Genomic DNA, 72,089 nt, shown 5'->3' on the forward strand with positions numbered 1-72,089 from the left:
ATGTGAGGGAAGCAGTTGCAAGTCTGGAGACAGTTGAAGGCGGCATACACGAGGCACTAAAAACACTACAGAAGAGGTACGGCGGTACATGTGTGATAGTGAGTTCAATAGTAGATGGCCCGGTAAAGGGTCCTGCTATTTAAAATGGTGACAAAGTTGAGCTTTGAGGAACAAATAATCCCTATTATTGGACGCTCTGGAAATTACGTTGGGCAAACCTGTCTCTAAATTGGATGTGTGGGTTGCTCATATTCAAGAGGAGTGTATCCTCAGTGCAGACTTTTTGAAGGTTGACTTTTTGAGGGTTGTATCATTGATTATCCAAGACAAACACTTGGGTGGAATAGAAATTCTGCTGCAAATGGGTGGAGTTGTGTTGAATTGTTTAAGAGTAGTCTTAGATAAAGATGTCAAAGTGCCACCATTTACCAAAATGGTCATTCTCGCTAAACTTAAAAATGACTGAGGTGGCGTTCGATGGGCTACAACTGGTCTACAAAATTTAGGATAAAGGAACATTGTTGTTGGGAGAACCGTTGTCAACCTGGACAAGTATTACATGCCTGTAAGGATTGAAAACCTGTCATTTGGTCTGAAAAAACTAAAGAAAAGAACTGAAGTAGCTGTTTGTGAAGCTGCCACAAGTATAATGCCCACGGACATGGCTAACAAAGAAAAGCAGTTTCCCTAAACCTTGAATAAAAAACCTGTTCCTTACTATCTACAGTCTTTGTATGAAAATAGCACAGAAAATCTTTGCGATCGTGAGAAAGAAAAAGTGGTGGAGCTGCTATTATGTTTTCAAGATGAGTTCTCCAAGGAACCAAAGAATCTTGGATGTGTGGAAGTTTCCCCTTCTGTTATCCTCTCAGCTAAAGTGCGCACAGCTGGGACTTCACGGCGACAAAGTATTGACTTTGGTAGTGTTGCTGCCAGAAAATCTCCAAATGTAAGTCTTCATGATATTTTAAAGCTTCTAAAATTTTTAGTTATTCTTATCTCTATATATTTTTAAAGACAATTTATGTTTAAACATGGTTCTCGTCCGTATTATTGTTAAATATTTTGCAGCATATTTAATATATAGAAGACCTTTCATCACTTCTAAAATTTCAAAATGTGGTATATATGTTTTATTATGAAATATATATTGGTATATATAGATGACTGTGTGACAATATGTTAAGATCGATGCCTGAGAAGTACTTATTGAAGCAAACATGTAACTGATTGAAGTGGCAAGGATGAATCTGTCCTCAGGCAATGAAATTATGATGGCTTATCTAGTGAGGATTGGATGTCTGATGTTGTAAAGGAGATAGCCACCAGCTGTCCAACAGTGCATAAATTCCTATGTGGTCTGTTGGAGAGCAGCATCTATCCAGCAAAGAAGAACCCTGCAATTTGCTTCATATATGGCATTTGAATTAATAACGGTTTTTTTAAACATTTGACTATAAAGTTCTGCAATAAAATATATTTGCTTATATACATGTTTAAAAAGTTAAGAGACAACATTTCAACGTTTACTGAACGTCATTATCTAGTCAATGAAGATTAAAAATATTTTTATGAATTTAAATACTAAGTTACGACAATAGAATAATTAATACGAATAAAATGACAACAGTCCTATACAAAGAGTTTTGCACGGATGGAGTCACTTTGAATATTTAAAGTAGGATGACATTCTTTAATATAAAGCATTTCATATATAAGACAATCAAATTTGTTCTGGCATTTTCTTAAAACTTCAAAATGGCTTGCATTAAGCAAGTCCTTACTCCCATGAGCCTCGTAAAAGTGTTTGCCAATGGTTGATGATTTATGCTCAGCGATGCGTTGGTGGAGATGTTGCGCTGTATAGTCGATATAATCTACATCACACAGATCACATTGAAATTTATACACAACGCATTGCTGATTTACGATTGGCGCTTTCACTTCCCTCGGTTTTAATTGCTGTTCCAATTTTCTGCTCGTAAACACTGGTTGTATACGAACACCAACTTTTCGACTCAGATCAACCATTTGCTTTCTAACTGCATTAGCTGCGGTTTGATCGTTGAAGCGCAGACTAATTCTTACAATGCTGATTTCGTCAGGAGTATCTCCACTTCGACTCTCATTATTCAAGATGTTGTTGACAACCTTCTGGATTGTAATTGACAACCTTCTAGACTAATGGGATAGTGAGGCGGTTAAAAATAGAGCGCAGACGAGAACACTCTTGACCAAAGGCTTCTCTTGTAGGGAAAGAGCATATCGGCGATGTACCATGGTTTTAAGAAGGCCTTCTTTGTAACGTTTGTCTCAATGACTATTAAAATGTAGAAGAAAGCCGGTGTTTGTTGCTTTTCGATACACTTGAGTTTCGATTTTCGATCCATCTCTTCTTATTTCCATGCCAACAAACAATATTTTGTTGTCGACAGGCAACTCCATAGTAAAACTAAGATTGGGATGCAGATCATTCAGCTTTATCAGAAAATTTGTTGCGGCAACTGTGTTTGGCATTTTAGACAGAGTATCATCAACAAATCTTTTGTAAAACTCTGGATCATACCGTCATGTTTTAACTTCTCTTCTAGGTGGGACAGGGACACGTTTGCCATTAGAGGGCCTAGGGGGGATCCCATAGCAACACTGTGCACTTGCATATACAACTGATTGTTGAATTGAAACAATTGATTTGTAGTGGCAATTTCAAGTAATTCGGCTAGTTGATGTCGCTGCAATTTCATAGCGTATGTCATGTTGAACCAATCATCAGTGAAGGCTTTGTCCACTAAAATTTGGATAGTCTCTTTTAATGGTACATTTGTAAACAGAGATACCACATCACAGAGAACGAATTTCTTTACAAACACTTTTACGAGGCTCATGGGAGTAAGGACTTGCTTAATGCAAACCATTTTGAAGTCTTAAGAAAATGCCAGAACAAATTCGATTGTCTTATATATGAAATGCTTTATATTAAAGAATGTCATCCTACCTTAAATATTCAAAGTGACTGCATCTGTGCAAAACTCTTTGTATAGGACTGTTGTCATTTTATTCGTATTCATTATTCTATTGTCTTAACTTAGTATTTAAATTCATAAAAATATTTTTAATCTTCACTGACTTGATAATGATGTTCAGCCAACATCGAAACGTTGTCTCTTAACTTTTTTAACATGTATATAAGCAAATATATTTTATCGCAGAACTTTATAGTCAAATATATGGCATTGTGATGTTTTTACGATGCCATGAATTAAGCAGAATTCAAAGGATCAATTCTGTGTTATCAATCCAAGGTCAAGCATCTGTAAATGTAAGTTACTCCAAATAGTCCTTAATAATGACAACCTTGTACCCAGGGTCTTTACTGGGTACAAGGTTGAATTAATCATAACAATAAATTGACTTGTTTGCCAATATCAGTATCCTTGTATCCAGTATAAAATTACTAAGAGTTTTAATACTTACCTTACTATCCGGATTACTTATCGTCATAACCTTATAAATTCTTACTGGTTATAATAGAGCAATAGGCTATAGTAATGAAACCTAATTGAATTTGTTTAAATAATGGCAAGCAGATGTGTAACTAGAGCACTAATTGGGGAGGTGAATATTCATATATTAACCCCCAAATGTATGCATATACCGTAAATGATCGATTAAGCGCCGCTACTCAAATAAGCACCACTGTTGAATAAGCGCCGCTGCACCTATTTAGGAAGATATAAATAAACGATTTTTTATTTAAATGCATTAATCCTAACATTTAAACTTTTGAGAACGACGGCCAGTATTGAAACTTCAAAGTTTTATTGTCAAATATCTCCTAACACCAAGCTCATATGACAGTTCTGATAGTTTAAATTTTCCCTTCTTCCTAAATAACTCTGTGTCTAATACTTGGGCATATCATCGATTTGCCGTATATGTTGTAAACTTAGTGAAAATCACCAGCCCAGCTTTGCGCTTTCTTTTTCCTGTAACCTCTAACAAAAGTTTGATGGATTCTATTTGCTCACTTTGAAATAAGCTCCGCTGTCGAATAAGCACCACATCTTTAAATCAATATTTTCAATAAGCGCTGCAGCGCTTAATTGATCATTTACGGTACATGTGTTTAAAAAAACACCAGGCAGAACAGAACATATGAATGAATATTCACCCCACCAATTACCACTCCAGTTATGCCCCTAGTGTCAAGCAATACATTACCAGCATGAAGCATAGCATGATTCTTTTAAAGTTATTGACATCATTAAGCATAACTTATTAGTACAAAATAGGTTATGTTTGAACCTAGACTGGGATTACTACCTATATCTTATCTATTTTTGAAAAGCAGTATGGGGGAGCACAATATATTTTCCTGAACTCAATCCTTTTACTTTTTAACTATGGTCTGTGCCTTGAGCCTATGAAGAAATACCCAATTATAAAAAACATTGGAAAGAGTTTCATAGATCATGCGGCAGAGTTGGTGTAGTCTGGACATAAATTTGTGTATGTGTTAGACAACATTGATTGGGAGGAGAAGGCCCAAGACATGAGGCAAAATTTGCAAAACAGGAGTGTTTATGCTGTAGCAACCAGTATGTGTTTAATAGAGTTTCTGATGAAGGGTTGCCCGATTCTGGTTCAAAGCAAAGTCTTAAAGATTTGCAATGTCCACCAGCTGGTGAATATCAATCGACTGGAATCTGAGGCAATCAGAAGCAGATATAGAATACTTATTGCCAGGTTTTTGTTTGAACATTTTCCTGTTTTAGCAATATTCAAGCCATATATACCTGGAGCCACTGATTGCCAACAAAGCAAGAATATGTCAGACAAGTCAGAAGTTGTGACAATGCCTATCCTAATAAAAGATGCAGAATGTGTGGATGTATTGGATCAGCTTGAGAAGTGGATGGAAGAAATACATGCAGCTGCTGGGCTATGTTCCCTCTCAGAACCTGATGATGCTGCACCAAGCATTAGGACCACATTCAGACCTGATCAATCAGCCTTGCATGTATAACTGATGATGATTCTTTACATGGTGTAAAAATACCTTGCTTTGGTGATCAACTTACTCGAGTCAGATTTGTTGGGGCAAAGGATCTCAGAGCTATGCCATTCAGCTAACCAGAGACTGGATCATCTATATCAGTTTTGTATTGTTGACTGGCACACCAAAAGAAGTTTTTTGAAGGTATGATTGACTTTGTGCCACTTTGCCCTAAAAATTTCTTAGCATTTGATTTCTTTAGTAATTTTATAACATTGGAAAGCTTGATATACTATAACATAATTAAAGCGCATATGACATTATTACCATTTTTTCACCAAAAATTTGCAAACATCAGGTGACTCGAATGATATGTATCATTCCCAGGTCGGATAAATACTTCTAAAGATATTTTGGAACAAACATGCTAAAATATAGTTTTTTTCAATAGTTGGGAGAAAAGAGTCTGAGAGTCTAATTAGGGTTTTGACGTCATATAGGGCACATAAGAATATTGACTAGTGTCACATTATGGTAAATATATGCATCAAAATTTGTATACATTGCGTTGGAAAATGCCGGCTAGATGTGTTGTATATGTTTGTTCCAAACACACCAGATGCTTAAAATTAAATAGCCCTACATCCAATACCATGTGTAATGGAGATTTGTGCCCAGAAGCAGTAAGGAAAAGAAAGAAATGGATAGACTTCGTTAAGTGCTGGGAGCCATCACAGCAAAGCCATATTTGCTCCAAACGTTTTAAGTTTGATGACTTTTTGGGAATTTGCCTGGTTTAGAACAAAGCACATTCCCTCGACTGACGAGAGGCGTAATTAGGGTTACGCCATACCCAAAGATACAAATTGCAGTTGAAAAACAGATGCAACAATACAAATTGCGGTGGAAACACAGATGGACTTATCTGAGAGATCTGCAAGGGAGATTCTATGCAAGATGAGATGTTAGAATCAGTGGACGGTTCCAGCAATTCTAAAACTGGAAAAATTCCGAATCTGGAAAGCAAAATTTAGAGAAAATCTATCTTTCGACTTATGTACTTCTCATCGACTGCAATAAATACCATACCCTTTTTGATGGCATAAAGTATTTCTGAAATACGTACAATACTCCCACCTTTTTCCGAAAAAAAAGGCGATGTTTATCGCTCAAATGCATCGTTTGCGAATATGATGAAAAAGGGTACCCTTTTTCGTCGATCTTGTTGTTAAGAAGTAAGACGATAAAAGGTACCCTTTTCGGTCTAATACGTCATTACATCGTTCGATGATAAAGGGTATCCTTTATGATGAACTTATGACCTTTATGATAAGACGAAAAAGGGTACCCTTTTTTCTTTGTTCTGCAGATATCAAGTGGGACGAAAAATGGTATGAAATTTTTTTAACTGTCGTGCCGCGCTTACGCGTAAGAAAGCACATCATTTGACTCGGCGTGTGCTTTCAAAGCCGAAGAGTATAATTTATTTTCTCGTTTAAATTAATTTTAAAGTAAAAAATGGCGGAGTACTTATAGCAGAATATCGAATATTTTTAAAGAATGCCTTCAAAAGAATCACACTTATCGGCAGATTAACACCAATTTCAAGCGGGAGTTTTCAGAGGTTAATCGTGGTTTTTTGGAAAGAAACATTCGTTTGTTCTGTCCGAAGAATGGCATAAAGAAATTGGACAATTTTCAAGTCGACAACATTGTCCAACAGTCTATCAGTGAGGTATGGTATAGTATGAAAGATTATCCACACTGAACCATTTGAATATAACACACGTGTGCATATTGTTGAACAGGTAGGAGCGTCCTATGGTTGGAAAATGATGGCTGGCTATATTAACAGGAAAGGACATTGTCTCAGTTGTCATCAGGTTCGTGCGTCACTGCAACGTGTCAACCCAGTTGACCACAACAGAAGGAGAGATGATATTGTTTGAAGGCAAAATCCTGTGCCATATAATGCTCCTTACTACGGAAACAAGTTACATTGCGATCAAAATGAAAAGTTGGCCATGTATGGTTGCACGCTTTACATGTTCAGTGATGGCTGCAGCTCAAAAATAATAAAGATGTGTTGCATGCCTAGAAAAAACACTACTGTTATATACTCACAGTTCAGGTCAGTAATTCAATAAAATATCGCACTCGTATCACAAAAATATTTTCAGTATTCAATTTTGGAGCTCAATGTATAGAATAGATTTTTCTCATTATGCCGAGCAAAACGGCCTATGAAGCAAATTTTTTGTGTATACATGCCTGTGTAATTTTTTGACAGGGAGATTTTGGTCATCGAAGGTAATGGGACATGGTGCAAGTCGATCATGGGACAGAAGCGTGCCTTATGTTGTTCATTCAAGATTATTTGAAGAATCATAGAGGGAATGTCACTTCTCCACCCTATGTCCAGACGCGGTCTAGAGAGGTACACATTATAATGGCGAATTCTTATTATAAATATGAGAGCCCAACATATAACATTTAAGAAAGCCATCAAAACAATTTAAAGTTTAAAAGTAAATATATTTGTAATGTTTCGTCTTTAACCTAAGACATCTTCAGACAAGTGATATAAAATTACATGAGATTTGAGTATATATAACCTATTTACATATGTAAATTAATGACGGATAGGAAGGTATAAGATAGTACATGACAAAACCGCACAGACAAAGGGACATAAACACAATACAAAAACTATGAAAACACATTACAGAAGATTAAGTGGGATTGAACTGCCCTGGATGTTAAGTGAGGGTTTGAGTTTGGAGATGAGGAGGCTTTCATGAATCATGAGTTCATGTTTGTCAGAACATGAAGAAAGAATTTTAAAATCATCAAAGTCGGCACAGTGCCCTGCAGTGGTTATGTGGGAGAAGATGCTGGACAAAACTGGACTAGATGACGGTTTTCCAGTTATAGGGGAAATTCCCAAGTTTTCCGATACTCTGGTGTGTAGATGGCGTGTGGTTTGACCCACGTACGATGCGGAACAGCATCGACACTTGAAAAGGTATACAACAATCCTTGGACCATGTTCCTACTTTTCTTAATTACCTAAACTGCCAGCACCCTAATATCTCCTTTACATCTGAATTGGAAAGAGACCGAAAGCTGCCTTTCCTAGGTATTGAAATAACTCGCTCAAGAGGTAAATTCTCCACCTCTGTTTATCGTAAACCCACTTTTACCGGTCTTTTTACCAACTTCCACAGTTTCATTCCTGTTGAATATAAACGCTCTTTAATCTCCTGTTTACTTCACTGAATCTTCAACCTCTGTTCTAGTTATGAAAATTTTCATATCCAACTTGAGGTTGTTAGGAATTTGTTCAACTTAAATAGTTATCCCGCTCTTATATTTGACAAATTAGTTCGTCGCTTCCTTAACAACACCTTTGAACCAAAACCACTTATTCACACAGTTTCAAAGAAAATGGTTTATTTTAAGTATTTTTGCCTTCCCTTCACTGGTTCCCACTCACTTCAGATTCGCAATCAAATGACTTGACTTTGTAATGCTGCTTATCCGCATCTTAATATTTGCTTTGTTTTTCGTTCCACCACACGTATTTCTTCCTTTTTTCCATTTAAGGATAAAGTTCCCAAGTTTCTGAGATCTGGTGTTTTATACCTTTTCAAGTGTCGATGCTGTTCCGCATCGTACGTGGGTCAAACCACACGCCATCTACACACCAGAGTATTGGAAAACTTGGGAATTTCCCCTATAACTGGAAAACTATCATCTAGTCCAGTTTTGTCCAACATCTTCTCTCACATAACCACTGCAGGGCACTGTGCCGACTTTGATGATTTTAAAATTCTTTCTTCATGTTCTGACAAACATGAACTCATGATTCATGAAAGCCTCCTCATCTCCAAACTCAAACCCTCACTTAACATCCAGGGCAGTTCAATCCCACTTAATCTTCTGTAATGTGTTTTCATAGTTTTTGTATTGTGTTTATGTCCCTTCGTCTGTGCGGTTTTCTCATGTACTATCTTATACCTTCCAATCTGTCATTAATTTACATATGTAAATAGATTATATATACTCAAATCTCATGTAATTTTATATCACTTGTCTGAAGATGTCTTAGGTTAAAGACGAAATGTTACAAATATATTTACTTTTAAACTTTAAATTGTTTTGATGGCTTTCTTAAATGTTATATGTTGGGCTCTCATATTTATAATAAGAATTCGCCATTATAATGTGTACCTCTCTAGACTGCGTCTGGACATAGGGTGGAGAAGTGACATTCCCTCTATGATTCTTCAAATAATCTTGAATGAACAACATAAGGCACGCTTCTGTCCCATGATCGACTCGCACCATGTCCCAAATGCCTTCGATGACCAAAATCTCCCTGTCAAAAAATTACACAGGCATGTATACACAAAAAATTTGCTTCATAGGCCGTTTTGCTTGGCATAATGAGAAAAATCTATTCTATACATTGAGCTCCAAAATTGAATACTGAAAATATTTTTGTGATACGAGTGCGATATTTTATTGAATTACTGACCTGAAATGTGAGTATATAACAGTAGTGTTTTTCCTAGGCATGCAACACATCTTTATTATTTTTGAGCTGCAGCCATCACTGAACATGTAAAGCGTGCAACCATACATGGCCAACTTTTCATTTTGATCGCAATGTAACTTGTTTCCGTAGTAAGGAGCATTATATAGCACAGGATTTTGCCTTCGAACAATATCATCTCTCCTTCTGTTGTGGTCAACTGGGTTGACACGTTGCAGTGACGCACAAACCTGATGACGACTGAGACAATGTCCTTTACTGTTAATATAGCCAGCCGTCATTTTCCGACCATAGGACGCTCCTACCTGTTCAACAATATGCACACATGTGTTATATTCAAATGGTTCAGTGTGGATAATCTTTCATACTATACCATACCTCACTGATAGACTGTTGGACAATGTTGTCGACTTGAAAATTGTCCAATTTCTTTATGCCATTCTTCGGACAGAACAAACGAATGTTTCTTTCCAAAAAACCACGATTAACCTCTGAAAACTCCCGCTTGAAATTGGCGTTAATCTGCCGATAAGTGTGATTCTTTTGAAGGCATTCTTTAAAAATATTCGATATTCTGCTATAAGTACTCCGCCATTTTTTACTTTAAAATTAATTTAAACGAGAAAATAAATTATACTCTTCCGCTTTAAAAGCGCACGCCGAGTCAAATAATGTGCTTTCTTACGCGTAAGCGCGGCACGATACCATTTTTCGTCCCACTTGATATCTGCAGAACAAAGAAAAAAGGGTACCCTTTTTCGTCTTATCATAAAGGTCATAAGTTCATCATAAAGGATACCCTTTATCATCGAACGATGTAATGACGTATAAGACCGAAAAGGGTACCTTTTATCGTCTTACTTCTTAACAACAAGATCGACGAAAAATTTTTTTCATCATATTCGCAAACGATGCATTTGAGCGATAAACATGGCCTTTTTTTTCGCCATCGAAAAACTTTATGCCATCGATACTTTATGCCATCGAAAAGGGTATGGTATTTATTGCAGTCGATGAGAAGTACATAAGTCGAAAGATAGATTTTCTCTAAATTTTGCTTTCCAGATTCGGAATTTTTCCAGTTTTAGAATTGCCGGAACCGTCCACTGATTAGTTACGCATGTTTTAGATTTATTTATCAAGAAATTATGTTGGTAATTCATTCGAGTTGAACATTCTAAATGCGTTTTTAATTTATGAGACAAAGTGCATGCCATAGTGAGGAATTGGAACCATCTGTTACAACAGATTAAGACACTGGCACAAAGAGCAAACATTGCAAGAAATCTCATAAGGGCATAAGTTTGTTGCAAATTGCCCACAGAACAAAAGAACTGAGAAAATTTATTGGTTAATCTTTCTTATTTCAATTTGAGATTTAAAAGCACCCAAATTTAAACCAATATATCTTACTGCTGATCCTTGTTTGAGCAAGTCAACTCATACATCAAGTAAATAATTGTTTATAAGACATAGTTTACATACCACTTATTAACCGAATTTGAGGTCCGCACTAGAAAAATATCAGACTGAGGTCTTGACAGTGCGGACAGAGCGATAGCAAAGTCCGTACATAAAAGACCGAGGTCTGATATTTTTCCAGTACGGATCGAACGTATTCGGTTAATAAGGGATTTATTATATGTCATACAGTATTTAGTTTATTTATTTATACAATGCGCTGCAGCATTCTTGCCGGCCAGTCGCCAAGCAAGCACTGAAGTGTCTTCCAAAACTTTTGTTTTCTACTTGTTAAATAAGAATGATACAGTAATATGAACAAAAATCAAAGATGAATAAATATAATATTCACATGTACCAAATAGTGCTCTTCTTCGTCCATTCTCCGTCGATATTTTTCGTGTCAAAAATAAAAGTGTAAGCTTGTTTTTGTTCAAAAATATAAGAGTAGGACCGTTACTACGGCAACGGTCTAATACAGGGGGATTCCAGACTGGCAAAGAACCAATCAGCGCACGCCATTTTAGTCACGAGACCGTGTGCGATATAATAAATTGCTATATTGCCTTGGGGTTGTTTCCATAACACTGGTTCTCATATGAATACATAGAAGTTGTCCAAAAATTAGGCCACTAGGACAAAAAGTGTTAAAGCAGTAAGCTCTGTTACTCATTGTTGAAAAATAGATATATTAAATATATATAAAGAACGAATATGTAACATTATAGCATTATATATTATATATCAATAAACATGTAACATAAATAAATATTAATAAAACACCAACATGTAACATTTATTTATGTAAGACATAACTATGGACGCATGGTGGTAATGGTATTCTTAATTTGCCCAATTTGCCCTACACAAGTTTGGTAACACTTTGTCTTAGTGGCCTCATTTTTTTAAACTTCTATGTATTCCTCTCATATGAGAACCAGTGCTCATGGAAACAACCCCAAGCCTATATAACAATGTAAACAATGTCACTATGTCTTATAAAACTAGAGATCTAAGGATAGTGCAAAGTTTTCATGCCCTGTAATATGTAAGCAACCAGACATTTGTCCCAACATAAACATTTTGACTTATGCCAGTAAAAACATAATGAACTAGGTTAAGCATTAATCAAAAAGAAATTACTTAAAGTACTCAAGTTACGTTAGCTGCGGATACTGATACTGTCTATTAAATTATAATTGTAGTTGCGATTATAATTGTAAATGAGCATGCTTTAGATTGGCTCAAGTTTTAAAGCAGTCACATAACATTTGATTTACAGGTGATTTTTTTTATCCTGAACTGAAGGTATTTTGTGTTTGGGCTCCAAATTTGCCTTTGAAGAGTTCATTATGTTTAGAAATAAAATGTGCAATGTTAATATTTTACCATGTAATATTCTACAGACAATGTTCAAGAGACATTACAAGAACTCTGGAAGGGAGAAAGAAATGCTGCAATTTTTTAGAGAAAGCTGAACCGAAGAAATGTCACTGTCGAGGTAAAGCACTACGAGGATTGTGAGCAGCTATTTTACATTGTTGGTAAGTGTTTTGTGATTGAGGCCCTTTGGAATTTTTCTAAATGGATGACAAAAAACACAAGTCAGCAGCAAACAGTTTTTATAGCAGTATGCAAGAAGAATACAGAAAGAGCTAAATTGTCCAGGTGGCTTGACAAATTTTTGTGATGAGTTTCTTTTCATTGATGATGAGGATGTGTATGATGAAGATAGAAACAGCATTGAAAATGATGGTGTTTGGAGCTATGAAATCAACATCGTAAAGTGTTTTATGTTTCTTGATGATTTCAAGGATGCTATCTCCTCAGGCAATGGTGAACACCTCCTAATCCTGCAAAAACAACTGAGTTTGCTATTGAAATGCTCATCAATATCCTACAGTCCAAAGTGTTGCCCTCAACCATCAAAGCTCAATAGCTCATCTCTGTAAATGGGCTGCTATGGTGAACTGGAAAGGTGGTACTGGCAAAAATATTGAAGTTGATCTTTTCCAAGGAAACAGGAACTGCAAGATGAAGAAGTTGATTCGTGCAATGGGTGCCAACAAGCCTGAAAAAGCAATAAGTAGAGCAAGTAAAGCATCAATAGTAGTGACAAAATAGTGGAGCCATTTGAACATAAAGTTAACATTCATCCAAAGTCAACCACACACTCACACAAATCCGCAACTGATGATGAAAAAATTATAAGCAGAGACATAAGAATCTTGAGGCCTTTCAAGAAGAATGGAAGATCATTTGAGTCTTTTTGAAATCCACCCAATCATTATTACATAAGGATAAGTTTACAACATGGATTGATAGGCACAAGAAACATATTTAAATGCACTATTCTTCAGAAGATGCCGAACTGTCACATGAGTGATTATTGCCTGTGCCACAAAACTGTGAGTGATCTATCTCAAACAAGTATTTGATAGTTTTGTTAAGCGAACTGCAAAAAATTGAATCAATCCACAATTTGATCCGTAAATTACAAATGCAAAATTTCTTTCATCTTAACCCATTGTTTAAAAAAATGATAATTTTTTAGGCACACAAAATTGTGTTCTGCTACTGATTTTAAAGTCATGACAATAATTATCAATAATTTTAGAATCTCAGGGGCATGCAATTATGTATGTTCAATAAATAGTTGTTTTGGAAAATGTTCAATTTGTCCTTTACTATATATAGTAGTATTTGAGGCTCATGAATTGAAAAGATGAGAAACTTGTATATATGATATGATTTGTTGATTTCAGCTGTATCCATTTTGATTGTATCATAGGCGGCCCAAAATTAGCGGCCGAAAAATTTTTCGGCAATTTGTCAATGTAATGTATAATATATAATTATATATTATGTATATATGTAATTATATATTATACATTACATTACATTTCATGAAATGTATCACACATTTCATGAAACAAAAAAATTGTTTTCAATGGTTGTAATTGTAAAGAAATCTAATACTTACAGAAACTTTAGCATAGAATGGCTTATTAGCCTATAGAAAAATTTTATATCAGTTTTATATAAATGTATTGTAAATAACACACATTTGCACTTGCACTGGTCATATGAACACAAATCTTAGGAATTTGTACATTGTAAATTTTAAGATTTTTTAGAGAATATATATATTTAATATTGGCAAATTATTTACACTAATTCTATTTTTCCTTCCTGTCAGTCATTCAAAATTACAATAGAGGAATGGTGATCGACATTGACAATACATTGTCTGAAACCTAAACAGTCCCATGTTCCATTATAACAATAATTACCAATCCTCTACCGCAAATTTGTTTGGTTGTCCATATGTTCAAGCATAAGGAACAAACACACTGCTTCTCACAATCTGCACTCCTAATCTGCTACATAATCCTTTCTGAAATCACTTCCCCTGTAATGAAATTGAATGTAACTTAAGCTTCACATTGAGCACATTATATTGACATAAGGTTTGATTTCTAAAAACTACTTAGAGCATTTAAAAGTTGATCAGCCTGGATTCTATAGTGTGATCCTAGGAGGAAAAACACTTTTAGAAACGTAACTTCATAGTTGATACTAACCAGTCTAATAATTTACAGTGAGCTCCCTCTATAACAATTTCAAGGGCAATTTCTTGGTATATTTCAATCAACAATAATTTGCATCCATATTTGCTTCAAATAAGTGTTTCTGGAAGTTCAAAGACAATGTTGTATTGACCTATTGATAGTCAAAATGCATTTTGGTGAGGTCTAGCTTAGGCAATCTAGAACCAAAAGAAGGGACAATCCAGATTTCAAGGTTTAGGACAGGCTGAAACGTGCTTTCATTACAAAACACTTGTCCAAAGTTACACCAAGGCACAGAGAAAGAATATGTACAGGGCGACCACTCTTTTGATTTCACTGTCCCCCTGCTTAAGTGACTCCATACAGTCCACGAAAGTCCCACACATTGCTCCAGCAAGTGTTTTCTTGTCGAATAGTATAGAAAAATGCTGTTTGAAAGGTGAAAAATTATTTTTTTTTAAAAATGGAAGGTGATTTTGTGGTGTTGAACCTTAAATTTTAAAACTTAATGGTATGGGGCCGCTGTAATTGGTGAAAACTGTAGCGTGCACCCTGCCAATTTTCCATATTATATATTGTTGTAAATATACTGGTAAATGTTGCATCATACTTGGCAAAGTTAATAAATAAATAAATAAGTAAGCGTAATGGTAAACGTAATGGACATATGTGTTTTCTGCCTTATCATTAAAATAGTTTGCTTTGTCCCTCCATTACATCTAAATAATTTTATTTTGTTTGCAACAAGGTTTTCACCTTGGTTTATGTATGGTAACTGTAAAAGGTAGGATCATTTATGTCTATAAATGATAATATAGGGTCTATGAATTATATATTATATCGAAACAACATGTAGGCAGCGCAAAAGCTGGGTGAATTGCTGGGTGAAGCTGCCTCCATTTTGAAATTGTTGACAACCTCGAGTCGTGTGTGAGGCATCCACGCGTGGTACACGCAAACTTGAATACGCTTCAGTGGGGTATTCGACTTTTATAGCATAATGTGAAAATTTTGATGGAACTCCATGATTAATTTACTGATCACGTGGTACAAATCGAGCTTTCTGATTGGATGATTTACAGTTGAGTTATTATATTGAAAAAAGTTTTATATTATTAAATATGCCACCTGGTATACAGATAAACAGACATAAATAAAGATATACTGTTAGTTAACACATGTTCGTAAATCCTTGCGAATGTTGAAGAACTAGAATAGAGTACTTTATGTTGCACTACTGAAGTGTCTCTTAATAAGCTATTCTCTAGTATAAGTAAGATGCATTTTATAGTGTTACATAAAGTATGCATTTTATAGTGTTACATGTCACAAGTCCTACATAAATACATTTATAAATACATTTAGTACTACCCACATCAGTACATTTATAAATACATTTAGTATTACATCAGACCTCTCAACTCACACGATTTTGTTGTGTGACACACAATTTTAGGCCTTATCTCATGACAAGGCCTAGTTTTCACACAAGCATGAGTTAGATGATTGTATTTTTAAGTTAGAAGACCATTGGTTTATAATTGTTATATGTAATATAGTTATATACAGTAGCTATGCCGCTCGGACAGACTTCTATTAACTTCTAAGATATTTATTCATTTCTGCAGAGAAGCCAATTGCATAATAAGCGTCTATGGTTCAAATGCGTATTACTATAATTGTGTTCCTTTTGGAAATCTGGATTTTTAGGATCCTGATTTTTTAGATTTGTATAACAAATGAAACGCGATATTAGATTAATCGATTTTGATTGATGGAATTTATGTAAAGTATCGCAGGCCCTTCCTTTTTCTAAATGTGAATGTGAATGTTTTGACTCAGAATTCACAGCTAGTACAAATGAAAAAATGTTGCCAATAGTTTTGACGTTTATTCCAAATACAGAAAGACAACCTGCAGTCAGAATCCATGAGTATGCAGAGTGCATTGTGCCTAGTTACTCCGATGGTTCATTTCGTTTGCATTTTCGTCTCTCACGCAGCAGTGCAGAAATTTTGGTAGGACTTTTAGTTGATTGTCCGGAAGTTCCAAGTCAGCACTTGAGAGGGGGACCTCCAGTGACAGTTGAAAAACAACTACTTATAACACTTTGGTTTTTGGGCAATCCAGAAACAATATGATCAGTATCTGACCAATTTAACGTCACCAAGTCTAGTGTATTTAGAATTGTTAGAAGTATTTGTCATGCTATTGTGAATAAATTGGTTACTTAATTCATTTGCTGGCCAAGCGGGGACCGTGTGAAAATGGTAATGGAGAAATTTCAGAGCCAGAAAGGTCTTCCACATTGCATTGGTGTGGTTGATGGAACACATATACCAATCAAGGCTCCTTATGACAATCCAGAGCAGTATGTAAACACAAAGAAATTTCACTCTCTACAGCTTCAACGAGTGTGTGATCCAGATCGATTTTTCACTGATGTTTACTGTGCTTATCCTGGATCTGTACACGATGCTCACGTCCTTCGAAATTCTCCACTGTACCAAGATGCAGAACAATCAGAATCGGAAATGTTTCCGGGAAGTTCTTATATCATTGGGGATGCAGCTTATCCTCTAAAAACCTGGCTCATTACTGGTTTCAAGAATGATGGTAAACTTACCAGAGAGCAACGAGAGTTCAACTACCATCTAAGGTCCACGCACATGAAAATTGAACATACATTTGGTCTACTCAAAGGGTGATTCAGGAAATTAAAAGTAGTCATGGATATTGGCAAAGCTCAAGATATTCCTCTTCTTGTGACTGCTGCTTGTGTTTTAAATAATTTATGTTTACTCAATGAAGATGACATTGAAATGTTTTTGGAATTGGATATTGATCAAGAAGTTAACAACTTTCAAAACATTTTTGCTGAACAAGAAGATGCTAAAAAAAAGAGAGCTGAAATCATGCAACTTGTTTGACTTTGACAGCTGAATCTTACAGCTAAAAATTATGTCACATGTACAAATCCATTATGTAACTATTATCAACTGTTATTTTTTTTCAGAAAGATCTCTTTCATACAGATTAAGTAGGTGATCAAAACGCTCCATGTTTTCTTTGTGCATTTCCTCCATTTTTTGCATGCTTTTCTCATTTTCTTTCCCTAATTCTTCTTGGATGTTGACTAAACTCTCAGTAACACTAAATCTTCTTTTTGTTGCCTTTCCCTTCTTCTGTACTTCATCTTTTTTGACCATGTGGTCATTGTCTGGACTGTGAGGATCTTCTCCTGTTTCTTTGTTATCAACATCTTCCTTATTAACAACTTTATACTCCTTTCTATTAGAGCATTCTGCCACTGGCTCAACTGATGGATTACTTGCAAATATTTCATTTACACGTTTTGAAACTATTACCACTCTTGTTGTTGTGATCAACCGTCTTAACATGTGTCTGTTTTAGGTTTTTGAATTTAACCTGACATTTGTCACTGGAATAAGGATAACTATGCTAATTAATTTCTTTAGAGATTTCCTTCCAAATGGATTTTTTCTTCCATTTTGGATCTTGAAATTGTTCTTCATGGGCTTTGTAAAGTAATATTAACTTCAAAACTTCAGGTTTGGTCCACTTCTGAATCTGGTTCTCTGAGGACTTACCATATATTTCTGCTGTGCTAGTAGCTTTTGTTGCATCTTAGTTGTTTTTTGTTGCTGTTTCCCCTTTCTTTCCAGCCATAGTTGCAACCTCGTGTGCTCCAAGTGAGTGTAACATATTTAGATCAATAGTATCAAAGTTGTTTTCTACAAATGAAAACAATGATAGGAATACCTTTCAAAACCACAAAAAATATTCAGAACCACCCAAAAACAACTACATGTAGTAAGTAGTAACAGTGAAAATACAATATTTTTTTACAAAGCAGGACATTAAATTACTTGAATATTTTATAAGATGTTTAGAACATCATAGCAAAAAAATTACTTGAGTAATCTGTTTCACAGCTGAATTAACAAAATCTTTTGTTGGTTGTATAAAATGAACATGCCCCACTGCCTAAATTGTGAAATCCAGAACTATGTGACTGAAAGGGGCACACAGCATTCAGGGTTTTCACATAATTTTTCAGATGTAGTTCCCACTTCCAAGTACATTGGCTCTTCTAAAACGTTTAAAAATGTAAAAAAAATTAAAAATAAGTGTTTGTTTTTATTTATCATAACTTTGAAAAAGGCAAAACTAAGTTGATTTTATAATTATTTGTTTGATATTATAAAAACGTACCTTCAATTTGTTTTGCCTCCATTTCGTGCCCTTTTCAACTCTTTGCCTGTGTGGTAACAGTCTTCCCGCGAGGTACAATGCCGAGAAGCAAGCGAATCGATCAGAAAAGCTCCAAAGTTGCAAAAGGAACAGAAAATCAGAGGAAAATCGAGATCTGGCTTATGATTGAATCCATGAAATCCACGTCTGACTGCAGATTGTTTGGATTCGAATCAAATTCAGGATTTTCAAAAATGGAACACTTAACCTTTAATGTGATTTCAGAAATGTTTTCAGGCTTGAACAAAAGGAAGGCGACTTATGAGTCTGGGAACTAAAAACTTTAAATCTCAAGTTCAAAATGGCGCCTGATGCATATTTTAATAAATTTAGTTGACAAAATTAATATAGATGAAATAAACACATTTTCAGACCCCAGAATCTGAGTCTGCCACTGCTTCTAGTGAAAGAACAGATATTTCTTCATCTTCTCCCAGACAGAAAAAAGCAGGAAAGTTATCTAGTGCAGCCACTTACAAAACCAAATTCAATGCAAACTGGAAGAAAGACCATCCATTATTACCTCTGTTCAAGGTGATCTGTACAGGTAATGGTAAACTAATTATATCAATTAGAAATACCAGAATGAGAATGACAAAATTACATTTTATTTAACCATAGGTCTCGTTGTAACATATGTGATAAAAAAGTGAAATGTGACCACATGGGGAAACAGGATATTGTTAAGCACTGCAACACGAAAAATCATTCAGATTTGGCCAAAGCACTTAGAGATCTGAAGAATGGGAAAGGACTGAAGCAGAACTTCAGATGGCTGTTTTGACTGCTAGCTCTAATGTACCATTGGCATTTCATGATAAATTGTCTCCAACCATAAGAAGAATATTTCCAGATTCAAAGATTGCATCTTCAACACCATTCTGCCTCTACAAAACCCACCTGTAAGCTCTATGAAGCAGTTGCATCAATGTTGATACAGGACCTACTGCAAAGCATAAAGCTCCATGCTTTTTCTCTTGTAGTGGATGGCTCAAATGATAAAGGCTTAGAAAAAATCAACCCTTTAACAGTCCGAATTTTTTTATGTAAATGACAGTAGAATTGTTAATCAATTCTTAGATATGTATGTGCACATCAAGTTCTTCTACTGCTGAAGGCATTTTTACTGAAATGAATGAAAAACTGACAAAGCTCTTTGACTGTGCACAGCCATGGGACTTGTGTACTTCAGCTGGTGTTGATAATACATCAGTGAATATTGGCATTCGGAATTCATTGAAGACCAGAGTCCTTCAATTTGCAATCCTTCAATTTATTTTAATGGTTGTCCATGCCATATCATCCATAATTCAGCCAAAAAAGCAGCAGAATCATTTGGAATGTTGGCAGCAGCAGCTGAATGTTGTAAATTTGATATTGATGAGCTCACCATTGACCTGTTTTACTGGTTTGATAAGTCAACTAAGCGAAAGAACGGACTTTGGGATTACTGCAAATTCTGTGATCTTGAGTAAAGAGCAGTAGTGGAACATGTTTTAACACAATGGCGGAGTCTACAGCTTGCTGTGCAGAGAAGCCTGAAACAATTTCCTGGCTTGACCTCCTATTTTAAGTCAGAGAATGAGCAACAAGCCAGATTTAAAAGGCTTCAGAAGGCCTTAAAGACCTGATGACTTAAGTGCATCTGTTGTTCTTCCAGTCTGTTATGCCAAGTTTTACCCACTGCAACCGGTTCTTACAACGAGAAGAACCCTTGATCCATGTCTTACAGCCACAGTTGGTAAGAATGCTAAGAAACATCCTTGCCAAATTTGAGATACTGTCGGTTTTAGAGAATATCTCAGAGAGCAGGTACATTAAAATCTATAGATTTCAAGAATGATAAGAATCACATCACCAATAACTGCTTATCAGTTAGATTCTTGACAAAGCAAACTATTGACAAGCTATTAAGAGAAGGTGATGTCACCAGTATGCTAAATTTTTCATGGCAGCAAAGCCTTTTTGATTCAAGCTTCAGAGTACTTGCTGAAGTGGTGCCCTTTGAAAGATGAGCTGTTGATGCATGCCACCTGTCATGATTATTCATGACTGTATAAATTAGAGATAGACTTTAGTATAAAAGAGCTTGTAAATAAACTTAAATCAGTTAGAGTATAATAAAATCATAACGTTGTGTCAGGATGAACAAATTTCGCCCACCCGAACCAATATCCTTTGAAGGCAATATAGCAGAGCAATGTGATCGATGGAAGCAACAGGTTGAATTATATATCACTGCTACAGGACCTGACGAGAAGGCTGACAACATCAAAACTTCAATATTTTTAACGTGCATCGGGAAGCAAGTGATTGAAATCTATAACACATTTACGTTCGTAAATGACAGTGATAAAATGAAGTTAAAGCCAGTCATGGAGAAGTTTGAGGCATACTGCAAGCCACAAAAGTACATTACACTTATACACCATCATTTTTTTACATATCGACAAAGGGAAATCAAACCTGCGACATTTGGTTTGTTAGTCCAATGCTCTTCCAACAGAGCTTACAAGGTCAAGACGGTTCAAGTAGTTGACATTTCGAGACTCAGTCTAGTCCCTTCCATATCTGTGCATCTTAAATTGATAGTGATGATGCAAAGACTCAGGTGTATATATCAAATGTTTATATGTGATGTCACTACTCTGAGTCACCAACTAGGCAAGTTGAAAAATTAGCTTGACCACGGTGGGAATTAAACCTGCCACCTTTGGTTTGCTAGCCGAATGCTCTTCTAAATGAGCTTCCAGGATCAAGATGGTTTGAGTAGTTAATATTTTGGAACTCAGGCTAGTCCTTTCCATAACTGTGCATCTTAAATTGGTAATGATGATGCAAAGACTCAGGTGTATATATCAAATGTGTATGTGATGTTGATACTCTGAGTACTCTTAGTCACAATCAGGCAAGCTGAAAAATTACCTTGACCACCATGGAAATTGAACCTGCAACATTTGGTTTGCTAGTCCAATGCTATGGCGTTCCATCACCGCCAAAAATCAACTTTGCAATTCGACTTTTAACATGGGAAATCAACACTCGATTTTGCCCATAATTTTTCTTACGGCCTTTGACAATTGATTATTTGACAAACATTTTGCGACTTTGCTGCACGTAACAATGAACTTGGTGAGAGAAATATAAAGTTAAATCAAAAGTTACGAAAGGCCTAGTTGAATGTTGCGATTTGTCAACTTGAAAGTTGCGATTTGCCACAGCTTGCACAAAAGCCGCCAAAATTACCTCATTGAAACTTTGCCGTAATGACGTCATACATAGTTCGAAATATTTTGATAAGTCCAAGATGGAGGAGGAATTAAAAGCCGTTAAAGATTCCCTTACACGTGTCGCTGACACCCTTGAGAGGATTGAAAGTTCTCGTTCTGGGCCAGGTATGTCAAACGTCTTTGAATGGTTTGAACATTAATAATTTTTTGGTAAATATGGTTTACTTAGTTTGTGCTTTTAGCAGTTTTGCTGGCGCATGGTGGCATATTTTTGCAGTAGCGTAGCCAGCCTGCTGATTTGTCCCGCTATGCTAATATCTTCGTGTTCATTGACTGCGAAAACAATAGATTTCTAAAGACATGAATAATTATAATAACTCGAAATTTACATAGCTAGACAAAATCGTCAGGCTGGCTAAGCCACTGTATTTTTGTGAATTCCAGCAATATATATAGATTTGCTCCAGTAGTCAGCAAATTATATGTAAACAAATTACAAAGAAATTAAGTCTTTTACATAATTATATAATGTTATTTATACATAGTTTAGATTTTGCATTGTCAGTGCAATTGCAATTTTTGCTCTTTCATACTAGAAAATATTTTTATTTAATGGTCCTTTAATTAAAATCTACTACTTTAAAGGAACATCAAGACAGACTACTCCTGGCAGACAAACCTTGTCAGGGCTATCAGTACAGAAAACTGTTCTAAACTGTCCATCAACGCAATCAAATGTACCATCAACATCAACATCTACCCCTTCAAACATCCCGAAACAAAATATAACCCAAATGAGGCAGGCACAAGAACATAGGCGTCTATTTTCATTTGGCAGCAGAAATATTTTAAGCACTAATGGAAAGTCAAAAAAGGGGAAAGAGCGAAAGCCGACATGTACTTTAAAATTTGTTGCTTTATCAGAAGTGGCCACCTTAAAACCGCCCTGCAAAGTATGTGAAAAAACTGCCTTGCTCAATGCTGGTCTTGGTGAGGCTTCTATCCAATTTTTTCTGGATATGAGTCGTTTGGAATGCCATGACAAGATATTGGAAAGATTTCCAAAGTTGAAAGAGACTGGATATGAAATGCTACTTTTTCAAAGGGGGAATGACTCTGGTTTTGTTAATATTGGTGGTCCACAAACTGCAAGATGGTTGAAAGATGCAGCTGGTTTTGCCAAAATATATCTTCGCCCTTTACAAAAAGATGTTGACATGGATTTGATTGACTCTGATGATGAGTCTCAGGTACAAAAAAACCATATTAAGTGTCACACATTGTTATGAGAGTATCATTAAGGAATTATTGCCAAATAAGAGGTCCATAATATTTTCATATCTTATAAAATTATTTTGAAAATGATTAAACAAAAAAAACATGCCTTAATTAGGATGAAAACAACATTCCAGAAGTTGGATGTATTCAATGTGGTGCACTGATTCCTAGGAGCTATTTAAAGAAACATATTAGTGAACAACATGGAATGGAGAGAAATCCTGTTATAGTAAGCAGATCTTGGAAATTTTATAGGAATGCATTAATTTTCTTAATCTCTTTGTATGGTTGTTTTTAGAGACAGCGTACTTTAGATTGGTCAAATGCACAAATGAAAACCAACCTTTGTTAACCTATGATTCATCCAGGTATCCCAATGAAGCTTGATTTCCAATAATGATATTTTCATGCCAAATGTTTGGTGTTTCTTATTACTTACAATGTATTTAATTTTAATATGACATTAATTTAGGAAGAAATCGTTGTTAGAAGAATTATATCCAAACGCTATTCCTGAACAGATTGACGAGGCTCTGACAAGAGCTAGTGGAGATGTCAATGCCGCAGCTGAATGTTTGCTTGGTAAGCTTTCTCAGATTTACAATTAAACAACACTCAGTGATCCCAAGGATAGTGCAGATTGAGTTTCACATAGCAGAGCAATAGCACTTATGAAGATCATTTGTCACTATTCCTACAGAATTCTTTTACTAAGACTTGAAGAATTGATCAATTGTACACTTTTTATAACAGAAAGTACGTATTTAGGGATAGAAGACGACGAAATACAAATTGTAGAAAGTTCATCCACATGGTCTTCTGAGATCAGTGACCCAAGAGCTGCAATAGCCAAGGTTAGAAGTGAGGTTATCGAAGAATCCTCTCCCCGACAGCTTTTTTCTGTCTCCCGTTTGGAGGGAACAGATGAGCTAACGCGCGACATTTTCCTATGTTATAAGGGAAGGCAAAACAAATTAAACGCGCTTCCTAAAATCAGGTTTGAAGCAGAGGAAGGAGCAGGAAGTGGTCCCGTCCGCGAATTTTTATTATGTGCCATAAAGATGGTCGATGACGGAATGAAAATATCGTCCAAACCTACTCTTTTTTTCGAGGGAGAAATGGATCATCGCGTACCAGTGCATGATCAAGCTTTACGCATAACTGGCTCATTTAAAGCAATTGGACGAATAATCGCGCACTCTGCGTTGCATGGTGGGCCGTCTATCCACGGCATATCACCGGCAATTGCTCACTACCTTTGTAATTCTGCTAAAGAATTGGAAGATAACCCACCACCTCTATCTCTGCATGATATTCCAGATATTGAACTGAGGAAGTATATTAGTGAGGTTCGTCATTACTGCGTATTCTGTAACAGTAAAAACTGATCACAACTTCTGGCAACAAATTCTCTTCAATCTCTTGTTCGTTTTCATTTCAGCTCGATTCCTCGCCGAATGAGGAGACACTCCCCGAAGATTTGAAGAGCCGATTAGAGCCATACCTACTTGATGCCGGCCTGGACCCCCATAATAAAGATAGACAATTCCTCATTCAAGGTCTCATGCTGTACAACGTTATCAACAAACGGCGTCTAGAAATTGAAGATATTTGTAAAGGTATATAATGTTGCGCTGTTTCAGTAGTTACATGCAGTATACAGTTTTAACAACGGTCTCCCTCAATGAACAACGATACACGTGCACTGTTCTAAAAGGTTTGCAGTACAAAACTAAATGATTAATAAAGAAAATAATGATTATTGAAACAATTTTAAGGAATGGAGGAGCTTAAGCTTGTTACGTATCTTTCGAAGTGGCCTATACTTGGTGGTTTGATATTTCCCAGAGAACATGAACGAAACATCAACTTGATGGAGTTTAAAGAAAAAATCCAATTTGAAGACGTCGGAGAAAACAAATTAACAGAGGAATTCTTTTGGAAGTACCTCGACATGATCCACGAAAGAAGTCAAGGTAATGACGTATGCTTGACTTAAGCTAACAACTAAAATTAATACTCTTTTGCAGAAGGAGTTGGCTTGATGGAGTTGTGTTCATTTTGGACTGGGATAAATAAGCTCCCATCAAGTACAAACGAAGAAAGCATGTTGGTAAAGTTTGACGCAAGCATCGAACTCCCAATTGTGGAAACGTGTTTTAACTCCATGACCGTTCCTTCCAAATTTGATGCTTTCCAAGATTTCGCCAAGAAGATGGACGTAGCAATAAAATATGGATCGAAGGGATTCACGTCTATTTAAACGTTTACTTGTATCGAATGGATTCGCGTCTATTTAAACGTTTAATGGTATATCGAACGCTTGACATTGTTTCGGGTTATTGTAATTTGGCGTGGCATACTGTTTAATTTACAGCTAGTTGAAAACTACATTCTTATTTCGTTAATGGTATACGTGTATTCCATTTTGGGTTAATATAAAAAAAAAACTTGCGTATTATAATATTTTTATGTTGTTTAAATGTTAAAGGTTTAAATATTTCAATGTGTGGTTCCAACGTACGAACGTCACAATTTATGTAGGCTAAGTTGATATATCACGCTACAAAAATTCACTCTCTCTCCAGCAAGCGAGTAACAAAGTCAACTGCACTTGTGTATCTTTCAACAATTTCATCCATATTCAGTCCATCTTGGGCAGAGAACTGATCAATGTTTTCCATTTGTTCTGCCTGGAAAGGGCACACAGTTTCTGGAACTTCCACACTTTCGGATTCTGACAATAGAATAGGCCCTTCATAGTCCACCCCATAATTCGAAAAATCGCCCTGGAAGAAAGATTAAAATGACTTCATTTTCAATTAGATGACATACAGTTTAAGCAAATTTAGCAAAATTTTCAATTTAATTACGCTTTACCAAATCATTTCCAACTCCAAAATAACAGAATAAGAATTATGCTTTATGCAAAGACTTAATTACCTGAAATACCTCCCTTGGCACAGTTGAACCACTTCTGCAAACCCTGTGAAGACCTTTAACCCAAAGTTGCATTGGACCCATGTTCCGTTCAGTTCTTAACGGATGATGTATCCAAGCTTGCTTCCATGATTGAAGATGTTTATTTACAACCGGAAGAAATACAAAGTGAAGACACCATAAATGCACTTCGTTTTCATGATCAAGAAGACCAAACCTCTCCAATTCATGAAAGGTGTCATAAAACAGGTAAAGGCACCCTTGAAACACATCTCTCCATAACCTTTCAATCCTTTGATTGTGGGTACTTTTACCTGTAAATGTCATTAAAAGTAACAAATTTTGTACTTTAAAATATAAGGATTGCTTTTGTTTATTGTAGTTAGTGATCATGCCACACAAAGTGAAATGCATATTTGTATCATACCTGTTATCATGCTTCCACGATTTGGCCCCCTTTGCTCATGTGTCAACATATACCAGGAAACATCAACATTTTCCCCTCCTTTATCGGAGCGGACTCTTGATGGAAGGCCATATTCATCACCTGCTTCCAAAAACGATTGGAGAACTGTATCAGCTCTGTTATTGTTTGATGCTCGAATGTACACAGGTATCCTGGAGTAGCCATCTATACCAGCATGCACCACAATCCTCCATCTATAAAAGGCAGAAAAAAAAATTCAGTGCAGCCATTCATTGTTTATTTTGAGTATAATGCAAAAATTGACAGTTGTACATACCGAATTAACTTGTGATTCCCATCTATGTGCCAAAGGGCCAGGGGCGAAAACACACTGTACTTTCTTTTCTTTACTGCATTTCTCCATCGCTGCACCACACCAGTTGGATCGGTTCTTAATAATGATTGCCTAATTCGCTCTCTTTGAATTCTGTAACCTTTGCTGAAAAGGTAGCCCTTCAACATTCGTATTCCAATTGAGCTGTTTTCATTTTGAGCTGCCTTAACAAGTTCGTCTAGATCTCCATCATTAATGTTGCTGTAGGTCGCTAAATCAGGTATACGAATGATATTTAAATTCCTATTGCAATTGAGCTAGCTTGTAAGATTCGGACTGTTTTCTAGCTGGTTTGGTGAATCATGAATTCTCCATTTTGTTGTATGTATGATTATCAAAATGAGTAGGTGTTCATACATACAACTTTATCTCAACGTGCAACACAACAATGTTGCATAAGAAAATCGCTGCAATATATATATATATATATATATATATATATAATTATAATTTGCTCACCTTTAATGCTTAGGTCATATGCAGCGAGTCTTCTTTCAACTGTACGCTGTCCAACTCCCAAAACGCTACTCATTTCTTTGACAGTAAAACCCTGATCGACTAAAAATGATAATTGCTCCTGCGATATGGAAATTTTAGGTCTTCCGCGTCCGGAATTAATAACGGAAGGACGATACTGTACATCAACATCTCGGCTTTCGATCATCCTTTCAGAGACTCTGTCTAACTGTTGATAGACTAATGACAATGCATCTATTATTTCCTGCGATAAACCCAAAGTTACACTTATCCGAATCACGTAGTCTAATTGTAGCTTCATCAGATCAACATTTTCATGATTTATTCCTCCTGCGATATCTCTAATAATTCCAGCAATTTCCACATGTGTTAACTCTGGGTCCGTTATGTTTTTTTGTTTCGACTATGTATGACGTCATAACGGCAAAGTTTCAATGAGGTAATTTTGGCGGCTTTTGTGCAAGCTGTGGCAAATCGCAACTTTCAAGTTGACAAATCGCAACATTCAACTAGGCCTTTCGTAACTTTTGATTTAACTTTATATTTCTCTCACCAAGTTAATTGTTGCGTGCAGCAAAGTCGCAAAATGTTTGTCAAATAATCAATTGTCAAAGGCCGTAAGAAAAATTATGGGCAAAATCGAGTGTTGATTTCCCATGTTAAAAGTCGAATTGCAAAGTTGATTTTTGGCGGTGATGGAACGCCATACAATGCTCTTTAAACTGAGCTTACAAGGTCAAGACGGTTCAAGTAGTTGATATTTTAGGACTCAGTCTAGTCCCTTCCATAGCTGTGCATCTCAAATTGATAGTGATGATGCAAAAACTCAGGTGTATATATCAAATGTATATGTGATGTCACTACTCTGAGTCACCAACCAGGCAAGCTGAAAAATTAGCTTGCCCATGGTGGGAATTAAACTTGCCATCTTTAGTTTGCTAGTCCAATGCTCTTCCAAATGAGCTTCCAGAATCAAGATGGTTTGAGTAGTTCATATTTCGGAACTCAGGCTAGGCCCTTCCATAACTGTGCGTCGTAAATTGATAATGATGATGCAAAAACTCAGGTGTATTATATCAAATGTATATGTAATGTTGATACCCTGAGTCAAATTCGGGCAAGCTGAAAAATTACCTCGACCACCGTGGAAATCGGATCTGCAACATTGAACCTGTGACATTTGGTTTGCTAGTCCAATGGTCTTCCAATTGAGCTTACAAGGTCAAGACGGTTCAAGTAGTTGATATTTCGGGACTCAGTCTAGTCCCTTCCATATCTGTGCATCTTAAGGTGGCTCATTACAGTTTTAAAAAATTCCATCATTCATCACTTTGACACGTTCAAACAACGCATTTTTATTATTTATTCTAGAGATATTGGAGTTTTTATATATTTTGAAATTTCTGCTTTTGAATCGTATTAGTGTTAGTAACAAATCGTCCGTTGCTATGGCGACATACGTGTACAAAAATTACTCCAAAATTGCAATTGCCTCGGATAGTTGATGTGACTTGCGGGCGCATCCAAGATGGTGTATGAAAAAGAAGTACTAGTTTGTAGTTAGTATTATTTAAAGCAAGTATGTAGTTAGTATAATTTTCGCTATAATAGGTGTATTATGTAGGGTTTAGACTAGATGATCCTAGATTTCATCCCAATAAAAGAAATGAAATTTCGACACAATATTTTGCACATTGTTTTACATTGTTGAAATACATGTAACTGCAACATTTCGGCAACATTCATCAAATCTGAATATGCGTACGCACTTTGGGGTACAATTTCGCTATAATAGGTGTATTATGTAGGGTTTAGACTAGATGATCCTAGATTTCATCCCAATTAAAGAAATGAAATTTCGACACGATATTCTGCACATTGTTTTAGATTGTTGAAATACATGTAACTGCAACATTTCAGCAACATTCATCAAATCTGAATATGCGTACGCACTTTGGGGTACAATTTCACTTTATAAGGTGTATTATGTGAGGTTTATGTTACAATATGAAACTTACTAAGTTCATTGATGTGACTTGCGGGCGCATCCAAGATGGTGTATAAAAAAGAAGTACTAGTTTGTAGTTAGTATTATTTAAAGCATGTGAGTATTGAAAGATAAACGTTTATAATAAACAAGATCGCGACTATTGTAACATGGTGGCAGCAAGATAAGATCAAAATCCATGACCACGAGGAAAAGGATAAGCATAGATATAAGAAAAGAGTAAATTACAGCGGGTAAATCATAAATACAACACCGCCAACACCGGCACCAATACAAGGAATTTCGCCGCCTGAAAAGCTTCAAATGAAGGGTAACATAGCGGAAAACTGGAAGACGTTTAAGCAAGCGTGGATAAATTATGCGATCATTACGAACCTGGACAAACAGACAGAACAGTACCGTGTTGCTTTATTCTTACATTGTATTGGCACCGAAGCTCTCAAAATTTACAATGGTATGTCATTTACGGAAAAAGAACGTGATAAGCTCAATCCTATTATAGGCAAATTTGATGAGTTTACAATTGGAGAGATTAATGAAACGTATGAGCGGTATGTATTCAATAGTAGAAACCAGGAAGATGATGAAAGTGTTGATGCATATGTCGCGACGCTACGTACATTAGCACAAACATGCAATTTTTGTGAATGTCTAAAGGACTCACTCATCCGAGACAGAATTGTGTTTGGAATAAATAATACACAAACCAGGAAAAAACTCCTTCAAGAATGAAAACTTAGTTTGAAGAAATGTATTGACCTATGTGGAAGCTCTGAAGTCACGACAACACAAATGAAGATAATCTCAGACAAAGCAGCGCCAGAGGACATACACAGAGTGACACTGAGAAAGATGCAGACTGGGTATCAAAGAGGCCAGCGAGATGTGATGTCACCAATAACATGCAAGTTTTGTGCAGGGAGACACCCACATGAAAAGAAAGATGCCCAGCCTGGGGAAAGGAATGCCTAAAGTGTGGGGGAAAGAATCATTTCACCAGGGTTTGCCGAAAAGTCGAGAGCAGAGATAATGCAAAAGTGCACCTTACAAGACAAGAAGAAAACCGTGAGTATGAAAATGATGCGGACAGTTCCGATATCGAATACCTTGAAAGTATAGCAGTCAATAATGGGAGCGTTTGCGCAGTTGGGCCGTCGGATAAAGCCTACCCAAGAGAGAAAATATGCAGAAATGTTTCTGGGTACAAAACCTGTTCAATTTCAAGTGGATTGTGGTGCATCAATAAACATTTTACCGGAGAGTGTTCTGGGGAAGCAAGAGCTCTCTCCAACTACCAAAACACTTATCATGTGGAATAAAACTGAAGTTAAACCAACAGGAACCATAAGAGTTGCTATAAGAAACCCAAAGTCAGGAAAAAAGTTTTCCCTTGGGTTCGTCGTAGTGCAAGAAAGTCTCACACCACTGATTGGTGCAAGGGCAGCGCAACAAATAAAGCTGATTACAATACATAGGGATAACTTTGTAGCAGTGACAGCACCTAAACGAGATAAACCAAAGGTGAATCAGCTATTCACGGTAGAGGAGATAGTTAATCAATACCCAGAGGTGTTTCACAGTCAGCTTGGAAATCTACCTGGTACAGTAAAATTAGAAGTAGAGAAAGATGCTAGACCAGTCGTTGTACCAACTCGGCGTGTGCCGATAGCATTGAAAGAGCAATTTAAAGGTGAATTGGACAGACTCGAAGAGTTGGGAGTCATCGCTAAAGTGGATAAGCCAACACCGTGGGTGAGTAGTGTGGTAGTCGCTACAAAAAAGTCAGGTCAGTTGAGGGTGTGCATTGATCCGAAGCCATTAAATGCCGCGCTTAAGCGTGAGCAATACCATTTGCCAGTGTTGCATGATCTCCTTCCGGAGTTGGCCAAAGCCAAGGTATTCTCTACAGTGGACCTCCGCGCCCGGTTATTGGCATTGCGTTTTGGAGGAAGATTCGAGTTTTCTTACAACATTTGCAACACCCTACGTGAGATACAGGTGGCAAAGACTACCATTCGGACTGTCAGTTTCATCGGAGATTTTTCAGAAGAGAGTGCATCAAGTTCTGGATGGTCTAGATGGAATTCTGGACATCACCGACGATATTCTCATTTATGGAGTTGGAGCGACCGAAGAAGATGCGAATGTAGATCATGATCGAAAGCTACGTCATCTGCTAGAAAGATGTGAGAAAAATAGTGTTGCCCTCAACCCAGACAAGCTGAAGCTGCACCAAAAAGAGGTGACGTATATGGGACATCTGTTTACCAACGGAGGCCTTAAGGTAGACCCAGGGAAGCTTGAAGCAGTGAAAGAATTGCCTCGTCCAACCGATATTGAGTCCGTGCAGCGACTGAATGGTTTCGTAAATTACTTGGCTAAGTTTTTGCCAAGGTTGGCTGATGTTATGGAGCCAATCTGCCGTCTGACCCGAAAAGGTGTACAATGGAGATGGAAGGAGGGGCAAGAGAAGGCGTTCCAGGAGGTAAGGAAATTGGTCACGGAGGCCCCGGTGTTAAAGTATTACGATCCGCAGAATGAGGTGGTAATCCAATGTGATGCAAGCCAGAAGGGTTGCAACAAGGAAGACCAGTGGTGTATATTAGTCGTGCCCTCACGGAGACAGAGCAACAATATGCACAAATCAAAAAAGAAATGTTGGCGATTGTGTTTTCACTTGAGAGATTGAACCAGTACGTCTTCGGAAGACATGTAAAGATTCAAAGTGATCACAAGCCATTGGAGGCTATCCTCCGAAAACCCCTGGCAAGTGCTCCGCAGCGTCTGCAGGGGATGATGATGAGGCTGCAGAAGTATGATTTCGAAGTGAGGTATCAGCAAGGAACAAGCATGTACATAGCTGATATGCTATCGCGTGCTTTCCTGCCTACAACGGAACATCCGTCTGGTGTTGAATTCGAGTGTGTCAACATGGCTAGCTTTTTGCCAATTTCCAGTGAGAAAATGAGGGACATTCAAGCAGCGACCGATGAAGACGAATTGCTACAGCTACTTAAGAAATCCATAATGGAAGAATGGCCACAAGAGAAGAAGTACCTAGCAGCACAGATCTTACCTTATTTCAGTATGCGGGATGAGCTAATGGTGCAAGATGGGCTGTTATTCAAAGGGCAGAGAGTGATCATACCGAGTAGGCTGCGTTGGGATATGAAGAAGAAAATACATGCGTCGCACCTGGGAACCGAGTTGTGTCTTCGTAGAGCGAGAGAGAGTGTGTACTGGCCAGGGATGTCGGCGGAAATTAAAGAGTTAGTGGCTTCTTGTGAAGTCTGTAGAACCTATGAAACAGCACAGCAGAAGGAAACCTTGATGCCTTATGAAATACAATCACGTCCCTGGAAGCAAGTTGGCGTGGATTTGTTCACGTTCGATAAGAAGGATTATATGATAACTGTCGACTATTTTAGTAACTTTTGGGAAATTGACAGGCTGACCAGTACCAAAACGAGTATGATAATTCTCAAGTTGAAGAATCATTTTGCAAGGTACGGCTGTCCAGAGAGAGTCATAAGCGATAATGGCCCACAGTTTTCGGCAGAAGAATTTGCAACGTTTGCCGACACATGGAATTTTGAGCATCTCACAAGTAGCCCTGGTAATAGCAAGGCAAACGGTAAAGCGGAGTCAGCGGTGAAGATGGCAAAATGGCTCATTCGTAAAGCTGTTGAGGGGGGAGCTGACCCATACCTGGCGATTTTGGATTATCGCAACACACCCACTCAGGGTATGGAGAGTAGTCCCGCACAACGCTTGCTTAACCGGAGAACTCGGACACTTCTTCCTACAGCATCAAAGCTCCTGCAACCTAAGGTGATGTGCCAGGAAAAAGAGTTTAGGGACATGAAAAAACGGCAGGAGCAGCAGATCAAGTATTACAACCGCAATGCAAAGGATCTTCCCGAGTTGAGTCATGGTGACGTGGTAAGGATGAAACCATTTAGAATGGGTATAAAGAAATGGGATAAAGCTGCCGTAACTGCCAGATTAGACGAAAGATCATATACGGTCAAAACGCCGGAAGGAAATAGTTATCGTAGAAACCGAAGTCATTTGAAGAAATCAGCGGAGATGCCGATAGTAGTAGAGGTGAGTTCGGAGGATGAGTGGAGTCAAGCAAGTGAGGAGTCCACAGAGGAAGAAGAAACGCAATCCACCACCACGTTGAAAGAGAAACCTACGAAAAGTTCATCACCCGCAAAGTCCCCTCGCCCGGTAGCAGCGGAGCAAGACAGCCAACGACGAGCAGCTTGTCCAGTACGAATAACAAGACCACAGCGCACCCGGAGAGCTCCAGAGTACTTAAAAGACTATGTCCGTTAGGAAGAAAGAACGAACACAGTTGGAACTGTATATATATAAAAATATTATAATAATATATATTTGTACATACTAAACAATTTAATTCTTTTATGTATCTATGTAATTTTTGCTTTTTTAATTTATCTGTTTTAAGTAAGTTATTTTGGTAATAGGAGCAGTCCCTTCATAAAAGAGGGGATGTTACAATATGAAACTTACACTAAGTTCATTGATGTGACTTGCGGGCGCATCCAAGATGGTGTATAAAAAAGAAGTACTAGTTTGTAGTTAGTATTATTTAAAGCATGCGAGTATTGAAAGATAAACGTTTATAATAAACAAGATCGCGACTATTGTAACAGTTTAGACTAGATTATCCTAGATTAAAGAAATTCCAATCCCAATTAAAGAAATTAAATCAACTGCAAAATTTTAGCAACATTCGTCAAATCTGAATATGCGTATGCACTTCGCAGCAATAAGGCACCCCAACAAGTTTTGAGCATTCAAATTCTTTTTTGGTTGGATGGAAAACAACCCCCCCCCAGGTTTTGAAAATTTGAATTTGAAAATTCGTTTATTTTACATTATAAGCCCTCAAACAATCGATATTTTGGAAAACGTCGTGCTTTGGGTCGTGTAGTGTTGAGAACGATTTCAAATCAATTTTGTTCACTTTTTTCATACACTCTGTATAGATAGTATGGTTTGTATTATGTATAAGGTAGACTTAACTGAGAAAAATCATAAAGCATTTTGAGGGAATCGAACCCTCAACAGGGAATAATTCCTGCCCAACCAAGGGAATGCGAGGTGTTTAAGGAATGACAGACACAAGCACATTTAAAGTTGTTTCTCAACGGATATATTAAATTATGTATACATAAGTGTATATATTTATAATCAATATAAATTAAACTAATATATAACAATAATTTACAATATAAATTCATTTATGTAATTATTGTATTTCTATTCTGAGAGGTATAATCGTTAAAGTTCGCTATTGTTTTCAGTTTCTTCATCGTCTTCCTCACTTGAATATGATGACTTGTCTTCTGCATGGTCAGTGGCCATGTTTGAAATAAATTCCTCAATATCAGAATTACCGGCAAGGACCTTCGTAAAACATTCCACACCAATTTCTAATTGTCTCATGGCAAAATCTTGCGCATGTTTACAAAGGGCTAACTTCCCTTGTAGTACATCTTTATGGGTAGTCATGTCATTATAATTTTTGTCCATTTTGCCTAATTATGTTATTGCAACAGATAATGGGTACTGTATGTTTCATAGATTAAGATCACAGCAAAGGTTTTAACGGATATCCAACAGCATAATTACAGTAAGGTCAAAATTACTCATACCTGTCCAGTTTCCGATATTTCAAGCGAGTCGTCAAGTTCATCTATATTACAATGGAGAACGTAATAAAGATCTTCACGAAATACTGTATTACTATATTTCATTTCATGCCTCTGCATACTACGCTATTATACAATACATGCATATATGCTATGCTGCTATTCTATTCTATGCTACATGTATCTATGAGCGATTTGATTATGCCACTGATTTACATTTTATTCTGTTGAATTAAGGATGCTAATATAGTACAAGAACAATGTCAATGAAATAATTATTAGTAGTGCATGAATTCACCTGCATTAAGTTTATCCAATAGTTCGGTTTGATTTTCTTTCAGTTTAGGGATTATATTATTTTTATAAAATATCAAGAAATTTTTCATCTCGTTTTCCAATATTGAGATTTCTTCTTCATGGCGGAAACATTCATTATTTAGTTCGGCCACTTTCTTCTTGATACAAATCAGACAAATTACAATAGAGAACAACTGTTAAAATATTTCGTAAATATAGAAAATATACTCAGTATATGTACTCATTACTAAACCTACAAAGTGATTAACCTACACGTACGGTAAGTACATGCACAGCCTTTTTGGAATGCAAAACGCATTAATACCTTCTTGAGAGTCAATATCCATAATAAGACACCAAACTGGACATCTTCAATATTAACACACAAACTTGGGTTAGTTGTCAACGGCTTCTTAAATTCGCTTTCACGGATGATATTTTCGAACGTAACCTACGCCTCTGCTTTGATGAATCTAAAAGTAAATTTCTAAGTGAAAAATTAGATAAAAGAAAAAGAGTCAATAAAGACATGCTCTGGAAATTCGGCAAACTGGAGAGTGTTTACAATGAAATAAGATTTAATGTTGAGATGGCTTAATTCGGTGTGCACAAATCTGTTGAAATATTTCTTATTAATATTTTAGCAGTACGCTTGAGTGATTCAATGAGGTGATGCGATTGTTTCATGCATAAGACATAAAAGGAGAGAACAAAGATTTCAGTCAAGTTTCCAGACCATATATGTCGGCATTGACAATGATATGGTTTACTATTATTTTACATTGACTTGCCTGCCAACTTGCTCATATTGGCAGCTAGCTGAGCTATTTCGAAGTGTGCTGTTTGCATACTGCGCTCTAACTTCGACACAACCTTTTCTCTTAGTGGTTTTTCACCGCACTCCAAAACGGTGGACCAGTTTTCCGCATTCTTCTCTTTCATATCGCCAACCAAATTAGACAAATCAGTAGACACTTTCCTGCAGTACACAGGGAAAAGTTTAACAGCATTAACCAATAGTGGGCTGCGTGGGTTCGTTTCGTGAAAAAGCGAGTTCACAATGAATGTTTCTTCTTCTTTAGACAGGATAAACTTTGATTTTCGCTTCAACGAGTATACAGTTTCAACACCCAAATCTTTTTTCATATCACAGAACCTTTCTTGTGATGTTTTAACAGCTTCCTTTGTCTGTAATCAATAAAGATCAGTTCAGTCTTACACATTTACATCTATTGTACATGTAGTATTTGGTGAGGCAGGGACTAATAAAAGTTACTTGAATTTATGTAATTTATACAGTACATGTAAGGAATGTTTGAAATAATAGCATAGCAGAGTTTAAAAATGTTATATATGAAGAATATTCCCGACAAACCTGAAGATATCTCTTTGCTAACATTTGAGGCATACGCGTGGTCACAGATTAACACCCAGATGTCTCACTTCTGACTCAAAAGCGTAAGCGATTCGTCACTGCGCATCGCTTTCTGCGCACGCTTAGCAAGTGACTAGAGGCATTCACCCCCCCGAAATAAAATTTCAAAATGGAGACGAACTGAATTGAAATGAAAAACTGCACGATAGGTCAAATGAGTCGGAATATATGTACATTTATTGATTTGTACAGGAAGTTCCATTCAATGTAAAGATATTCAAACACTTTTTAAAAGGAATATGCTTGAAATTATGGAGATTTCTACTGCTTATAATTTTCCGCTCCTACGACAATCGAAAAAAGATAAAACACTCGTACAATATTGAAAACGAGGTACTCTAAACTCACTTTTCCAAAGCGCGTATAGATGATGATGGATTCAGACACAAACTTAACTACACAGTCGCCTTCTCTAGCAAATGAGAGGAGTTTTTTTTCCATGTATAAAATAGTTCGGCTCCATTTTGAAATTTCGGGGGGGGGAATGCCTCTAGTCACTTGCTGAGCAAGCGCTTACGCTTTTTTAATCAGAAGTGAGACATCTGGGTAATCTGTGGCGTGGTCTTCCATTTATTCCATATTAGCACATGCTCAGTCAGTAATTTTTCCCTTGCTAAAGAAAATTGATTCACAATTTCATTTATGTATATATGTTTGTAAAATAGGTTAGCTTGTTAAAATGCTACTGAATCCAAAATTTTCAACATTTAATCAAATAACAGTTTTCTCCTGGTGTTAGCGGCAAACGGAAATAGAATTGGTCAATTCAACCAGATGTTATAGTCTTTAAATAATTACTCCTGGGAAAGCAAAATTTCAATTTTAAGTAGCACTTTAATTAACCCGAGTTACTTTATAGTAAGTAAAAGTAACTAAAATAAACTGAGGCCGCACACACCTTCAGGCAGCATATGTTTTGTGCTATTGCCAAGTCTAGAGAAATGACTGTTGATCTGCTCTGCTTCCTCTCCAGTTGTTGCACCCGCATTAATCTGCCATCGACCACCCCAGAATATCTATTTAAAAAGCATAAAACATTGTTGGCTGAAAGTGATGTACACGGCAGCTGTAGATTTCAGGTACCAGGTTTTGAAGAAAAAACTTGTGCCAATTTTTACATTTAACTTTATATTACACACATATTTACCTGACAAGTCTAACAGTGCGCCTTGGCATGCATGACAGACAATCCAGGCTTCATTTTGTTTGATAGAACTTGGTCATGTTTAGCAAGCCAAAGCCAATACTGGCAAATCACATCATACCACATGAACGTAGTATTATTCCTTGTTAGAACATTTTTCTGGAGATAGTAAGCATAATTGTAAATTTCTCCTTGAAACATATTCACTGCCGCTTGGGCAATACTGTGTCGGCAACCAAGAATCTCCAGCCCTGTCTCATCAAGATTCTTTATTTTCCTTTCGCTATTTCTCGCTGCCCTCCATGTTATATCTCCGCACATTGAACTCTAAAGTATAAACATAAATTATCTTACAGACGTTATTTCAAGAAACTAGTAATAGAAATTTTTGTTGCAGAACTATACTTTGAAGTCGGAAAGATGAATACTAAGCTTGGATGGATACTAATAAAGCCGTATTAATGTTGATTTAGTGAAGGTAAAATAGTAAAGTGATTTGACTGTCTAAATTGCAGGACACAAATTTTTGCATCTTCAGCGCATGTCAAATGAATAAATGTTTTCAACTCTCTCCAATTTAAACACCAATATATCAAGTTTATACCTCATCACTGTTAGTGGTTGTCTCAGAACCCTGTTTTTGTGCTGCAACTATATCATTGGAGGCAATCTCAACAAAAGACCATATGAAATAAATCTTACAAAATAAATTCAAAGTAACCAAATTAATCAAAGTAATCAATCTTGAAATACCCTGCACTATTGTACAGTAGGTACTGAAAAAAATTACTAATTACTGGGTTTATTGTCCGGTCAAAACTTTTAGAAGCAAAAATTAGAGATGTGTTTATTCAAAAAATAATCTCCTTCAAAAGATATTCATCAGTCAGAAGACCTAAATTATATATTATATATGAACATGCACTCCTGCCATCCAATTATCATGTCTAGTTTTGGGCCTGATACTAATTGCTATACTCTAATTGGTATTCTATACAGTAATTCAAACTTTAGAATTACAGTAAAAACATTATTCTACTTGCTTCTGCCGATTTCCGAAAGTTTACCTGCCAGCTGATTTAAAGCGGTACAATTTCATGTTACCATCAACATGCCCCGAATGCTGAGAAACAGAACATGAAGGACATTTCATTCAATCTTTCAGTTGGTGCATCTCCATCTCAAATTTACAAAATTTCCACTCCTTAAATGCTCTGTTGAATGTTGTCATGTTTATTGTTGCAGTCTACATAATTAAATTGATGTAAACCATAGATAAAAATCTCTCCATGACAGTTAGCCAATTACTGATAGTCTGATAAATATTTCAACACCAAAGACTACATGTAGGTCTCCTCAAAGATGGCTAACAACAAGATCATAATTCAGTAATGATCGAGACTTTGGTATAGTAGACACCACTATTTTATGTACCTATACTGCGTATACTTCACCATGACCAGACATACCTGTAGTACTGTAAAATAATGTTAGGACTGACATCTTAGTACTCACACATAATAATACCTAGTGATGTTAGTACTGATCCACACCTCAACTCACACATAACTAAAATGATAATGAAATAACAATACTGTAGTCTGGCAATTGTTAATAATAATTCATACCCTTCCTTTATTGGAAGAAAAATCCTGCAAGCCCATAACAAATGAGCGCTCCGATACACCAGGCATTCTTTTTTGCATGATATCCCAATACTCAAAGAGATCCTGATCAAATATTTGTAGGAAATTTGTTGGAGTTCCTGGCCAAAACCCTGCAGTCACAATCTGCTTTAAGAACACTTCCTGGGGGATAATGTTGAAGCAGCTTTTGCACCTAAATGCCGTGATGACATTCAAATCATAGAGACCTGACAAAATTAATAATTGCAGTAAAATTAATAAATACACTTTACAATAACCAAGTACAGTATTCTGCTTACCTCTTAATGTGATGTAAACCATTGGATTGTTTGCATAGATTGCCTCAAATCCACAATTATCGCTACAAAGATGGCAGGAAGTAGGGATAACAAATGGAAAGCTTCTTCCTACACAAATAAAAATTTAATATACTGGTAGTGTTATAGTAATTCACTAAGTGAAAATTAAAAGATACTAGAAATACATGCATGCAGCAACCCCTCGCTATTTCAAACCAAGTACACAATTTCCTGAGTTAACCTGATCTAAACTTATATTATGAAATGACACAAAACTCAAATCAGTCTTAAAGTTTCCATCATTCAATACAAAAATAATCACAAAGCTAGTGTAAACATTGCCCGTTCAATTTTGCTGCATTATACCATGCCAGCAATTAAGTAACGGTTTAAAATCGAAGTTTCAAACGATTAAAACAGTACAAAATCTTCACAGACAAAGAAAAAACTTCAAATGTTATTTTATTCTGTAATTGCAGTCAACGCCGGCGGCAAAAGTTTCAGTATACTTTATAAATATAGTGTGTATTTTTGATACCAAAATTCAAATTACACTTTCAAAAACAATTTTTGAAGTTAAAGCAAAGGTGTAATAGCCCTTCACAGGTTTATGCGTTTGCAGAAAAACTGAAAATTTAACAAATGAACGGCATACAAAGCTGAAAAGTATACAAATACGGCTCATTCTTACCGCGAAACAAGTACGAGATAAACAAAATAAACACGTACCCTTTGTCTTTGAAAACATTTATAAGCTTGCAGATTATGAATTATTCCTCTTACACGGCTTTGTTTTGACTGTATCCACGTTCATCTTTGCTATCTGTCATGCTTCATATATCTTGTTTCTTCTCGTTTTACTTTCTTTGCACAAAGTTTATGAAACGCTTTTACAAAAATGTTTACGAAATGACAGTTAAATTGCTGACGTTCTCATTGAAATACAAACTTTCTGTCTTAGCCAATCAGAACGTTCGTTGATTACCATTCTACACTCGTTCGCATTTCACGCATGCGCACAAGTACCATGACCATTGAACGTCCACGGTCCACGACATAGAATTCGAGCAACTTTGGATTCCGCTATGTTCTGTCAGAATACCCGGGTGTAATAAATCTCCCAGCGGAATTAGTACCCTCGCACGGCGCTTCGCGCCGGCTCGGGGATAAAGATCATTAGAGTGATTAGACTGGGAACATATTTAGCTTATTAACTAAAAAAGCAATACAATTAGTACTGACAAATCAACAGAATATATTAGTTGCATCACATAACTTACTGATATTTATTAGGTTGCCAACATCATCTGCACTTTCAGTGGGCTGAAGAAACTGAAAAAAGCCACCAGGAGATGTTTATTGCCTGTCATGGAAAGGATGTTGTTGATGTTGCTCAGCATCACAAGCACCGCAAAATCTTCCAATACCACAACACTGCACTGGATGAATCCTGGTTTGGAATTACATTTCCAACAATTCTGCTCAATAATTGCCTCATTGGATAGCATTGCTTCAAATATATCAGATTTGCAAGACTCCCATTTAACATTTGATAACTCCATCCTTTTGTTCCATAGCACTTTTGTTTTTCTTTGCTTTTTCATTTTCCACTCCATCAAGTAGCTATTTGTGTTTGCAAGCAGCTGGTCAAGTTCTGAAAAAAATTGAGATAAAACTTATCAAGTTGAAACATATGCCAGATACTTGCTCTCTGTTTGAAATGGATAGCAAATCACTTTAGATTAAACAAGATTTAACATGACAAATCTGACATGCTAGCCTAAACTAATTTGACTATTCCTTCTATAGTTCCATTCTTTAGCTGAACACTACACCACATCATATAAATTATGATAAATTATACAAACTGAAGTTATGGAAGTCAGGAACTATGTAGCTAGTGCATACCATTGTTGTTATCATCACTAAATTCATCATCCTGATGAAAGGTATTTTCAGTATCTTGCTGCATTTCTTTTCCAAGAGCGCTTTCTATTCATATTTCATATATACAAAAATAAATAAAAGCTTCTTATGCTTCTATCTTCTTATGCTTCTATCATAATACATACTATTATTGTCAAATTCACGAACCTGCAACGTTGCTGCTTGTGTCTGTCCGGAATTCACTTAACTGAGTTGAGTCAGTTGACGAGTTTGTACCCTTTTTTTCGATTGATGATGATTGCCTATGTTTCGTGAAATAGGTACGCTTACCGGTATTGGAACAGCGCTTAAAGAAAACAGACTTGTTGCTTTTTTTCTTCTTTGCTTTGTCATCATCGTCAATCATTGAAGACAACTCGGCCATTAAATCTTTTGCTGTTTTACTCTTTTTCCTATCTCGTCTGTTTTGATCCGCCATTTTGCTAGCACCTCAACAGCAGGCAGCTATCTGGCCCCTGGGTACCAGCAGACATTGTCGGTTATCTTCATGATTATCAGTAATATAAGCAGTTTGAACACTTAATGATTATCCTTAATATAAGGTAGGAGGATATGTTACATATCATGGATAGTTAAAAGACTGAATAGGAAACTCATGGTGTCAGCATTTTAACCTTGTTGAAAATCGTGACGTAACGTACGATATAGCTTGCTGCTTGGATCCAGTCGCGTCAAGTTGATCAGGTCTTTTGGAATGTTAAAAAAACTGTTGTGATTGATTTTTTTAAAATTATAAATGGGCTTATCTTAAAGTTTATAAAGAGCACAAAAAATATAAAGAAACTTTGTCTGAGACTAACTAAATGTTCTTGATCTACATGGCAAGGACAGCATCAGAAAGGCATTAAAGTGCAAAAGCTGTGCTCCATAAATGTGTTTTTGAATATATTTTTGAATGTTGCAAGTTTTATCTTGTTGAACTATTTTGTACTTGTGCATAAAATAAAATAAAATGTCTACATTTCCAAAAGTTAATGTTTTTATTTCTGGTTTCTCTAAAAGTATTATTTGACTATTTTTCTGTTGTTTGAGCATAGTATAAATTATGTTCCAGGACATAACAGGTGAAATTGCATACAAACATTACACAATTAAAGTACATTGGATATTCAGTATTGAAATGACGTCTTTTATTTATAATAAAAATCACACTACAACTTATTTAATACTTACAATCATGGATAATAAAGTCTTTTAACTATCCATGTTACAATATAATGTAAAACAATTGTCATTACATGTAATAAAATTATTTCCAAATTTAGCTATTTTAACTAGTATGCAAGAAAAATTATTAAAGTGGCTGTCAAGTCTGTGCTGCGCATGTACGCACATTCCTTTCTTTGGGCCCACAGAAAGGAATTTTAATGAAATTATATCCCCATACGCATGCATATTTAGTCAGGAGGCAAGCTGTGACAAAACAGTGAAAACACAGCGTTCAACATGGAGGAGTGTGAAAGCTCCTCACATGTTAGTGCCGAAAGCTCTGCCAATTTTAGCATCCCAAGCAGTCAAGATACAAAGACGAAACGCAAAGATTACATCGCAAAGCGAGATTCGACAAAAATAGCTCTTTACGAGCAATATCAGCGTTGGCGATGTCTGAAAGACGAGCTAAATTTGAAGACAGACAAACAACTGGCTGAAATGTTTTTAGATCATTATGAAGAAGGTGCCCGTATTTCGAGGTGAGAAATTTGAATTATTCATAATTTGAATCGCATACACATAAATTACGTTCTTCTAAATCTTAACCGATTTATTTCAGTGACGCGGAGACACAGACAAACTTTGAAAACAGCGCTGCGGATTTGTCAGCAATGCCTATGGCCATTAGCCCAAGTAAAGTTTTATATCGACATTTAATGTCACTTTAAACGACATCTTTAAATGAATGGAGATAGGTAACCCATGCTTTACTATATTTTCCCTTTTAGTTTTATCATCGACCCCGCGTATTCAAACAAGGCCGCATTCATCTTTGCCTCCCGTCGCTACTGAACGGAGACGTCTGTTACTTGGGTCCACAGACGCACTAAGGTATTTTATGTCAAATGTGTTTTGATTCATGCACATGTTGTACTAACAATACATCATGCATACATGCTCCACGCCCAAGTACCTTTAATGACAACAATAATAAAAGGTCATGTCGATGTATAATTACTACTGAATTGTAAGTAATTCTTTGTAAAGGAATATAAAAATGCTGTTATCTCTGTTGCCTATTGTAGGACACAAACTGTAGATGATGAGGAAACATTATCAGCCATTCATTCTGATGATAGTGAATTGGAGGACAATAGTCAAATATCACTGGGACATCCAATGTATGTTTACAAACTGCTTGAATTCAGGTTTTTAAGCTCTAATGTAATGTAAGGAAATGACTACCCAATATAGCACTTGACTATAGACATTTATATACTTGTATATAGGGTTGGGATTGATGACATTGATAGGGTCTCCTTGGAAGAAGAAGTATTAGATACCACAATCAATGGTCACAGTGACGATGATGGTGATGATGACGATGGTGTTACTGGTGGTGTTGACACTGAAACAGCCCAAAAAAGTAACAAAGAAAGTTTTGTTCGTCATATACCATCCATTCATGTTCCAAAACTAGAGTTATGCTTAGCATCAACAGCAATAATTTTGGAACTACTGGAAAAGCTACATGGTCCTGTTTGTACAAGAAGTGGATGTAATCGTCCATTGAATTTTGGGAATTCCTTTGTTGGAACATGCCTAGTTGTAAATTGGGGTTGTTCTGCTGGCCACTTTGGTGGGAGGTATGTCTATTTCCAACTTTGCATTTCATTTTTTGGTATTAATGATAATTTTAACCAGTAACTTGGTACTTTTAATGGATAAACACAACATTTATATTATTCATGTATCTTGATCATTTTGAAAACTTCTAAAATTGAAGAACCAATGCTTCATTTTAAATGGGCTGCCCAACCAACTTGTGAAGGTGTTCGTGCTGGAAATTTGCTTTTGGCATCTGCCATACCTCTTTCTGGCAATTCATATACAAAGATTGGATTTCTTTTCGAGGTCATGAATGTGCAGTTTATATCCAAAAACTTGTACAACCAATACCAGAATTTATATATAGCTCCAGCAGTTAACGGCTATTGGGAGGAATTAAATAATTCATGTTGGGCAGAGCGTGAAAATCAAGACATCATGCTTAGTTCAGATGGGCGCAATGATTCACCTGGACATTGTGCACAGTATTGCACTTATACATTTGCTGAAATGGACTCTAAGTGCATTTTAGACATCAACTTTGTTGAAGTGAGGGAAGTTGAGGGAAGAAAAAGTCCAAACATGGAAAGAATTGGATTTGAAAGAGGGCTTGATAATTTATTGAAATCAAAAATGATTATCAAAGAGGTTGTTACTGATGGCTATTTGGAAATTGGTGCATTAATGAGTAAGTATTTTTCATTGTATTTTTCCTTTATAGTTTATAAACCTCATCAAATTCCTTGTGACCTACAGATGAAAGGTGTTTGCTTGAAACATTCAAGTTTTAATGCTTCACAACTTTTAGGTGGTCTATTACTGCATGCAAGAGTTTTATTTTTACAACTTGATTGTTGCTATGCTTTTAGCTAATAAATTTTGCTTTGATTGCATGGTTATATCTTTATGTCACCCTATTGTTTTCAACCAGAGGAGGTTGGACACGGTCCGAAAAGGATGATGGGAAACGTTTTGGTTAATTTGCATATTCCAGATCATTTGCATTTGGCCGTCGAGCAGAGAAGAGATCCTGATACTTGAGGCGCTGCTGACATTTTCTTTGCGAATTATAAATTGCAAAATAAAGAGTTTTTTTAAGAATTTGATGATATTCTTCAAAGATGGGTATTAAGGGTCTTCATGCATTTTTTAACTCTGTCACAAAAGACACTTCTATTGAAGAATTTTGCGCAAAATGTCTTGGTATAGATGCATCGTGCTATTTATACAAGGGGGCATATTCTTGCGCTAAAGAACTTGGTCTTTGAATACCAACTACAAAGTAAGTATTATCTCATTGTTTTCAAACTAACACCATATGAATTGTGCTCTGAAGTAACATCTATTTGCCTGGTGCATAAAAGTGTATAGTCTGAATTCGAGTCGCATACTTGATTGAAATTTACATTTGTTTTGTCAATGTTTTTAATATATTCATTCATATAATCTAAATGAAGTCTGCCTTTATACTTTTCCATATTACCATATTGAAATTTTAAAATATGCATGCCAACCAATAGACCTTTCCCCTTTTAGCACTAGGCGCGCTAAGCATGACGGTAGGAGTATGCAAAGTTGCTTTCGAACGAGAAATGGCTGCCGTATGTGCGGTGAATTTCGTGCGAGAGAAGAATCAGCGGATTTTTAACATCATTTCGTGTCCATCTATATTTGTTTTCTTTGGAAAATTGCGAGAAGGTTTCGTCACTACAAACACCGAAATTTCATGACGATCTGGGCGTTAATGGCGATAAAAATCCGTCGAGAAGATGCCAAGTTGTGAACAATCTTCGCTCAAATTTGCTTGCGAAAAGTTGACTAACGTGTACTGAAACAGGTGAGTTCGCTTTTCAACTTGCGATCGGCTGATTATTTTTACGAAATAAGCGTAACTGATTGTGTTTCTTTTTGGATCTCAGCAGTATTTTACTTTTATTCTTGTGCAAATATCGTTTTAAGCTTCCAGAAATTGGCATATGTTGCCAAGATTTTGTTCGAATTTGCCACTAAGCTGCCCTTGGCCCTCAGAAATGTTTTTAGCTTGTTTTGGCGCGAAAATACCCGTATTTAAATAAGCAACACAAGCCGTAGCAACAATATATAAATTTGAAAGTGTTTTTCTTGGTTTACTGCTGTTGTTTGTCCTCTAGTTGAAGTCTGCATTGGTTCACACCCTCCACTGTAATTTAATAAATTTCTCGTTGGTTATAGAATATCATTTAGGTAAATAAATTTAATTTTTTTAACAATATAACATAGTAAATAAATATTTAGATGTGCTGTTAATCAATCATTTGGGAACTGAACATTCTGGTACAGGTGCTCAGAAACACAAAAAAATGGGTTACCAAATGTTCAAAGACAGATATGTTGGGCAAGTCCAGGTTAAACCAAATGTCATTAAGGGAAACATATCATGCTTCATACTTAAATGCATTGTTAATGCTGCAATGAAAAGCAATACATACACTGTTTATGTCCATTTAAATGAAGCAAATGGGGAGGTTGTGTATAGCAGCTGTATGTGTACTGCAGGCAAAGGTGGTAAATGTAAACATGTTGTTGCTCTGCTCTTTCAAGTTATCGAATATAAACAATTAGACATGACTGAGGTCCCAGATCATCCTACCTGCACACAGTTATTACAGCAATGGCATGTACCAAGAAAAGATGAGTCGGACAAAGCTGTTCTCTATGAGAACATTGTGTTTGAAAAGAATGTGTATGAGAAAGATATTAAGGCTAAAAAGAGGAAACACAAACAGTCACTCCCCATGTACAATCCCACTCCACATTTCTCACGGACAGTGCAAAAAAATGATATTCAAAAGCTTGCCAATGATTTGATTGAAACAGATGAGAATAGTTATTTGGGCAACTTGCTAAAGTCAAGTGACTGTCAGCCATGTCCTTTTGACACAATGCACCTAGATATGCCATCAATGAAGCGATACTTTTAATCAATGCACCTCAATATAAATAACTATAGTGTCCGTGATAAAATACTTGAGAGATTACCTTCCACTACAGCTGAAGAATTGGTAACTAATTGTGATGCTATTAATAGTTTAAGTGCCTTAGTCAAAATTACACATGCACAAGTTCTTCAAATTGAGCAGAACACTAGGCAGCAGTCCTCAAGTGATGTTTGGTTTGATGAACGACAAAAAAGGCTTACATCTTCAAATTTTGGAGCAATAGTAAAGCGCAGAAAGCAAAGGTTCCCCAAATCACTGTTGGCAAATATTCGCAAGTCAAAGCAGACCACTTGTCCTAAACCTTGCCAGTGGGGAAAAGATAAGGAAGCGAAAGCAATTGAAGAGTACTATAAATTTAAAAAAAATGAAGGAAAAAATGTTGATGTGTGTTAAAGTTGTGGGTTTGTTGTGAATTTGAAGTTTCCATGGTTAGGTGCTAGCCCAGATTTTTTAGTGTTCGACAGCACAGAACCAACATCATTTGGTATTGGAGAAGTCAAATGCCCATTCTCAAAAAAGAACTTAAGCATTGATGATGCTTGCAATGACAAAAACTTCTTTTTGGAAAAATTTAACGGAAAAGTCAAAATTAAAAAAAAACAACAATTATTTCTATCAAATGCAAGGGTGCATGGCTACACTTAATGTTAGCTGGTGTGATTTTGTTGTGTTCACAAATGTAGACTTGCAAATTGAGAGGATCTACTTTGATAATGACTTTTGGCAAAAAGTTGTTCCAGAGCTAAGTAGTTTTTACTCTGAATACATGTTGCCAGAACTGTAATATAGAATAAACAATACAATTAAGTTATCAAGTTGCAATTACATTTACATTTAACAAAAAGTCACTGGTAAATGAACAAACTAATCTTGTTTTTCCTTAATGAGAGGTGGTAAAAATAGAGTTAAATAGGAGCATACACTCCAAATGTGCTCTAAGTTCTCAGCCAATGTCAGGGGAACTACTTGATGCAAAATTCTATAACTTTTTATCCTTGCGATTGCACGTTCAACATGTACACAAACTGATGCAATTTTTCGTGTTTTTGCTTCATCCTCAACTGATAGCTGAGGCTGTCCATTTAAAAAAGGTGGAATGTTTAAAGACACACCATTTGGCATGTCAGCCTCAATGTCGAATCCTCCGTCTGCCATTAATTCATCACCGGGTTCAAGAAGCTTCAAAATACCACAGTCATGAGTAATTTTCTTATCACTAGTTCAGCCTGCATACAAGCTAGAGATGAAACTTGGGTATCCATTTGGTGATATCCCAATTAGGCCCTTTGCAGTGTTGTGGTTTTTGTAGCTCGAAAATGTAATGGACTGACTTCTGCATGATGATGGCATTTCAATGAAAATTTCAGTGCAGTCAATTATCACTCTAGTTTTAGGATATGTTAGTTTAAAACAGCCAGGCATGTTATCATCAACAAAATCCCGACTGGGCCAAATTGGTAAAGAACGAAGGCGTTGGTATAAGAATACAATCCATGTTTTAAATATTCTAGAAACTTGTGTTGTGGAAATATTAAAGCGATGTGCAATATCTTGTACAAGTAACCCCAAGCGCAATCTTATGAGTACAAGAAATAATTCTTGCTCTGGAGACATAGATCTTGGTTTGCCACATTTGTTTTGAGATTCCGAGGTTATAGGAGCTGTATTTGAACCAAAGTCTTGAAGGTGTTCACAGGCTGGGGAAAGGTAGTTATAAAATGCCTTGAAACAAGAGTAATTTGGAAAGCCAGTGTAAAATTTAAAATCACTGTCACTGTTAATAAATTTCTCCATCTGAAATACCCCACATTTTAATTTAGCAATATCTTCATTATATTTTGTGTTCAATGCCATGTTTTGTGCTTCTAGTGATAATATTTTATCCTTAAGTTCCTGCACTGTATTTTCAGAGTTGTCATCTTTACTTGTGCTATCATCAACAACAGAGCTTTCTTTACTTGTATTTTCTAAATATGTTTCTTAAGTAATTACTGGATTTTTAGCTGCCACTGTCCGAATAGTTGGGCTTTTCCTAGGTTTGCTTGTAGCAGTGGCAAAAATTGTTGGAACATTGTTGCTGTATGTTTTTGCACCACCCACAAAATGTGCTGAGCATACTCTATGACTTGATCCAGGATCCCTTATACCTTTTCTTTTCAACAAACGTACCCACTTTTTCCTCAACTCTGGATTTTTTGGAATTTTATGAAATGACATCTCAGGATTTTTTCTACTATCACTTTCACACTGTGGTATACAGCAGTATCGTTTACACATTCTTTGACCAGTAATTTCATAAGTTTCACTATTATTCGTCTCATGCGAAGTGCTTGGTTCACTCTCCATATTATATGGTTTAAAAATTTGTATGCTTATATTTATATATTTATTTAATTTCAAACTATAATCTATCTATGTTAATTGAATTTACCTAAAATATCCTACCTATTTAATTTTAAACTATCTTAAACCAATTTACCTAAAATATCTATCTAAATATTTATTTACTATGTTATATTGTTAAAAAAATTAAATTTATTTACCTAAATGATATTCTATAACCAACGAGAAATTTATTAAATTACAGTGGATGGTGTGAACCAATGCAGACTTCAACTAGAGGACAAACAACAGCAGTAAACCAAGAAAAACACTTTCAAATTCATATATTGTTGCTACGGCTTGTGTTGCTTATTTAAATACGGGTATTTTTGCGCCAAAACAAGCTAAAAACATTTCTGAGGGCCAAGGGCAGCTTAGTGGCAAATTCGAACAAAATCTTGGCAACATATGCCAATTTCTGGAAGCTTAAAACGATATTTGCACAAGAATAAAAGTAAAATACTGCTGAGATCCAAAAAGAAACACAATCAGTTACGCTTATTTCGTAAAAATAATCAGCCGATCGCAAGTTGAAAAGCGAACTCACCTGTTTCAGTACACGTTAGTCAACTTTTCGCAAGCAAATTTGAGCGAAGATTGTTCACAACTTGGCATCTTCTCGACGGATTTTTATCGCCATCAACGCCCAGATCGTGATGAAATTTCAGTGTTTTGTAGTGACGAACCTTCTCGCAATTTTCCAAAGAAAACAAATACAGACCATTGATAAAAATGAGCAATAAAAAATACATTTCTATACATGTGACTTATTTTTAGACTTTGAAAGGAATGGACATCGAATATGTTGTTTCACCCTTTGAAGCAGATGCTCAATTGGCCTATTTGGAGTCACAAGGTGTGATTCAAGCAGTGATAACTGAAGATTCTGACTTGCTTGTTTTTGGTTGTAAAAAGGTAATAATCAACTCATATGCAAAAGATTTAGAATGTGTGTTCACAGAGTGTGTTCTCTGGTGTGTTCATAAAATACATGTATTTTCTGACAGGTCATATACAAGTTGGATTTGAATGGAAGGTGCAAAGTTACAAGACGGAATGATATAAACAAAGGCAATGACATCCAAGGCTTTAAGTTTGAGTACTTTCGATACATGTGCATCATTACAGGTTGTGATTACCTTACTAACATTCATGGTGTTGGCATCAAGAGGGCACACATTTTTATACAGAAGTTTGCCAGATCAAAATTAAAAATTGAAGAGGTATTGGCTTCATGATTGATTTAACCAATATATTCTCAGTGACATTAGACCTTTTGTAGAGCAAGTTGCCAAGTTGCCCCATGCAAGTCCCATAAAAGCAATGAATATATGTTTGTCACCAAGGGTGGGGGTGATGGAGCCCCCTAAAATAGAACTTGTCCCAGGCACCCAAAAATCTCTGTGCAGCCCTACATATTCTCAACAGATTTAATAGTGTCCGAGACTCTCCCCTTGATCGCCATGAAGTGATGACAAAAAATAAAATAATACTGCATTCAGCATTTAAGACAGCGAAAAATAGTAATGTAGACTTTTATTGGTTTCATGTTAGTCAGTGCTGGCTTATCAACACTTTTTGCTCTTACAGGCATTACCACATATTGGTCTGTTTATTGGTGTCAAATCATTAAACATACCAAATAATTATGTAGCAAACTTTACAATGGCAAATCATGCATTTCTTCATCAATCTGTATTTGATATAAAGACCAAGCAAGAAGTTCCATTACATGAAATCCCACAAAATACTGTGATTCAGAATAAAGAGAACTTTTTTTTTATCCTTTACTATTTAAGTATATATATATATATACCCAGCTAACACATAACGTTGTCGCAACGTTATCTAAAGGTTGTATTTTGGTTAGGTCGGACCTAACCTTTTGACAACGTCCACACGACATTCAGATCGCGAATTAATATTTGCAAACCTTGTTGCAACGTTTTGTAGACGTTTGTAGACAACGTCATTTTTAACGCCTGAACACAATGTTGTGAAAACGTTGTAGGAATGTTGGTATGCAACGTCATTTTTCAACGAGTGCACAACGTTGTGGGAACGTTGTGAAAATGTTTGTATACAACGTCATTTTTAACACGTAAATACAACGTTGTGAAAACGTTGTAGAAATGTTGGTATACAACGTTATTTTTTAATGAGTGCGCAAGGTTCTAAAAACGTTGTAAGAATGTTGGCATACAACGTCATTTTTGAACGAGTACACAAGGTTTTGAAAACGTTGTGGGAATGAAATACGGCAAAGCTTGAGTCATTCATATTTTCGCTACTCTGATTTAAATAACTGAATGCAAAAAGGCTGACCTTCTAATAATAAGGCTGTGCTTAATTAAAGGCCCCGCGTGATGCGTGTTTTAATCTTTAAGCTTTGTGTGGCGCTATTTTTGAAACAGTATTGGAGTGATACTATATACATATAACTGCACGTACTAGTATTCAATAAATGCAGTCTATATTTTTATATGGGCAGCATAATATTTCACACCAGCTTAATAATAAATTGTACGAAATACAGTGGCACGTTGACTGGGAACCGAATACTATTATATATATATATGTATCAAAACAAATTTCGTAACATGCATGCACTGATGAAATAAGGGTTTAGTTATGGGATAATTTTGACTGATCATTATCTTTATTTAGAATTTGTTCACATATTTTAAGCCTAACTGTTGGGAAATTAAACAATCATGCAATTTTATTGTGACGCCAATTTCATTCTTTCCGTTCGTTTGTTATTGTTCCAGTTAAGTATATAAGTATATTGAGATCACTGTCCGCATGCCCCTGCAATTTCGATCCGCCCCCCCCCCGTTCATCGCGTGTATGATGAAATGTGACAACTAAAAGCTTCTTACATTCTTCTCCGATCTGGTCAAGTGCTGTTTGAGTAATCCTGCTGTTGGAATTTAATTTAATACCAAGCCACACTTGAAAGTAAGTCAACTATTACTTTAATATCAGATTATTGTTTTTGCATTGTCATGTTTTCGCTAATTGCAGCTAAATTATGTTTATTATGGTCTATATGTCAACATAAAAAGTAAAAGATTGACCTTTGTCACCATGTGTATTCAGAACTTATATTATATTGAGGGATGTCCTCGTTAACAAGCATGTATAAGAGCCTCTGAGTGTTGTATTGATTGTATTGGTTGTATTCCTGTGGGATAAATTATATTTTATAGCGATTGAATGTTTTTAAAGCTTTTCGATCATAGGCATAGAGCTGCAGTGCATGTGTATTGTGTATGATTCTACTATTTGAACTTTTTTACCACTTTTGGCATCTCAGATTCGGGCTTGTTTTTTTCTGTTAGCTAGTTTTACTTAATAGCCATTTTCTGTTATACATTCATCAAACATCGACGAAAAACCCAACAGTACTGTATTTAGAAACATGTGAAACAATCTAAAGGCCATTTGCAGTTATTTGCCTTGACCCAATATCTTTAACTTTGATTAAACATATTGTGGAACCGAAATATTTTAACAGTAACTAACATTTTCAGCAAACAGTCTATATATTAAATTATATCTATTAAACATGCTAGGAATATGATCACATTTCCAAAATAGAACTCTCGTTCTCTGATTTCTCTCTTTTACCTAGAGATTGTCAGATTTTGTGGTTAACCCATTAAGTGGCTGAGTTCCCCACTGACAAGCAAAAGCGTCTGGAGTTAGACAAGTGAAAAAATATTAGGGCACACTGGGACACAACACAAGGCAACCTTAATATAACAATTACTTAAGATTATCTTAGGACACTTATTATATACAAACTCTAGTTGAAGTTACAGGTTGTATCATTTGGTCTTGTCAATCCTAATTAATAACACACAATGTGTCATGTATCACACTGCACACTAAGCAGAAAGATATTGCCTGCTGCAACTGGGTCTTGAACCTGCAACCTTCAAATTACTAGATTGACTGAGCTAGATGGTCAGACAGATTTTAAGACTGGAAAGTATACAACAACACGTGTCATCGTTAAATGCCCTTTTAACCAGCCAAGTGCCCTAGAGTTTAATGCCCCCCCCCCCAACTCAAATGTGCTTCCTACGCTTCTGTAAGTGCTCCTTAGTATTTGAAAGTTTCAATTACTATAGAAAAATAATATATTTTGAAACAGTCTGAGCAATTATTTGGAAATGCTTCAACATGCACTAAAGCAAAGTCAAAAGCGGTGTCAAACAACTCTACAAATTTCCAGTTTTTTTGTTCCTGACTTTCAGAAACAAAGATGGCAACAAATTCACATCGAAAAGACTATAAAAGAAAATGGATTTCTGCTTGTCGTTTACTTACAAAATACAACAATACAAAACGGCTACCTGTTGATCTTTGTGAACAGTCTCCACCTACTAAATTTCAAAGAGTGGAAAGACAAGATGAGCTTGACTTTGCTGTAGATGATTGCAATGAACATCTAATTCCTACTACCGTCGACATTAGTTGTGGCTCTGATGAGTATGATTCATCTTTGGCATCAGGTGATGAGTGTTCAGAACAGAGTGATTCCGATTGTGCATCTGATAGATTAAATACAGGTTTAGAAAATGTGCTAGCTAATTGGGCAAACCATTTCCAAGTAAAACACAATGCTGTTGATGGTCTTTTAAAGCTACTCAGGCAATCTGGGCATTCCAATCTGCCAGCTACATCTAAATCATTATTAAGCACAGCTAGAGTTGTTGAGATTGAACATAAATCAGGGATGGAGTGCATCTATTTCCCTTTAAAACAAGTGTTGTTGAAAAATTTTCTGGCCTATCCTACAGCTCTAAGGGAAAGTGTTGATTGTTTACATATATCTTTTAATATTGATGGTATTCCCTTGTTCAAAAGTTCAACTGGCACTTTATGGCCAGTTCTTTGTGGCATAATGAATCTTGCCCCTGTTAAGGTATTTCCTGTTGCTTTGACATATGGAAAGTCTAAGCCACATGACTTGGACTTCTTGCTTGATACTGTTAGATATTTAAACACGTTATTGGAACATGGTTTGAAGTATGGTAACAAAATCCTTAAAATTTCTCTTAGGTGTGTTGTCTGTGATGCTCCTGCAAAGGCTTTTGTTAAGGGTGTTAAATTATATTCAGGCTATTTTGGTTGTGATAAGTGTTGCCAACATGGTGTTTGGGTTGGTCGGATGACTTTTCCTGAGGTAGATAATATATTACTTCGTACTGATGCATCATTCCGAGCTCAGTCAAATGAAAGCCATCATCATTCTGTGTCACCCTTTTGTGATCTAGAAGTAGATATGGTTAAAGCCTTCCCAATTGATTATATGCATCAGTTGTGCCTAGGGGTCATAAAAAAAATGATTATAGCATGGATGCGTGGGAAGAAGGAAGTCCGAATTTCAGCTCAACTTGTTGAAAGAATTGGTGCCAAACTGATTGCTCTTAGAGATTATATACCACAAAGCTTTGCTCGTAAGCCTCGAGGATTGGCTGAAGTGGATAGGTAGAAAGCAACTGAATTTCGTCAATTTCTGCTCTATACTGGGAAATTAGTTTTAAAGGAATATTACCACACAATCTGTATGATCATTTTATGGTCTTAAGTGTTGCAAGTTCAATTCTTGTGTGTCCTGAACTTGCGCAGGCTCATTCAGATTACGCTGCTGACCTCTTAAAATACTTTGTCAAGAAGGCTGGACATCTGTATGGAGAAGAATTTATTGTGTACAATGTACATAGTCTCATTCACCTCGTTGATGATGTTAAAACACATGGTTGCTTAGATAGCTTTAGTGGCTTTCTATTTGAGAACTATCTTCAAAAATTGAAGCGCTTTGTGCGCTCTGGAAAAAACCCTCTTGCCCAAATTGTGAAACGACTAAGTGAGTCATCTGCTGAAATCCATCAAACAACCAGTTCTTGTGCTATTAGTGTAAAGCCACCAAATAACGCATACATTCTTCGGAATTCTTGTTGCGTTATTGTTACTGAAAGTCGTGAGTTTCAGTGCGAGGAAAAAATGTTTTCTTGCAGGGTTTACAATCAATCTGAACCAATGTTTGTCAAACCCTGTGACTCACGTTTAATTGGAGTACATAAGGTTAAAGAACAAAATTCCTGCATCAAATTGCTGCGTGCTAGCACTTTGAAAAAGCAGGCCATTGCAGTGGAACTTGAACATAACACTTTGGTCTTTATGGCCATTTTACATCAGTTGTAAATTCTCATGTGCAAACAAACTAAGGATTTCACTGTTTCTAATTATATTGAAGTACAAGATAAACAATCTCTCATAATACCCAGGAAAGAGTGTTACTGGTATGTTAATACTCACCTAACTTTATGGTGTGCTGGTTATGACTGTCTAGATGAGTAATTACGCTGTTGTTGAATTTGTTGATGAGAAATCTGTTGATATTGTCCCTGAGTCTTGGATTGAGACGCGGGAAGGGGTAAGTAGTGTTTTACTAAATTTATAATATATCCTAAACACTCAGGGTAACATAAAAAAATAAAACAGCCGGAAAATCAGTCTTAAAATTTGCAGGTGCATGTAGCTTGCGACGTTATAATTTGCATGTTAAACACACTGTCATAACTCAGAAACGAAGAAAGATACGAAAGATTTATAAAATATGTTCAACTACCATTTCATGAGCTCTTTCAGAAGAATGAACATCTCACCATAAGAATTTTTTAACTCACACCCTGTAACCGCACTAAAATTAATCAATCACAGTTAAGTGATGTTTGTTATGATAAGGTGCAGGCTTTCTAGTAGATTTTATTCATTTTTTCCGTAGGCAATGTATTGTTATTATCCCCAAACTAATGTTGTTGGGCGTGTTAAAAAAATGGAGTTGCCAGATAAGCAGCGCTGGTCTGCTTACAAAATACGAGTTTTGTCATATACAGGTACAGTTATAATTTCTAATTGTACAGTATAACCCCTCGAACTCTTAAAGTGAGTCCATGTTAGTGGGATTCTAATATAATTATATATTAAAACTGTTTCATGGAAAGCTCTCTAGTGATCAAAAATAGCTGCAATATCTGGTTACATTGCATCTAGAAGATGTCATCTTTATTTGCAGATAATTACGACACGGCATAAAAGCGAGCTAAGCTAGCTGAAGAGACATCAAATGTGGATACGTCAGATTCAGACTCTGAGATTTCAAGTAAAAGGTCAAGGAAAAGTATTGATTATGCTGAAACTGAAGGTAATTTTCACAGATAAAATGATTCCTTAGTGCTTTCTAACCAGTAATAACTTATTCCCTCCGGCAGCTAGAATAAAAAAGTGCAGGAAAAAGTGCTCAAAGTAAATAGTTTGATTTTATGGTGTGCAGGTCTGTTACGATGGCTTAAGCTTCAGAACTCTCTGTTTCCTCGCTGTATTATTTAGGTGAAGAAAAAAATATTGACCCTAATAGAAACTTGACCCAGAAGAAAACTGTGCAATCTAAACCAAAGTCATTAGGTTTGTATAGATTACATCAAATATGGTCTTTTATGTTTAACTCATTAAGTGGCAGAGCTTCCACACTAATGAGTAAAATCGTCTGGCGTTAAACAAGTAAAAGCAGTAAGAAGGGCGCATTGCCAGTTAATGGGTTAACTAAAGAGATTGTAAAATTTTGTCGTTAAGAATTAAAATGATTAGTCTACAAACAATTGGTGAAATTTTATACCCTCCTAAAAGTACGCCACTTTGCCAAGGTGATGTACTTTCTGAAATTGTGCATTGAAAACCCATTAATTTTTAAATTACGATATATGTACAGTATTTCCTATTTGTGGCATAAATTCAAACCAATTATGAACAGTTTAACCACACTAATCTCAATGTAGACATTAATGCAAATAATTTCCTAAATTCTGTCTGTTTTTTATATCATGTGCTACAGAAAGTGTAAACCAGAGTAAAAGACCAAGGATGATGAAAACTGTACGGCCCACCTGCAACACAGACTCCGGCTTGACATTACCAAGCCCTCCAGTTTATCGAGGAAGGACTTCAAATGATCTGCCAAGAACACCTTGTAACAGTATGTATTTATTTCAAAAAGGGTAAATATTTTCAATTACCGCACAGTTTTTAGGGCATGTACAGTATAATTTAACGTGATGATAAGAATGGCACAATGCTCTTGCTTGGTATGAACTCTCAAGAGGGTTGTGTCCCTATATAGTAAAATAATACGACGCTAGCAAGAATGTTTACAGTGTAGTCACTAAGCATACCAAGTGGAATACACACTTTGATACCATTTCTATGCCAGTACTCTAAGTTGGTAGGACCAAGTATATTAATTGTTTATTTTAATTCTTCTATTTTAGATAGTTTGTACCGAGACAGGCAATCAGTTTCAGTCCCAAGATCTACCTCTAGGGTGGACGGGTTTGAAAGTGCCGAACTGATAGGAAATTCATTGCGAATTCTTGACAGTCAGCCATGTGATACTTTGTTTCAGAATAATATGGGTATGTGTTTGAAGATTCCTTAATATCAATAAAGAATAGTACAAATCTCTCTGTTTGCGGAAATGAAAGTGAAAAACATATACATACTACAATTATGCATTTGTTTTCACTCAGTGGAATAGGAAAACAGATGAATTACTGTATCATAAAGATAATGTGCATGTATCGAGGGAATACAGCGTTTTCTCCTATTACGAAAAAGTGAACCGATATACGTTATTTTTTGTATTTCAAAGGCTTCACTTTTTTAACATAGATTTTGGTACTTATTCGTCTTTTTAGATCCATTTCTCACTTCCCAACACATTGACAGTAATGAGTCACTTACAATACTGGAGGATTTAGATTCAATCCGAGACTGCGATAATCGAAGTAAGTTATTTTAGACATTAAACCAGTTTTGTGTCTGACGGATGATATTATGTAAAATAATTTTCAGCTTTGTAAGTGCAATATTGCTTTTGTTTCACATGTTTGTTTACTTGATTCTTTTCTAGACCAATCAACATCAAAAATTGAATCAAACAGGCATCATCAAGAAACTAATCAAAGTAAGTTAGACAAGCAAATTATATTGTGTGATTCTAGTTGTATACGGCGCAATTTTTCAGTTCAGTTAGAAAAAAGTAATTTTGTTATTAAGATCTCCCAGCAACTGCAATATAATTATTTTTTGCAGATTTCCGAACGTCTGTTTTGATGAAACTGGACTCAATTATCGAGAATCAGAAGGAAATTCTGGTTCACATGCGGCGCCAAAATTTTGGAAAAGAAAAAAGTTTCGAAGCTGATTTAGATAATTCCCTGGCTAAGCCAATGGATACATTAGAGGAAGTGGAAGTGCTATGTGGCAAATTGGAACAAGTGGCGTTCAATAAAACATTGGTAATTTTAAATGCAACCTTTTTCCTCTGCTATGTGTTGATTTTCATAATTTCTTTCAGGACGACAAGGCCAAATTATTGAAATATTCTAAATATACACAATATGCATCATTATTTCATTTTTGAGTCGGTTTTCTTTTTGATGTTCCAAGACTGTATATAGGTTATTGTTCCTTCCAGAGAAGTCTAAAAAAAATAACTGTACTAAATAAGCTAGAGTTAATTACCTCGTAGTTGGGCTGTATGTGATATACAGCCCTTGCGCAGCATCCTGGGAGCTGCACATACAGCCCAACTTTGAGGTAATTAACTCTTACTTGTTTAGCACGGTTATTTTTTTAGATTTCCCTGGTAGGAATATATATACAGTTCAGTACAGTATTGTGATATTTAAATAAACTTATCCCTTTGAAGGTGAATTTTCTTGCGGCACAATGTGGACACACCTGTGAGGAAACTGTTCGCCGAATTATGGCAAAGCTTGAGACAAACAAGCTGTGGTCCTTATTTAGCTTTAAAGGCCGGAAAGGAAAACGAGCATTTAAAAGTTTAAAGTTGTGCAATATAATAATAAGTAAGTAATATTCATCATTTGGAGTACATTTAAAGCATGATATTATGGATTATTGAGCCCAAGGTCAATCTGGACCAAGACTTGCCTAATTTACAGTAGCTTATTACTGTATATACCAAACCTGAAAACCGTATAAGTGCCCTTTTGTTAAAAAACCAGTTACGGACTTTTCACTTGGACTTTTGAATACTAATAGACTACCCTGTAAAATTTATTTAAATGCATCTGAAGATGTTGTATTGTGAAGGAGAACACCCGTTAACTGATAATGCAATCACGTTAATAATATTGGTGTGTATATATTTTTAGAAGCCTGTATGAAGAGCCATGACAAAGCCACCGAACTGAATATTGAGGAGCAAATCTCAGAGACCCTCAAACATGCTCCAAACAAGCCTGGTGGATCAAGATTTGTTCGGTCAAAATTAGCATTTTGTTTACGCTGTAAGTTACATTAGTAAGTCATGATTTACGTTCTGTGATCCATCGTGTGGATGTGTCAACCCGATTTAACAATTATTTACTGAAGTGGAGGTGAATGGTTCAAGAATAATCGTAGAGATGCGACATTTCAAGATAACAAAAATGACCATAACAAAACAGAAATAAGCAAAAAACAACAAAATTAATTTTCAAACAATTTGCGTTAAGACTCAAAGCTATTTATAAGCTTTTGGTAACATTTATTAGAAATAGTTTGAAGAATGTCTCTACACACTCTTTTTTATGTATCTGTTTTTATATGTAATCAGGTGTAGATAATATATATTTAAGATGTTACTCTGAGTGTCACCACACCAGGCAAGCTGAAAAGCTTGACCACGACGGGGATCAAACCCGTGACTATTGGTTTGCTAGCTAGTCAAACGCTCTACCAACTAACTACAAGGCCACCTCGGTTCAAGTGCGTGATATTTCGTGATAATACATCTAAATATTGCTTAATATGTTTTTAGGTCGTGAACGAATCTCAAGAAAAAGATGATTAATTAATAGGACTTATATTTTGTGTGTATAAATATAACATATGTCAGAGTAAATTAAAGGATTTTATTACAATGCATTGCATGTGTCGCTTCATTCAGTATGCTCCAAGCCCATTGTATATTTTAGATAACTTAACACTTTGAGTCACAGCTAGACATATTAGGTGAAAAGGATATTATCATGCTCACAGTTTATGCGCGGAATGATTTCAACTACCCTAGGTCGTCTAATGACAGTCATGTATGACAGTAAAATTGCAGAAAAGCATTTTTTGCGTGAATCAGTAACAAATTAAAGGATGGAAATTATGTGCTATGACGTTGTGACAACGTTACATCACAACGTTTTCACAACTTTTTTTGAACGTCATGAAACAACATTGTGACAACGTTGTGTCAGAACGTTATAGCAACGTTGCGAGAACGTTGCCATAAACTTAACCACAACGTTGTGACAACGTTTTCTGCTGTCTACAAATTTACGTTTTGACAATGTTTTGTCGCAACGTTTTGACAATGTAAGTCCAACGTTGTTACAACGTTGTCAAAACGTTAATGTGTTAGCTGGGTATATATATATATATATATATATATATATATATATATATATATATATATATAAATCAGTATGAAGATAACAAGTATCGAGTTCGAAATCATGTAGGTATAGAGTGCTCAATACCGCATGGTAGAGCGGTTAATAACAAGAATGACAAACTGGTTTGTTCCATTAAAACTTTATTACTACAAATTTGTTTCGTATGGCAAGCAAAGCTTACCACACTCGTCAGGTAACAACTGAGTTTTAATGGAATAAACCAGTTTGTCATTCTTGTTATATATATATATATATATATATATATATATATATATATACGTATACATATACATATACATATACATCTACATATACATCTACATCTACATCTACATCTACATCTACATCTACATCTACATCTACATCTACATCTACATCTACATCTACATATACATATACATCTACATATACATATACATATACATATACATATACATATACATATACATATACATATATATATATATATATATATATATATATATATATATATAGGCCAAAATGTTCTCCGTGTTTACTATACTCACCCTTGACGGGCATATTCAAACCTAAGAATGTAAATTTGTCCCTTTCCCTCACCAGCTCACTCGTTAAGAGTGCCTAGGCCTTGGGACCCTAGGAGGCGGTTTAAAAGGAGAAAGGAACACACACACAGCCCAAGCCATACGTCCATCCAAAGCGTTCATCGGCTTGAATGTGAGAGATCGATTTTACGTATTTATCAGTGCGAATGTACATTCTTAACATATCAAATGTCCAAGTGCCACACAACTCATCTCATCGTCGTCATGAACATTAATGTTCATTTGAAATGTTCATTTTAATGTTAAAATTTGAAATGAATTAGAGATTAAAACCTAAAAATTGTTCATTAAAAATTTAAAGCACTACAGTTCTGTTTCGAGAGGCCTATTAAAGCTCCTCTCTCTTCAGGTGCGTGTTCAGATTGAATTGGAATATCCTGTGTACCGATTGTTCATAGTGGTGTGATACCTATCCATTCTTAATTAAAAACTTATTTGCATGCCGGCATGCACTAGTCAGTTCGTTTCTTTTGTTAAGAGTACAATACTCGGGTTTACAAATAATGAAGTACTTTTCCATTATGCATAAATTACATTTTTTCCCGATATTTGAATACGAGCTTGCACGAGCCATCCTTCTCGTTGTGAATATATAGAGGTTATATATATATATTCACAACGAGAGCAACCACCCACCAAGTATTATTAAAAACATCCCTCTAGCCACCGAGAAAAGACTTAATGAAGTTTCCTCAAACAAAGAATCATTTGATAAAGCATCACCTGAATACCAACGTGCATTAGAAAAAAGCGGCTACAACTACAACTTAAAATACATAGAGCTTAATAACCATAACTCTGAGCGAAGATGTAGACGTAGGAACATTACGTGGTTTAACCCTCCATTCAGCAAAAACGTCGCCACAAACGTAAGTTTAGAAATATTGTGAAAGAATCCTTCAAGAGCGGACATATTTTGCATAAAATTTTCAATAAAAACACCCTGAAAATTAGCTATTCGTGTATGCCCAATTTGGAAAGAAAAATTAACTCCCACAACAAATCAATCCTTAGAGAAACCCCACAACAAGCGGAAAGAATGTGTAATTGTAGATCCAAACCCAATTGCCCAATGAAAGGAGAATGTTTACGTGATAATGTCATTTACCAGGCTACTGTGAAAACCAATGACGCAAAGGACACATATATTGGCCTTACTGGTGATCAGTTCAAAACACGTTATAACAATCATACATGTTCATTCCGAGATAACAACAAGAGAAACTCGACAGAGCTAAGTAAATACATTTGGTCCCTAAAGGATACTAACATCAGATACGCTATAGATTGGAAAATAATGGCTTGTGCAACTCGAATTCCAATATCGGGAAAAAATGTAATTTATGCATAATGGAAAAGTACTTCATTATTTGTAAACCCGAGTATTGTACTCTTAACAAAAGAAACGAACTATATATATATACAATGGTTAATAATAAATTCTTGCAGTTTTTAAATGCTATATATATTTTCCCTCCCCCTTTCAAGCTATTGACTTCCTTTGAAATAGCAACTCACTTGTTTTACCTACTCAAACTGCCTATAAGTGTGCCTGTAAATTAGCATTCCCATTTTCCCTGGCTTAACCTATCAAGTGGCAATGCACCCCAGTGCGCCCGACTTATTTTTTTTACTTGTTTAACGAGAGACGATTTTACTTGTCAGTGGGGAAGCTTTGCCACTTAATTAATGGGTTAAAATTTATAAGCCTATTAGGGCATGTGGATTAGCAGAGGAAATACAGTGTGTTTGTACTATAAATGCCAGTTATTTGATTAGCGTTCTTGACCATAAACTATACATATGGATAATATCCTTGATTTGTGTCTTGGGAATATTAACACTGAAACTGGCCTCAAAGTGAACAACTGTTCACTGGATAGTTTACAGGTATGGCATGTTTGTTGTACCAATATTGTACTATTTAATGCACGGTGTCTGTGTGCAATATTTTTCTCATTGATATAATTGTTTTCCATTTATAATCATAACCAATAATACTACCATTAGTACCCAAAACAAAGTTAGACTTGTGGAAAATTAACATGCCGTATATCAATTTTTTTATATGGGGCGAGAAGGCCAATCATGCAAGGAATATAGATAGTAAGTAATGTCAGTGCTGCCACAAGGCAATGTAACAATAAATCATACAATTTACTTTGTGTTTATTAGCTGTTGTTAATCAAAACATGTTTTTTTAGATGATCATACACAAACTAATGCGATTAAAGAGTAAAGATTGTGGAGAAAGGGGATAAAGTTGTTTGGACCATTCCTTGCTTTCCAGTCATGGACATAAGTTTTAGCAAAGTGACATTTGAAGACAAAGGTGAAATCCACAACGGCTTAATTAAACTTGCTGATGTTGGAAAAATCTCTGACTTCACAAATATTGTGTGTTGGATAAGTTGCAACATAGATATTGAAGATGAAACATATGTTGTGTTGTGGGAATGCGAATTTGAAGAGGTTCAGGATGAAAATGAAACACAGATGAGCGATATAACACATGTCTCAGAGTCTTCCCTTTCTGAAACTGATAACAAAATGTCAGATAAGGCAAGCTTCAGCAATCCTGAAGAATTTGATAGAGATGTATTCCCCCCAATCACGCATACATTACCTTTCAAGGTAATTGGAGTGACACACACCAAAACCTACCAAAATCACTTGGAAAAGGCTTTTTTGAAGCTTAGCGAAAATGAACGGTCTGTAACTGCACATATAATGCATGAACACAACGAGATAGATTCTGAAGCAATATGTATCAAAATCGACTATGGGGAAGGCTACATTGCAAGAGAACTTACAAAATATATACATCCTCTTTTCAAAGAAAACAAAATAGTTGAAGTAAGAGTTGGAAAAATTAAATTCCAGACACAATGGCTGCGAATTGGATTTTATACTAGCATATTAATAACAAGGAATGGAGAATGGGAAAAAGTTGTTGAGAATGCGGCACGTCATGTTAAATTGTATTAAGACCAAATAAAAAATTTTTTCAGTTTCTCATCAAACTGTTTCAAAATGTAAATGAGGTGTGACTGCATGAAGTGTTTATTTTGGCAACTTTAGGAGAATACTGTTCTATATTATAAAGTTTAATACATACCCTAGGCCTGCAACATATAACTTAGAAATACTTATTAAAAATACTTCAAGAACAATTGTCAAGCAGTCGTGGTGGTAATGCCTCTGGTTTTGCATGAAATTGTGCACACACACTTAAGCTGCCTCTTTGAGGCAGGGAAGCTCTATTTGCCACAAAAACACCCAGGTCTGCTATTTGAGAAATGCTAATTCGATCCAATATCTCAATCTTACCATCAGTTGGTTAATTGATGATCCAGCATGGCAAGATTGTATTGGCACCTGGTTTCTTCCGTTAAGCCACGACCGTCATTAGCCTTGTGCCAGTTACGCACCAAGCTTACAAATCTTGCTTCCTTTGGAAAATTGTTTTCTTCAAAGAATTCAACTACTCCATGAGAGAACATCTTCTCGCAATCTGGCACAGATTGCTTATGCTGTCCTGTACGGGCTGTATATGTGAGACCACTGTTCGGTGAATGTGAGCACTCTACAAATGCACGCATGTCGACATTAGGAATGGATCCAGCTCTAGTACATGCTGTAATTGGTTTTAATACATGGTTGTGGTCTTCTCTCTCATGGAAATACTCTCCAGTAGTCGTGTCAATTTCAGGGACATACAGATGATCCTGAAAGTTGACTCCTTCTTTAGCATATTCCTAGATGTATTGGCGATACAAGTAATGTGCCATCAAGGACTTCAGGGCATCATTCAAAGTTTCATCCTTCCCTATATGTGTAAGAGATAAGAAGGCATATATGATCCATGCTGATTCCTTTTGACAAGGTACTTAGCGATTTCACAAACTTGCTATGACATATTCATTTATAATTAATTTGGTATGATGTTAGAAATTGAGGTGAAAAAGTACTGGCTATTATTTGAAAGCCCGAAATGCTATGGAAGTTCTTACCACACACAAGTTTTTTTTTTTGAAAAATCCATACCTGGTATCCATGGATGTGGGTCGTAGAAGAAGCTCAAAAGTGCTGTGGAAATGCTGTGGAAGTTCTTACCACACACAAGTTTTTTTTTGACATTTTAAAAATCCATACCTGGTATCCATGAATGTGGGTCGTAGAAAAAGGGAAAATATGTTATTCTAAGGATCCTAATGGCACGTTCAAATGGGGCCACAGATGATCCCTACAAATACATATAGTCGTATAACCATTTGATATCTCCCGGTGGTACAGCCATGTGGTTCACTTGTGTATGAATATTGCCATCAGTTCCTAATAAAAACACGTATGTTTTTACCAATCAAACTCATGTTTACTGTTTATCTCTAGAAACTTAAATACATTATGCTATGAAGATTATTATTTTCCGCATGAAATGATTTATCACATCCCCACTGAAACAATCCAGAAAATTCAATGTATTATGGCTGCTTTCTAGTTATAGAGCGTTCCTCGTTGTGTGCGTACACACAGGAAGGTTGATATCTGCACATATAGCCCATGTACGCACCTCTGAAAAACACATTGCTAGAAAGCAGCCTTAAGAAAGAAACATTGCTATTGCAAAAGAACAATAAAAACAGCATTCCATGAAGTATTTTAAATACCATCAGGCATCATGTAATATACTGTATGCGTAATTACAGTTTAGTAACCATAATTATATTCTATAACAAACCTTTGATAGGTCGCACACACTTTTCAATTGCTTTTCCTGACATAGAGCGAGCCTTGCATTCATCATCAGTTGTATGACAGAAATAGGTCTTTTAAGTCCTATGGTCCTTAAAGAGTTGAATTCACCATCACTGGAAAATCCTATTAAAATAAAACCAGAATTTATTAGGCTACCCGCTATGTTTTTCGGTATATAGAAGAAAAAAAGAGTGTTTTTTTTCGAACACTAGATTGTTCAGTGCACTTAAGTGGTTCAAAACCTTTCCATACTCCGTCATTAAGCATCAGGGCTTTTTTTTATGTTTAACGATACCAAACCTCATTACGTCCGCACATTACGTGACCGAGAAGATAGCAGGGGCGTACATTATAAGAGCTTGGCCATGCATTGGTGGTATTAGTAATCATTGTACGCTATAATGGTGAACGAAAGTGTTAATCTTTAAAACGTTTATCTTTCTTTCTGTTCTGTTTTATCTTTAAAAAGAACTTAACAACGCTGATAATTCCCACATTGGTCATAGACTCTCTCACTTCATCTGTCAACTTCCGCAAAGCATCATCTGTAATGCTCTTATACGGCAGGGCTCTAACTGGAATTGCATAAGGTTTCTTGGATCTTAGCTCGTCACTGACCATGAAGACAAGTAGATGGGATGCTGCATCTCTTTTCTTCACTGCAATGCTTTTAACATAATCTTCTAGGTCTTTCCTCAGAGTTGAGAGCTTTTTAGGAATGTTAACTTCTTTCACCTGATTAAGTGAAAGGGCTTTCAAATTACTAACATTAGAAGTGAGTTTTACATTCAAGTCTAACAGTTTTTCAAATCCTTCAACCGTCCAGGCTAAAGCAAAGAGAGTTTGTTCTGGTACATTCCTTTGATTCCTCTTCTCTTCGTAGTTATCTTTGGCATTTTTCATTCCGTTTTTCAGAAAGTTGGCATCTTCTGAGAGCTGACATTTCATCTCGTTTAGGTCTCCAACAAATTTTTCACTACCCTTGTGATCATTTAGCCCCAAACCTCTAATTCATGCCAACTGTTCGTCGTATTTTATCTTTGCCTTTTGCAGTTTCCTTCTCCCAGATCACAATCTCCTGTCCATTTACACTACATTGATTCACAAAATCCCATCTGCATGTCGGTTGCATCTGCTTTAATAAACCATCTCCCATTTGGGTTGGACTGTTTTGTCTGCTCCCAAGAATCCACCTGATATATAACAGAGCTTAAAATTTATGATGTCCTCCTAATTTTTTAATAATAGGTATCGACTCAACCCAAGATCAAATCCATGCCGATTAGTTAGATATTTCTTACGAATATCCATAACGTAATAGTGTAATTGTATACACTCGGTAAGTTTTTACACTTACATTTCTTTAAAATTATAGTAATTGCTCTCTAGCTGTTGCAATTCTTATATTTATATTATTGATACACATAATACCTGAATTTGTGTGTCACAATGAAATCCACTGTCAGCAATATGTCTTCGAATTGTCCTTGAACTAGGTCCTGCAACATTGACTTTAGCCTTAATAAAAAAGTTTAAAGACTTTATAAACAATCATGAGAATTAAGCAGGTTATTGCAGCATACTGTATGGGTTTTAACCAGGGTCTTAGCCACAATCTAAAATTTGAGTGTCAAATTAGCCATTTTAGAGAATCATGTATGTCATTGGAGAATATGCTTTGACGGGAGAGGAGACAGAACCTGGGGTGTTGCATATAATGTGAATAATCAAGAGAAAGTGCGAATAATCAAGAAAAAGTGTGAATAAATTGCTGAAAGGTGCAAATAGCTGACGAATGCAGTTGCCAGTTAATGGGTTAACAAGAGGCTTGGCAGATAGGTTTGTTAACCCATTTACTGGCAGTACTCTACCACTGACAAGTACAATCGTATGGCATTAGAGTAAATACTAAAGTAGGGCGCATTTTCATAAATTACCAAAAAATAAACATCACCAACGTGCAACACTTACATCCATAGTCTTTCTTTTCTTTGATACACTCTTTGGTTCTGGAATTACATTGAACATTGCACCAATTTCATTAGGGCTTTCTTCGGCTTCCATTAGGATTTCTTTTTCATGTGGGCTTAATCCACTCCAAAGAGTAGAAGGTTTACTAATGTTCACCAGTGCCTCTGCGGATTGCAAATTATTTTCATCACAATGTGCTACTGTATCAACTGTTTGCTTGCAACAGGTGTTTCAACTATGTCAGTGGTTGCAACCTCATCAGGTGATATAAATGTTTCTGGTATGGTCGATTCATTAAAGACACTGGCCAAAGCTTCTTCAATGATATTGCTAGTGTCCACAGATCTCTGTTCCTCACAATTGTCCACAGAGTTCTTTTTACCCTCTTTTATTTCAGCATAAGACCACATTGGTCCAAGATGGAGACTTGCCCATGAGTTGCCAATGTAAGTGTACATGTTTTCCATCCATTGCATATAGTCTTTTGGTACATGTAAGTTGCTTGCATCATCAGAAGCAAAAAACTTGCAATTGTATGCAATTAATTCAAAGGGCATTCTTTGGACATCCATGTGTGCTGATGACCTGTCATCCCTCATCAACCCTAAACACTTGCATAAGTCATATATAACATTGTCTTTACCATTCTCTTTCAAATGACTTGCAGCATGAAATGATAGTTCAATAAAGTTTTTTGGAAAAAAATATTTCAGGTCTTGAAAATCATTCTCAGCAACAAATGAGTACACATGGGTTGCTAATCCGATTCTTTGTTGAGGAGTAAGCTTTGGAAGATAGTCATTAATGATAATGTCTCCTGGGAGTAGACGTTCAGATGCTGGCACACATATGTAATGAGCTTTTGATTTATGTATGCATATTTGTTTTATTATTCAACACTTCCTGTCTTTTATTAATTTGTATATTATTAATGCATGGCTAGTATAAAAACACATGTAAAGAATTAGATAGAGTTAGTTCTTCAGATAAGCAATAAAGTCAAAACCATTACATTGGCGATGAGGATAAAAAAAAAAGAAAAAGAAGCGAGAGAACATCTCCAAAGTGAGAATTTCAGGCTTTTAGCAAACAGTTAATCGTTGAAGCGTTGAAATCGAAGGCGTATTATCAAGAAATCTATTCGTATGGCAATTCGATATCACCCAAGATCAAGGAGCTTTAGGCCCTCGGTGGAAGAAATACATCGCTAGATTTAGAAATCTCCTCGTAGCGCTGAACATTAATGACAAGAAGCGGCAAAGAGCTTTGCTGTTACACTACGCTGGGGAGTATGTTAATGACATTTTTGACACGCTTCCTGACACAACAGCTACTGGCGATGAAAACCCATTCGAAAAGGCAGTAGAGGCCCTTACAGCGTACTTCACACCGAAGAAAAACGTAGTATACGAAGAGTATCAGTTCAGGCTACCCAAACAAGAACAAGGTGAGAAGTTTATGGCATTTTATACTCGCCTGAAGCAACTTTCGCAGACTTGTGAGTTCAATGACCCTGACCATGAAATAAAGTCTCAATTAATTCAGCAATGCATATCATCAAAGCTGAGACGGAAAGCCTTAAGCGAGCCTGAAATCGCCCTTCAGAGTTTACTTGATTACGGGAAAACTCTAGAAGTAACAGAAACTCAAGTTGCAGACTTGGAAAGTCAAACAAGGGAGAAAGCAGAAGACGTAACTAAACTTAGTCAATATAAGAAATCCAATAATCTATGGAAGACTTCGAATCGTGGGTATGCTAAGACCAGAAAGGATTATAAGAACAGTGGACCCTCTGGATCGAACTCAAATATCTTGAAATTGTGGTGGAACGTTTCCGCACAAGGGTGGCAAGACCGCTTGTCCAGCGTACCAGAAGGAGTGTCACAACTGTGGCAAGCGTGGTCACTTTATGTCTGTTTGTCGAAGTGAATCGAAGCAAAAATTGCCGTCCGGACAAAGAGAAAGATTAGCAACTTTTGACGAACAGCTCAGCGATAGTGAGGATGACGAAAATACGTTTTGGCTGAATGTCCATAGTGTCAGTGGTCAGCGAGAAGCAAAACACCCCATGTTTAGAGTGAACATTAGAGGAGTATGGTTGACCCTGATGGCTGACTCCGGGTCTAGCATCAATATCCTTAATGAAAATGATTTCGAGAAACTTGGGGACCGTCCTGAACTCAAACAAACCTCTACTTGTGTCTATCCGTATAAGTCGAACAGACCCCTGAAGATGATTGGGCAGTTCGAGACAATCCTGAAAACCGAATGTGGAGCAACGTCGCGAGAACTCATGTATGTCACACAAGGAGCAGGCGGATCACTTTTGAGTTGGCAAGCATCTCAAAAGCTCGGTTTGATCTCCACTGTACGACCATTGGAAATGAAACGAGTCCTGAGAAAGGGGACCCAGCGTCTGGTAGAAGAGTATGGAGACCTACTCACTGGCCTAGGAAAGCTGAAAGGCTATCAAGTTCAACTACATATTGATGACAACATGCAACCCTCCGCTCAACCGCATCGACACGTTCCATTCCATGTCAGAAAACAACTCGAAGAGCAGCTAGAAGAAGACGAAAAGAACAGTGTCATAGAGCGCGTAGAAGGCCCAACTCCGTAGGTGTCACCGGTAGTCGTAGCGCCAAAGCCTAAACAGCCTGGAAAGATCCGAATGTGTGTCGACATGAGGCAAGGGAACAAGGCCATACAACGTGAGCGTCACATAGCACCAACCATTAAAGAAGTGATTGTTAGAACTCGCGCCTGAATCACAATACATAACGACCTTTAGCACACATGTTGGACTACAAAGATATACCCGCCTCAATTTCGGAATTTCAAGTGCCGCTGAGATATTTCAGAATGTCATATGTGAAACACTCCGTGGAATACAAGGGGCGATAAACCTCAGTGATGACATCCTTGTCTATGGGAAAACACAAGAGGATCATGATCGAGCATTAAGGGAAACCTTGCAACGACTTCGGGAAAAAGGAATCACTCTTCATCGAAACAAGTGTGTCTTTTCCAAGGACCGGTTGGAGTTTTTCGGATACATATTTTCCGACAAGGGAGTGGCTG

The 72,089-nt window shown here is 36.2% G+C and overlaps 3 protein-coding genes across 3 annotated transcripts; 2 read left to right on the forward strand and 1 right to left on the reverse strand.

Annotated features, from left to right (window-relative positions):
• Positions 1-1,578: 1,578 nt before the first annotated feature.
• LOC114531428 lies at positions 1,579-2,517 on the reverse strand. Its single transcript, XM_028553033.1, has 2 exons — positions 2,368-2,517; positions 1,579-2,154 (listed from the first exon to the last, which is right to left on the reverse strand). The coding sequence occupies exons 1-2, from the start codon at positions 2,515-2,517 to the stop codon at positions 1,633-1,635; spliced, it is 672 nt and encodes a 223-aa protein (XP_028408834.1). The 3' UTR covers positions 1,579-1,632.
• Positions 2,518-16,854: 14,337 nt separating this feature from the next.
• On the forward strand, positions 16,855-17,295 carry LOC114531429 (protein ALP1-like). The gene has a single exon (XM_028553034.1). The coding sequence runs from the start codon at positions 16,855-16,857 to the stop codon at positions 17,293-17,295; it is 441 nt and encodes a 146-aa protein (XP_028408835.1).
• A 13,428-nt stretch (positions 17,296-30,723) lies between these two features.
• On the forward strand, positions 30,724-33,936 carry LOC114531430 (uncharacterized protein K02A2.6-like). Its single transcript, XM_028553035.1, has 3 exons — positions 30,724-31,491; positions 31,643-32,080; positions 32,161-33,936. Exons 1-3 carry the CDS (start codon positions 30,724-30,726, stop codon positions 33,934-33,936), a joined length of 2,982 nt encoding a protein of 993 aa, XP_028408836.1.
• Positions 33,937-72,089: the final 38,153 nt, after the last annotated feature.

The sequence above is a fragment of the Dendronephthya gigantea genome, unplaced genomic scaffold, assembly GCF_004324835.1.
Source record: "Dendronephthya gigantea isolate DGI-Jeju-01 unplaced genomic scaffold, DenGig_1.0 000071F, whole genome shotgun sequence".
NCBI classification, from domain to species: Eukaryota; Metazoa; Cnidaria; class Anthozoa; order Malacalcyonacea; family Nephtheidae; genus Dendronephthya; species Dendronephthya gigantea.

Excerpts from the sequence above, each read along its gene's own strand:
- LOC114531428 (XM_028553033.1), bottom strand. The coding sequence starts at position 2,517 with ATGCCAAACACAGTTGCCGCAACAAATTTTCTGATAAAGCTGAATGAT. Across the intron at positions 2,155-2,367 it reads GATCGAAAATCGAAACTCAA|AAGGTTGTCAACAACATCTT; the intron begins GTGTATCGAAAA and ends ATTACAATCCAG.
- LOC114531429 (XM_028553034.1), top strand. The coding sequence starts at position 16,855 with ATGGTAATGGAGAAATTTCAGAGCCAGAAAGGTCTTCCACATTGCATT.
- LOC114531430 (XM_028553035.1), top strand. The coding sequence starts at position 30,724 with ATGGGAGCGTTTGCGCAGTTGGGCCGTCGGATAAAGCCTACCCAAGAG. Across the intron at positions 31,492-31,642 it reads CGGAGTTGGCCAAAGCCAAG|AAGAGAGTGCATCAAGTTCT; the intron begins GTATTCTCTACA and ends GAGATTTTTCAG. Across the intron at positions 32,081-32,160 it reads AAGAGAAGGCGTTCCAGGAG|CCAGAAGGGTTGCAACAAGG; the intron begins GTAAGGAAATTG and ends ATGTGATGCAAG.